At 36.6% G+C, this 72,089-nt stretch overlaps 2 long non-coding RNA genes across 2 annotated transcripts; one reads left to right on the top strand and one right to left on the bottom strand.

Moving 5' to 3' along the window:
* Window positions 1–47,541: 47,541 nt before the first annotated feature.
* Window positions 47,542–49,929, bottom strand: LOC117666088 (uncharacterized). The gene is made up of 2 exons (XR_004591606.2): window positions 49,682–49,929; window positions 47,542–47,898 (listed from the first exon to the last, which is right to left on the bottom strand). It is a non-coding gene; the product is annotated as an uncharacterized LOC117666088 (long non-coding RNA).
* Window positions 49,930–50,755: 826 nt separating this feature from the next.
* On the top strand, window positions 50,756–63,768 carry LOC117666089 (uncharacterized). The gene is made up of 3 exons (XR_009621300.2): window positions 50,756–50,841; window positions 59,717–59,812; window positions 63,588–63,768. It is a non-coding gene; the product is annotated as an uncharacterized LOC117666089 (long non-coding RNA).
* Window positions 63,769–72,089: the final 8,321 nt, after the last annotated feature.

Below are 72,089 nucleotides of genomic sequence, written 5' to 3'. Positions count from 1 at the left end.
ATCATCAACATCTCTTTAATTCATTAAACATAAAACTCAGTCAACAGAAATGTGTCACAAATATGAGAGACTGGTGCTAATGGTTGAAACGAGTTCCTCCCAGTGTCCTAAGAATCAACCAAGTATCTTCTTAAAATATATGTTGTTCCGAGTAGCACAGTTTTTTGCAGTTCCGCTGGTGTGATTGCAGGAAGCTGCAATTTCTTGATGTATTTTATAAAATTCTTGGACATGGTACCAAGTGCCCCGATGACAATGGGTATCACTGTTACATGTTTCATCCATAATCGCGTAGTTTTGATGGCCAGGTTGTGATATTTTGTTATTTTTTTCAGTTCTTTTTCTTCGACTCTGGCATCTCCTGGTACAGCGATATCCATAATTGTACTCTTCAGTCTGGCATGTTGTATTCCAAATGACAATCTGTCTGTATTTGAAAGCCCCACAAGAACTTTACCTTCTCATTTTTAACAACTTTTTCCACTTTATGTTCCCATGACTTTTTTTGGATACAGGTGAGTCATATTTTTTACATAATGGATTAATTTAACAACTCGGTTATGTCTAGCTTTGTAATCAGTTTGTGCAATTTTGCTGCACTCACATATTAAATGTGAAACAGTTTCAACTTTGTCATTGCAAAGCCGGCAGTTTGGATTGTCCATGGATTTTTGTATCTTCGCTTCAGTTTGTAATGCTTGTTCTTGAGCAGAAAGTATTAAACCTTCCATTTCTTTCTTGATGGTTCCCATCTTAAGCCATGCCCACGTCAAGTTGTTATCACATTTTTCTTCAATGTTTTTCAAGTGCTGTCCATGTAAAGTTTTGGTTTTCCATCCATTTAATCTGTCATCCAGTTGTTTTTCCTTATAGTCTGCCTCTGTTTCTGTTGTTTTTATAATGTTCACAATTTTCACAGCTTGCAATTTTTCTGTACTTTGATTCACATAGTCATTCAAACTTAGTTTTTCTTCTTCTACAGTTTGATGGATTTGCAATAGCCTTCTGCCCCCTACTCTTCTTGGCAGGTACAACCTGTTGATATCACTTTGTGGATGTAAAGTGTAGTACATATTCAAAAGTTTGCGTGTTTTCCGATCCAAGTTTTCCAGTTCAGCCAAAGTACAGTTGATGATTCCATCTGGGTAGCATATCACTGGAATTGCCCATGTATTAATGGCTTTAATTATGTTTCCAACATCCAGCTTTGATTTTAATACTTTGTGGACCCTCCTGATGTATTCCTTTTGTGTTGACTCTTTGACTTTTCCATTCACGATATTATCTGCTTCCAATATGCCTAGGTATTTGTAACCATCGTCCTTTCACTATGCTTCCATTTCCCAGTTCTATTCCTTCTATTTTTTCCTCAATGCATGGATAATATAGCACATTTTTCAAGTCCAAACTCATGAATTATGGTGCTGCTGAGTGGAGTTGTTTATAGTTTTTGGTTTTTTTTTAATTTGATTTATATGCCGCCCTTCTCTGGAGACTCAGGGCAGCTTACAATGCGTTAAGCAATAGCCTTCATACTTTTGTATATTTATTTACAATATATATTTATTTATATTTATTTCAGCTTATTGCCCCCACAAACTGGGTCCTCATTTCACCTACCTTAGAAAGGATGGAAGGCTGAGTCAACCTTGAGCCTTGAAGAGATTCGAACCAGCAGTAAATTGCAGGCAGCTGTGTTAATAACAGGGTGCGTAGACCACTGTACTATCAAGGCTCAGTCTTTCAAAGCCAACCGTCCCGAGATTCCAGTTGCATGAAATTCCTACAACATCATACTGGATATTGATTGGATTCTCAGTGCTGGAGGGAGGGATTTGGAATGACTTTTAATGTATAACCTTTGACATTTTGATTCAGAACTTGCCTTGCTTTTGCTGCTATCATTTCAAACTTAGTAAAAGTACCTCTTCTCTAATTCAATGGAGTTGGGGGTTTTCTTTCTTTAGTTTTGAATGGATGCAGGCCTGAAATTTCCTCCAATTCTAGAGGAAATCTCAATGCAATTCCCCAGAAATGAATTGAATGGAATAAGGTGTTCATAATAGGATTATTTCTTTTTTCTGATAACTTCTAAATGCAGAAAGAACTAGGAAAACACCTATCATATAAACATTGATAAACATCAATGTTCCAAGAGAAATAATAACCATAACATATATTTTAGGGGATTATTATTTTACAGACCTCAACTGAGAAGAAATGGCATTATTCTATTACTAAAACAGTAGAGGAACTGCAGTCCCTGTTTCTAGGAATGTGTCTGTTTTCTTTTTCTCTGTTAGATACCATATTTTTCGGAGTATAAGACACGTCTTAGTTTTTGGGGAGGAAAATAAGAAAAAAGCTGATTGGCAGGTGGACAGGCCTCCCAGAATACTCCCAATCAGCTGTTCCCAGAGGTGAATTCTAGGTTCCTTGGTTGTGAGCTTTTTTTTTTTTTTTTTTTTTTTTTTTGCTTTTTTTCCTGCCTCTGAAAGCCTCCAAAACAGAGCTTCAGAAAAAAAAGTCTCTGAAGCTCTGTTTTGGGGCTTTTTTTTCTGAAGCTTCTGATGCTTTTTTCAGCCTCTGAAATCTCCATTTGAGAAGCTGGGCAGGGCTACATTCAGAGTATAAGACACACCCAAATTTTCACCCTCTTTTTTGGGGGGAAAAGATGCAACTTATACTCTGAAAAATATGGTACATATCGGCTTAGTTTGGTTTTAGGTGTTGTAGTAGTAGTAGTAGTAGTAGTAGTAGTAGTAGTAGTAGTAGTAGTAGTAGTTATTTTTAAGGAATAGCTTTCATTGCTTCTCTCTCTGACTCTGAAACATAAAGTCTAATCATGATCTATTTGTGGTGCCACAGTAGTTCCTGAATAGAAATGTTAACCTTCCGATTTCTGTTTCAATTTTAAGAAGCTCTTTAACAGTCAGATTAAAAACTCTCTTTGCTTTATGCTAGATGAATTATTTCTCTTGTCCTCAGTATATGCTATCTCAATATCTATTTATTCCTATCTTCAATTTTAATATAACTTTCTGTATTCCTTCATCAGCTCTTGTGAGCAATTATTCTCCTTATTTCAAGTTGGACCAATGCCCAGCTCCCTAACAAGTTTTCATAAAATCCCAATCAACAGGCAACCTTTCATGCCATTTGAAAGAACAGAAGATGAAGGGATGGGAAAAACAATCCTCAACAGTGACATTATTGGAAAAAATATTTTTCTTCCTGTTCATCCCCAGATTGAAAAATTTAAGGGTAATGTTCCTCCACCAGAATCTACACCTGTATACTAGCCACCTATGATCTACTGTACATCATTAGTTTAAATATAGTTTTTGAAAGGGGAGTTGTATGATCTGATATAATCTGATTCCAACATTATAGGAATAATAATAATAATAATAATAATAATAATAATAATAATAATAATAATAATAATAATAATAATAATAATAATAATAATAATAATAATAATTTTATTTCTATACCGCCCTTCTCCCGAAGGACTCAGGGCGGTGTACAGCCAATTTAAAAACACAAGACACAACAATAATTAAAAATTAAAATAATTAAATAGATTTGGCCGATTTAAAACCCCAAAAATTTAAAATACCTCAATTTAAAATTATTAAGTTGATAGCTCAGCCTGGCGGAACAACAGGGTCTTCAATGCGCAACGAAACACCCGGAGGTCGGAGATCTTGCGTATTTCCGGGGGCAGTTCATTCCACACGGCTGGGGCTCCCACAGAGAAGGCCTTCCCCCTGGGTGTCGCCAGCCGACATAACTTGGCTGATGGCACCCTGAGGAGACCCTCTCTGTGGGAGCGGACTGGTCGGTGGGAGGCTATTGGTGGCAGAAGACGGTCTCGAAGGTACCCGGGTCCTATGCCATGGAGCGCTTTAAAGGTGGTAACCAACACCTTGAATCGCACCCGGAAGACCACTGGGAGCCAGTGCAGCTCGCGCAGGAGGGGTGTCACGCGGGCACAACGAGTTGCGCCCATAACCACCCGCGCGGCCGCATTCTGGACCAGTTGGAGCCTCCGAGTGCTCTTCAAGGGGAGCCCCATGTAGAGAGCATTACAATAGTCCAGCCGGGAGGTGACAAGGGCATGAGTGACCGTGCGCAAGGTGTCCAGAAAGGGCTGCAACTGGTGGATCAGGCGAACCTGATAAAAGGCCCCCCTGGCCACGGCCGTCATATGCTCTTCTAAAGACAGCCGTGCGTCCAGGAGGACACCCAGATTGCGAGCCCTCTCTGTGGGGGGCAAAGATTCACCCCCAATAGTCAGCGATGGCACCTGCTGACTATATCGGGACGCCGGCAGCCACAGCCACTCGGTCTTGGACGGGTTGAGTCTGAGCCTGTTCCTCCCCATCCAGACCCGCACGGCCTCCAGGCAGTGAGACATCACATCAAGGGCATCGTTGGGGTGGTCTGGGGTGGAGATGTACAGCTGAGTATCATCAGCGTACAGATGACACTTCACCCCAAAACCACGGATGATCTCACCCAGTGGCTTCACATAAATGTTGAACAGAAGGGGCGAGAGGACTGACCCTTGTGGCACTCCCCATGCGAGATGCCTCGAGGTCGACCTCTGCCCCCCTGCCAACACGAACTGCGAACGGTCGGAGAGGAAGGAGGAGAACCACCGCAGAACGGTGTCCCCTATTCCTAACCCTCTTAACCGCCACAGCATGATACCATGATCGATGGTATCAAAAGCCGCTGAGAGATCTAATAGGACTAGGACAGAGGAGCAACCCCTGTCCCGAGCCCTCCAGAGATCATCCACCAACGCGACCAATGCCGTTTCTGTGCTGTGCCCCTGCCTGAAGCCCGACTGGCACGGGTCTAGATAGATAGCTTCATCCAGGTGCCCGGGCAGTTGTCGTGCCACCACACTCTCAACAACCTTCGCCACAAAACGAAGGTTGGAGACCGGACGGTAGTTAGCTAATTCAGCCGGGTCCAGGGAAGGCTTCTTGAGGAGGGGCCTCACCACCGCCTCTTTCAAGGTGGCGGGAAAGGCACCCTCACTCAGAGAAGCAGTTATAATCTCCTGGAGCCAGCCTCGTGCAACCTCCCGGGAGGCCAGTACCAACCAGGAGGGACACGGGTCCAATAAACATGTGGCGGCACTAATCCTACCCAGAACCCTGTCCACATCCTCGGGAGCCACAGGATCAAACTCCTCCCAGATAATATTCTCAAGGCCTGCCCCTGTCTCCTCCCCTGGACTCATCCAATCGGAGTCCAAGCCATCCTGAATCCGAGCGACTTTATCATGCAGGAATTGCACAAAATCCTCAGCGCGGCCCTGAATGAGTTTGGGATAACAACACACTAGGTTATAAGAAACCCAGACCATGGAAACCAGGCAAAAGTGTTAGGGTGTATCCTTCACTGGCTATCTGATGTCCAAGATTACTACCACAGTACTCATTAAGTACTGTTGGTAGCAGAATCTCCTGTCTTCCTCAATTTTAACATGTTTGCTGATCATTTGCTTCTATTACCAGTGGAAATATTCAGGGGTGAAATCCAGCAGGTTCTGACAGGTTCTGGAGAATCAGTAGTGGAAATATTGAGCAGTTTGGAGAACTGGCAAATACCACCACTGGCTGGCCCCAGAGTTGGGTGGGAATGGAGATTTTGCAATATCCTTCCCCCAGTAGTGGGGAGGGAATGGGGATTTTGCAGTATCCTTCCCCTGGAGTGGGGCGGGAATGGAGATTTTGCAGTATCCTTCCCCTGCCATGCCCATCAAGTTACGCCCACCAAGCCATGCCCACAGAACCGGTAGTAAAAAAAATTGGATTTCACCACTGGAAATATTGTAATCTAGTCCTCTCCCCTTGCTGATGGTTAATCCTCAACTGGGGAATGATACAGTATATATGAGCTTGAATGTCAAGGTTCTGACAAGTTGGAATGGGATGCCTGTGGCCCATGATAGCAAGCTATCCATATGTGTTTTACCATAGCAATCTACAACAGGGAAATCAGCTTTTGCTGGCACAAAATTCATGAAGATTTGTATTAATGAGTGGCATACCCTTTTTATGAGATATAGAAAGGCTGCCCCTCTTTTTAACTTTATCATGAAATAGGATTATGTCAAGATAAGGAACTTCTGACTCTCCAAATTTTGCTGAATTTGTTTTTCTTCCTTCCTTCCTTCCTTCCTTCCTTCCTTCCTTCCTTCCTTCCTTCCTTCCTTCCTTCCTTCCTTCCTTCCTTCCTTTCTTCACATCTTATTGAGCCTTACATATCCTAATTATATTTTAATCCTGGAGCTGCATAATGGAACAAGACTCCAATTTTAATCAAGGTTTGGCATTTATAACCCAGGAATGAGAAGTACCTAGTCAAATAATTAGTCCCACATTAACCAAGAGTGGACAGGGAGAAAGAAATTCACACCAGAGAATACAGAAGGAAGAGTAAAACTACTTTGAAATTAGGACCCAATTCACAATCCAGTACTATCATCTTACTTTTATCTCTGAGAAAGTTTGTCTTCAGAGGAGCTGAATCAGCTTGCCTTAGAAGTAAATAAGCTACTCACTCAATATATTTCTCCCACCTTTTCATGTTGGCCAAAATACCTTGAACCTTCCTGCCCTCTACTGGCTGTGATCTCTTTAACTGCTAACGGCAGGCATCCTTCCTATTCCATAGCACTGTCTTGCCTGTGGCATTGATCTTCCCTAAACATTTTCCGAGTAAAAACTCATCAACTTAGTAGAGTGATGAAGTACTTTGGTATTAAATGACTGCACATCCTTTCCTTGTTTAGCCATAAACATTGGATATTTTGCTTTATGATTGATGTTAATCACTTTCAGTTCAGCAGACCCTCCCTGCTTCTATCTTTGTTATGACATAGTAAAGCAGAATGTGGTTCTGCCATTACTATCCCCTCACCACTGGTTCATGATGTTTTAGCAGACAGCCGCACTGTAGTATGAAATGTAGTTCACTGGTGAATAACAAACATATTGCTTGGGGGAAGCAATAGAGAAAGGAACATCTGGCTGTTAATATTAGAGTGGCAATGAACAGTGAGAAATGCTGATACTGTACTAAAGCAATGAGAGTTACATGCTTTAATGTCATATATGTGTTCCGAAGATATCATAATTAAAAGAAAGTAGCAGTAATTTAAGATTACATTACACGTTCAAGTTGTAAAAAGAAGATAGTTAAAATGTTTAAGTCAAACATCAGTCATCAATATTGAAAGTGCTTTTTGATAACTATGCTACATATTTCAGCCTTAGTCTCTTCCTTGACCTTACTTATTCAAATAGCCCATCTTTGATAAAAAAATCTCACCAACATGTTTCTCTCAACCAACAGTTTATCACAGAATTCAATGCTAAATTAGTTAATTGGCTCCAGAAAAAGGCTTAAAAGACTACTACTTCAGCATTTTTTTGAAAACTACTCTCATTATTGAGCACTTCTGCTAAAGGCAAACTTTACATTCTAGTAGATATTGTATATTTCTGGGCGTTTCCCCTCACAGATAAATATACCCATTGTATACTATTTGGCATGTCCCCTGTCTTTTTCCTCTATTTTGGCCAACTCAGGAAAAAAAAATCTCAGATAGATTTTTGTCAAGTTTTATACTAGCAGGATTGCTAGGATGATGCTTTTCTAATGGACTGACAGAATAGTACCATGGGAATTGACTGTGCTTTTTTTTCTTTGCTTCTCTTTTCATTTCACGCAGTGCTGCAAGCACATGGGATTGAGCAGGAGGACACTCAATAACTGTCAGATTTGAAGCAAAAATTTGACCATTGATTGGCTGTTACTTAGCTATTTTGTGGTTTCAATTGAGTAGCACCTGCTGAAGTCTTCCATGAGAGGTCAGCGCTAAATGCATGGCAAAGCTTTCTCTCTAGTTAATAAGATTTAAAATAGCATCCATATCTTAGGAAAAGAACAAAAAATACTAGAAAGATACTTGATACTTATAAAATAGAAAAATGTGGGTTAAACCACATCACCAAATGGATTCATAACTGGCTGACCAACCACACTCAAAGTGTAGTCCTCAATGGAACTGCATCTACATGGAGGGAAGTATGTAGTGGGGTACCCCAAAGCTCTGTTTTAGGCCCAGTTCTCTTCAACAGCTTCATCAATGATTTGGATGAGGGGATACATGGGGAACTCATCAAATTTGAAAATGACACCAAGCTAGCAGGAATAGCCAACACTCCATAAGATAGGCTCAAGATACAGAAGGATCTTGATAGACTTGAACATTGGACGCTATCTAATAAAATGAAATTCAATGGTGAAAAAAGTAAGGTTATACATTTAGGCAAGAAAAACAAAATGCACAGGTACAGTATATGTGGTACCTTGCTCAATAGTAGTAACTGTGAGAGTGATTTTGGAGTCCTAGTGGACAATCACTTAAATATGAGCCACCAGTGTGTTGCAGCTGCCAAAAAAGCCAACACAGTTCTAGGCTGCATAAACAGATGGATAGAATCAAGATCATGTGAAGTGTTAATACCACTTTATAATGCCTTGGTAAGGCCATACTTGGAATATTGCATCCAGTTTTGGTTGCCACAATGTAAAAAAGATGTTGAAACTCTAGAAAGAGTGCAGAGAAGAGCAACAAAGATGATTAGGGGTCTGGAGGCTAAAACATATAAAGAATGGTTGCTGGAACTGGGTATGTCTAGTCTGATGAAAAGAAGGACTGGGGTGACATGATAGGAGTGTTCCAATATCTCAGAGGCTGCCACAAAGAAGAGGGAGTCAAGCTATTCTCCAAAGCATCTGAGGGCAGGACAAGAAGCAATAGTTGGAAACTAATCAAGAAGAAAAGCATCTTAGAACAAAGGAGAAATTTCCTGACAGAACAATTAATCAGCAGAACAACTTGCCTCCAGAAGTTATAAATGCTCCAACACTGGAAGTTTTTAAGAAGAGATTAGATAACCATTTGTCTGAAGTGGCGTAGGATATTCTGCCTAAGCAGGGGGTTGGACTAGAAGACCTCTAAGGTCCCTTCTAGCTCTGTTATTCTATTCTATTCTACTTTCTGGTTTTCACCAGGATATCTACAATCTTATTCAACATTTCTTGTATTCTCCTGCTCAGCATGTAAAAATGTTTTTTTCCCCTCTACCTCTACTGCTAAAACATCTTGAAATTCTGAAAAATTGTCTTGTGTGCAAATAGATGAATATCATAATTTGCTGCTTCAAATGATGTTGAATGGCTACTAATGTACTGAAGGTGACATGGCAAGATATTAGAATAATTCATGAATGTATTTATATGATTCACTAGAATTCACAGACTGAATACCAACTTCTGTTAAGATTTCTGGTTTATATGACCAGTAATTTGCCATGATGGCTAAATGGAACTTTCAGCATCTAAGACATATTTCTCAGGATGGCGAGAAATTTGTATTTGTAACCCTCTAATTGGTTTTCTAAAAGTATCTATTTCACTAAATTGTAATAAAGGATATTGTGTTCTTGGCGCAATCAAGCAGAATATCACATGACCACTTGAGAATATCACCTGAGAATATTGTTATTGATATAGAAGACTCTTGATGTCATAGTAAATGATTCACTCATTTACTAAATAGCCTTTGCATTTTATGAGTTTCCATTGGTGCAGCCTTCCATGAGATGAGCCACCACTCACTGCATTCTTAGAAACTTGATTAGAAATTGTTAAGTGCTGAGATGTCAACAGTGCACAATCCTTGTTCCTTCTGTAATCCAGGAGCATCTTTGTCACTTTCTGTTCTGCAAAAATCCCAAGATTCTACTCAAAAACCCAAGAATGGGAGAGAGGGAGAGGCAGAGAGAGGCAGAGAGAGAGAACGACTTCGTTGTATAACCAGTTTCCTTGTATATATGATGTACAATGACAATAAAAGCTATACTATACTAGAACTATTGGACTAAGATTAGCCAATAGTCTGCTGAGGGCTTAGGGTTATGTGGGTAAGATAAATACACAGAAGACTTGGCTGATATATCTCTTGTCTATTGGGAATCTACAGTATGTAGATTGATACCCTTATTGTTTAAACAATAAGTGTCCCTTTTTCCAAAATCAAGCAATATGGGGAGGGGGGATGTCTCTTTATCTGCTGGAAGCCAGCAATAAAGCTTGTATTAAATTTATAAAGCAGAATCAGTCCTTATACGTGCAAAAATCACTGACTCGCTTAAATACTAGCTGCACTGTATTTTCCAGTTCAGTGAATAAAACTCTCTGAAGAGGTCACAGTTGCTTAACTTTTTGGCAAGCAACCAAGCTAACTTGAGATTCAGCATAACAATGAGGACTGACACAAGGCTTTTCTGGTTTGAGAAAAAAAAAAAGTAAATTATCAGTTTTAATTAAATACTGAAAGCTGGCTAGCTTGGATTGACTTGAGGCAAATTGCGTAGTTTAAGGTTTTCAAAGTGGCTGAAGCAAGTAGTAACCGAAGGTGGCTTTCTTGCCTCAAAAATCTCCAAGGAGCTCCAGATCAACTTCAAATACTTTGTGAATCCTTCAGACCCTCTAAAAGTAGGCTTTTCTTAATGCTGTCTGCCTATGAGCCACGGTGGCACAGTGGTTAGAATGCAGTACTGCAGGCTACTTCTGCTGACTGCCGGCAGCCTGTAGTTCAGCAGTTCAATTCTCACCAGGCTCAAGGTTGACTCAGACTTGTGGATAAAATGAGAACCCAAATTGTTGGGGGCAATATGCTGACTCTGTAAACTGCTTAGAGAGGGCTGTAAAGCACTGTAAAGTGGTATATAAGTGAAAGTGCTATTGCTATTGCTATGGCTGTCCTTAAGAACCAAATTTGATATGATATCCCCTTTATTGGAAGCATTTAGGTTTAAACTAGTAATCACAGCTCTTGAGTGTGAAGATACGAATAATAAAGAAGCTCTGATTCCCTCCCCACTGTTTAAAATAGTTACTTCTGTTTTCAGAATGTTAAACAATGCATCATATAAATGATATACTACATTAAAATGTATATGAAATAATAATTACCATATTTTGCTCAAAAAATTATTGACATGTTATACAACAACATAAAGATCATTTCTGGAACAATTACTTTGAAGCTGCTGATATAGAAATCAGCATTTTCAGCATAAAATGAAGGGAAAACCAGCTGTGCTTATAGATTCAATAACATATCTTCCTGTTGCAATTAGATAGAAGGATGTAGGGTGTCCAAGCATGGAATTGAAGAAACTAATTAAAAAAGGGGACAGACAAATATTACTCTCTTCCATATAATATGTAATTTTCAATTTCTCTGTTCACAAAGAATGTTACCAATTATGATAAATTTGCATTAAAAGCAACAAGGAAGGAATTTCCACTCATTTATTCTGGCCACATTCATTGGATATAACAATTCCTAGAGTACAGAGCGTAGTTAACTCCAGAATAAAGGAGGAGCCCCTAAGAATAAAATGTCAACCTTATTGAGGTATTGAAAAACACTGGGAAAAAAATCCCAGACTGTTAATAGCTGTGAAGCATCTTGGATGCTTCAGTGTCAAATTTTCTTTCTTCCATGTCCAGGTTTTGAGATCTAAAATTATTTTCAGTTGGCCACTGCATCCAGATCCCATGGAAGGCTTTTGAAGGTCTTCAAAAGGCGTGCATTGAACTGGTCTGGGAATGAGGACAAGAGGGCACCAGTGTGAGGTCCTAAAGTTCCACCTAGAGCTCAACTGAAGCATGAGTTGAAGCTGAGCAAAGGTACCCCCCCCCCGTCAACTCCAATACAAGTCAAAATGGAAGGTTTTTTAATTATAAATTGTCAATATTTTTTCTTTCTTTATTCCAAAGATGAGATCCATTTGGGCATTTGTACAAACTCACTTTAGTTCAATAAATTATTCATAAAACTATATTTTACAAGCAGATATTGTTCTTACAAAGCTACATACGAGATACCAGTCCTGTGATACTGATAATGTTATATAAATAAAAAAGAATAATAATAATAGTATTTGATTCCAAAAGTGAAGCTTCAATTGGTAAATTATTGCCAAATATTTGCAACTCTTTTATATTACTGATCTGCTGTTTCTGTTCCAGCTTAATGTATAAAAAAGGTAACAGAAATATATTTCTCATTTTGTGATCTTAATAGGTGTGAAGTGCTGCACTGTAAGATATTTTCCAAGATCACCTTGCCATAGTTGGCATGCAAATAACGATGGCTGGCCATTATTCAACCATAGTAATTGTTGAAAAGAACCTCTATTAGTGCATTGCTTCCAATCCTCAACTGAAAATTTCAAAGACTGAGGGAGATGCATTATAGAAGAAAGAAATGAGAAACAAAGATAATGACTTTTAAGAAATCTTATAACTTTTTGATCATTAAGAAAAAAAAGTATCTTCTCCCTATATATATGGAAGAACAAGAGATGACTTGTAGAATATGTGCAATGCACATCATTGATTTGAAGTCCCGAGAGCACCCAGAGTGATCAAGAGTGAAGTTTTAGATATTTCTTAGATTTTGTTGGACTTCAGTCACCTAAGTAGGAACGTCAAAGCTTGCAGAAGTTTCAGGGGAAAAAACCCCCCACATCTTTTAAAAGGAACCAGTCAGGCTTTTATTTCTATCTACAAGATTTAAATCATCCACTTTACCTCCTAAACGTTATTTCCACCCCACTCCCCTTTGGTACCTTTAAGTCAGTATTGATTCCTGGCAATTGCGTGGACCAGTCCCTGCAGTTTTCTTGCCAATGTTTCTCAGAAGTGGTTTGCCTTTGCCTGTTTTCTAGGGCTGAAAGTGACTGGCCTGAGGTGGTCACCAGTTGGCTTTGTGCCTAAGGCAGGACCAGAACTCACAGTCTCCTGCTTTCTAGCTTGATATCTTAACTACTACGTCAAACTCTCTCTCTCTAAATATTAAATAACTAAAATAACCGTGCTCACTCCAAGTGATTAAAAGGGTCCCCAGCTACAGACTGTGTAACTCCAATTCATGCAGGCTACAAGTACAAAGTGGGGCTCCAGGCTGGGGAAAAAAAATGCCTATTCCAGTTCTGTACAGCAACATTTTCATTAGGTATTTGTTGGTTTGTTGAATAGTAATACATTTGTAATAGCCCTGGATGGCTCAATGATAAAATAATAAAAACAGTAAAAAGCGTAAGAACCAACAAAACCCCCTTCTGGTGCTTCAGAGAACAGATCCCCACATATCCATAGAAACTGTAGAGCTTCCCTGTGCTCCAGCTTCATAGTATACCAATAATTGGTGGGGGAATGTATCTTTAAAGCATTTTCAAAGGGTCAAGAGAAAAGGATCCTGTCAATTTTTGGGGAAGGTTGCTCCAAAAGGTATTCTCAGATGCAAAGGGTGTATGGCAATGAAAAAGTACAACACTTGTATTTTTTTATTTTAAATCCTTATTACTAATTCTGAATGTGGAGCTTTGCTCTGTGGAGATATACCGTATTTTTCGGAGTATAAGATGTACTGGAGTATAAGACGCAGCTTAGTTTTTGGGGAGGAAAATAGGGGAAAAAATCTGCCTACCAGGTATTCATCTGGCTAGCATCCTTAGTCTGGTCAGCTTCAGCACATTGATTTGCTGGTTTTGAGCATGCACACATGCTTTTTATCCCCTGCTTGGGGATAAAAAACAGCTTCTAAAGCACATCTGATCTTTGGAGAGAGAAGCAATGAGAAAAGCAGGTGAAGCTTGGAAGATTGCTTCACTCATTAGCGCCTCCTTAGGCCTGAAAAAAAGCTTCTAAAGCACAGTTGAGAGTCGGAGGGAGCAGGCAAAGCACAGAAGATTGCTTCGCTTGTTAGGGCTGAAAAAAGGCTTTGAAAAAGCTACATTCAGCCTCTTTTGGGGGGGGTGCCTCTTATACTCTGAAAAATATGGTAATAGTTTTCTTTTTAAAGTAAAGAAGAGACTTCGCATCACCCCACAGTTTTTGAGTACGATACAAGAGACTTAATTTCTCCTTCTGTTTCAATTTGCCTACAGCACATTGCTGTCAAATTCCTTTTAGTGTCCCATGTACTTATTTTGGTTCATCTAAAGAATCAATGCAATCAAAACATTGTAACACTGTTGCTCATGCCCAAAAACAGACCTATATCTCTTATGGGTCTGTATGTTATGTGAAAGTTAAAATCAGGGGAATAGATAACATCATTGCTGAGCATCAAGCAAGGACTCTATTTTTGGCTATTGTCCCTTCTGAAAGCTCTACTTTCAAAAGCTGTGAGGTCCAACTGATTAATTCTAAGGGCATGAGTCTGGAACAAAGAATGGATAGGACGCAAATGACTGGTCTAACTCTTCCAATATTTAATTGAACATGGGATCCTCCTGTCCTTTCCTTCCATCTTTAAAAGTAAATATCTCACATTGTAATGATCCATCTCTTTCTCAGAAACAGTTTTTAAAAACTATGACTCAATTTTGTGAAGTTAAATGATGGTGCTGGTTGGCAGAAGATAAGTTTCGTGTGTTTTGTTGGCAGGTTGCTTTGATGGACAGAATCTTTGAAATGGCTGTGGTGATGGAGTGCAGTTGAATTGGGAGCAGTGAACTGGAACAGGACTGAAATGGAACGGTATGTTGTGAAGAACTGGAATAGTTCGGGAACAATTGAGAATGAGCCAGGAGCCTTCCAGCAATAAGCTTCTGAGTAGGATTTTCGTTAGGTACCTTACAAATGAGTTACTGAAATGGAGGTCCATGTTTTGAAGAGTACAACAAGCCAGCGTTCTGACCTAGACTTCCTTAGAAATTAAACAGCACAAACTTAGTCTCGGCAAACCTCTTTAATTCATACGGCTGTAAATTACTTTCATTTACAGTCTGCAGGGCTTTATAAACAGACTTTCAGAGGAAAGTTATCAACACCCACCTATCTCCTGTGGAACACTGCCAAAGAACTAATTTCCAGATGCAGGGCAAGGCCAAACTTGGCATAGAGTCACAAACAGAATTTTCAAATCTTGAATCGCCCAGATGAACTAATTGCTTCCTACAAAAGCTCACATCCTGTTCACTTCTCTTTTATGTCTTATTGGAGGAGCCAATCATCTCCAAGCCTTACTCCCAAGTCGACCCTGTTTTCTTAATTGTTCCTGTCTTCTGACAGCTCTGCACATGTGCACACTAGGAACAGGCTCATGCTGTTCTTCTGCCTCACTGATGTCAGACTCTGGAGACTCTGGAGGCAGCAAAAAACTACCAGATGGCCTTGGCCTCCTCTCTGCCTCCGACTCAGGCCATCGTCCGAGCCTCCCCCAGATTCCAGGACTGACCCACATTCCTCCCCAACCTGTGGATGTGTTGATTGTTTGACTAATTCCGAGTATTAGTCTTGTTCATGCCCTGTAACTGCCTAATAATATACTCCTGCATGTGCAGCCGGGTTACTGTATGCCTGTATTGTACATAAAAAACATATTGTACAGGTTTGCCCTCCAATGGCTCAGTGCAGCAAGGCAAAAGCAGCTTGGGTGGATAGTGTCCACTATTAGTTTTGAGTGCAATAACAGCTGCACCTGCAGAGCAGAGATGGGGATATCAGCTATTGCCCGGGAAGAATTAATAGGTTTTCACAGACAATGTCTCACAGATAACTGGATATGAAATCTTGTGATTGAAGTTGGCTGCCTAGACTTCTTGACTCCACTGCTAGGTTGGCTGTAATTTGTAGTGGAGTCTGGAGTGGCTTAGGAGTTCATGGCCATAATGGCAGTTATGGACCTGACCCAATGGTTGAGTCTTGGGTAGCTGATCCCACTCTAGAGCTGTTTTTTTTTTAAATCACAAGACAATGTAGTTTTATCTGAAGTTGGAGGAGATTATCATGTCTTTTGCCATGGTCAGTTCACTCTCTGGTTGCTGTTTGACTTGCAGATTCTGCCTCCCTTCTTGCAGAGATGTTAGATTGTCTAATAAGATTGTTTCACCCCATGTGGCTAACAGATGCTGATAGGTTTCCAAGGGAGCTTGGGACTTTTTCTGGGTATCTGGTAGATGACTCAACTGAGGCTTTCATCTCATCTAGAATGAATAGGTGATGACAGCGTTAGCTCGTGCTGCTCCTCTGTAAACTCTTCCAATGGCTGGACTGATTTCTAAAGATTTCATCTGAGAGATAGCAATAGCAATAGCACTTAGACTTATATACCACATCACAGTGCTTTTACAGCCCTCTATAAACAGTTTACAGAGTTAGCATATTGCCCCCAACAATCTGGGTCCTCATTTTATCCACCTCGGAAGGATAGAAGGCTGAGTCAACCTTGAGCCGGTGAGATTTGATCTGCTGAACTGCAGCTAGCACTCAGCTGAACTAGCCTGCAGTATTGTACTCTAACCACTGCATCACCTTGCAGTGGTATGTCTAGGAGTGCTGTAATAAAGTGTATATAGTGATTTATTCCTTGCTAGGTAGGCAAAGGCTGCAAAAACATCTAGTGGCCCATTGTGAGGAATACACTGGACATCCAGTGGATCAAGTGACTTGAATCCATTATAAATTAGACATACATAATTCCCTTTGTGATGGAGATGGGTGGTTCTTAAAGATAGATAGATGATATTTATTTATTTATTTATTTATTTATTTATTTATTTATTTATTTATTTATTTATTTATTTATTTATTTATTTATTTATTTATTATTCAAACTTCTATACCACCCTTCTCCTTTCGGACTCAGGGTGGTGAACAGCCAAAATAAAAACATTTATACATAACATTACAATTAAAAATAGATTTAAAATAATTAATAAATTTGGCCCATAATTTAAAACTTGTCAATTTAAAATCAGTATCAAAATTTTAAAACCAACCCTAAAATCAAGACAGACTGGCTAACTGAAAAAAGTAAGTTTTTAGGGCCCGACGAAAAGTCCGGAGATCGGAGATCACTCGTATCTCTGGGGGTAGATTGTTCCAAAGAGTAGGTGCCACCACAGAGAAGGCTCTCCTCCTGGGGGTCGCCAGCCGGCATTGTCTGGCCGACGGCACCCTGAGGAGGCCCTCTCTGTGGGAGCGAACCGGCCAGTGGGAGGCTATTGGTGGCAGAAGGCAGTCCCGTAAGTACCCCGGCCCTAAGCCATGGAACGCTTTAAAGGTGATCACCAACACCTTGAAGCGCACCCAGAAGTCCACTGGAAGCCAATGCAGCTTGCACAGGAGAGGTGTCACATGGGAGAGCCCCGTCGCTCCCATCATCCCCCACGCGGCCACATTCTACACCAGTTGGAGCCTCCGGGTGTACCCCAAGGGGAGCCCCATGTAGAGAGCGTTACAATAGTCCAGACGAGAGGTGACGAGTGCTTGAGTGACCATGCATAGGGAGTCCCGGTCCAGAAAGGGGTGCAACTGGCGTATCAGGCGGACCTGATAGATAGATAGATAGATAGATAGATAGATAGATAGATAGATAGATAGACAGACAGACAGACAGACAGACAGACAGACAGACAATTATAATGCAATGTTTACAATACTTCTTATGACAGTAGTCAAATTTCTGAATGTGAGACTATTCATGTCACAAAAATCTCACAATTTTATGTTGTGAGCTACCCACTGTCAATTAGAGTCAAGTGCATCTAAATTGGAATAAATAACAAAATAAATGAATAAATAATACAAAATATATAAAACCCTGTTGCAATGGTAGCATTATTCAGAAAACTCATATGCCTTTATCACTTTATGCCCATATTTCACCTTCTGAAGTATAGAACACAATCTGCATTCTGATGTAACATAATTGTTTTATACCACTGCAAAGCTTCATAGCTATGCCCATGTGTCTTTATCTAATTATATTTGTTCTGACTAAGAAGTTCCCCAACATAACCTCTTCCACACTCCAATTATTCTTAGTGGGATTACAGTCAAAAACCTAAAATCACTAATCTCAATTTCACACATTATGCAGAGGCAAAACAGAATTTTCCTCCAAGTTCACTTAAAGTAGTCAACAGTAATCATATAAGCCTATATATTGCATATGTCTGTAAAATTTGCTTTTATATTTAAAATGAAATCAGATTTTTTAATGGCATAATCAATAGGCAATACATAAAAGTCCAAAGACAGAATGAAAAGCAGCCTTAAATAGTTTATGTTTGAAAACTAGCACAGGTACCAAAAGATGCTCTTTGTTTTCCAATATCATTACACAATCTTACAAAGGATTCAATAATTCCATATTTTAGAACAATTGCAAAAATTGTTTGTTATACTGACCTTGAACTTCTAAATTAAAATGGCAGCTGGTTACAGAACTTTTATATTATTTAAAATTGATTTTTCTTTTTGGTTGAAATCGAAGGTGCCAAGCCTTTGTAATAAAACAAGGGAATGTGAATATAAAATGGATGGGGCCAATTTAATTTCGGTGAGAAGAAAATTCCACAATGTGGGCACCACAGCAGAGAAGGCATGTCTTCTGGGACCCACTACATGTAGATCCCTAGCCAAATATCTGCTTGCAGCCTCCCTTTCCTGTGCAATCTGATGAGTCAGGCTGATTTAAGTGGGGAAGGTGGTCCCTTAGATAGCCTGGTCCCATAGCATAAAAGGCTTTAAAGGTTAAAACCATCTTGGATTGGACCTAGAAGCAAACTGGCAATCAATACAACTTGCAGAACAGAAGTATAATATGTATTGTCCTAGATGCACGAAAACTGTCTGTGCTTCTGCATTCTGTACCAGATGAAGGTTGGATATTCTTCAACAACAGCTCCATGTAGAGTGTATTGCAGTAGTTCAAACTGTAGGTGGCTAGGGCATGAATATCTGTAAGCAAGGTTTGCCAATCCAGGCACAACTGATGCACAATATAAATTAAATAGAAAGGACCTTCTAGCCATGATTGCCACTTGCTCCTTGAGTTTAGAAGAATCTCCAGATTGCACACTGGGTCTTTTTTGGGTAGTGTAACCTTATCCAGCACCAAAGATGACATAGTCCTTGAACCAGTGAGACCAAAAACCAAAGCGATTTTGTCTCACCAGGGTTCATCTGAAACCCAGTGTGCCCCCTCCAGACCCTCACAGCCTTGAGGCATCAGGATAAGATGATCATGGCATCACTTAATTTACCAGGTTATGAGACCTCACTCCATGGCAATAGATGAGCTCATCCAGAGGCTTCATGTAGAAGTCTGGAAAAAAATTATCTTGGAAGAGTCTATATATGTGGTTGCTAAGAGCCAAAACTGTCATTATAGCATATAATCAATCAATAAGATACTTATCAGCAGGATCTCCATTTTATCTAAACTGACTCTGTTTTAAAAATAAGTAAGGATTGGACTTCCGCCGGCGACGTCAACGTGTTAGGGGCAAAAGGAACGGTGCTCCGTTTCCAAAGCCCCTAATATCCTTGCTGCGGGCGCTGATTTCGGCGCTACCGACCCCGTAGAGGTCGGTAGAAGAAGGGGAAATTTCTGAGGACCTCGGGGAGGGCGGCAATCCCCCCGAAGGTTCAGGATAACTCCTCTAACTCGGAACGAGGAAGAACCAGCCACCCGGCTGGCCAGAAACGCTGACAGCTGTTAAGAGGGAAGCGAAGATTGAAAAAGAAAAGCATCGGTGAAAACAGAAGTGAGGATTAAAGATTGAAAAGGTATATCTGCATTTTCTAACGGTTGGGAGAAAGCGGGCGGAAGGAACCCTTGAGTAAAAGAGGAGAAAGAGAAGCGGCGACTGATAAGTGGAGTGAAGGGGAGGAATCCATATTGAAAGTGACAGCGCGTAATCTGGTAGTCAGTGGAATCCGAAAGAATCCAGAGGGAATATGGTTGAACGAAGTGTGTGATTGATAACCAGAGCTTCATAACAAAAAGCTGGGAGAGCGAAGGTCTCTGAAAACTTAAAAGACTTAACGGGAGGACTTTTAGAGCCCCGGATATCCATAGAAGAAAGGACGGTGAAGCCATATTGAGCAACGGCAGGGAGAACACAGTCAACTTAGAACTTATAACATTGTTGCCGATACTTACTGGACAATCCAGACAAAGGCTTCCTTAACAGGATCAAGTTTATTGATCGAGTTAATTGGATAATTGGATAATAAAGCAACGGGACTATTGGATTGTGTTATTTGGGGAAGCAGACGCTTGATACTTTTGGTGCACGATCGGTGTGTATTGGACAAAAAGTAAAGTAAAGGGAGGAAAAAGTACGATCGGACGTGAAATACATTGGATTTATAATTTTTGTTTCTGCCACGGCTTATCCCGGTGAGGACTTGAACTGAGGATTACGGAACAAGTGGATAATACATGGACATATTATATTGAAACTATTGACAGTTGAAAGGAAGTGGACTTGAACTATAATTGGATATTTGATATAAAGATTGCCAGAACATAAGATACTACCAAGACCAACTACTAATTACTAACAGTGACTAAGAAGTAATATTTGGTGTATATATACTCACTGCTTTGGAAATCTATACTTATATGACTGCATAACATTACCTTATACTTATCTTGTACCCATTAAGTGAATTATTGCCTTATTAATTTGTTTTTATATATTTATATACGTAGAATCAGAGATATAGATTTTATTATAGCTAAATATAATTTCTATTAATTTGTCTTTATATAGTTAGAATCTCAATGATTTGTTAATTTGTCTTAATACAACTAGAATCAAAGATCCGGATTATATTATACTTATCATAGCTATATTATAATTACAAAAGTATATCCATATACGTATGTTATATAAATTAAAATAAATTGGATAAATTAGATAAGTAAGATAAATATTTAGACAATTGCTGAAGGAATCTACGTTTGACATTTGATTGCATAGTATGACTTTATTTATAAGAAGTGTATATTAATAGATTAAGTGATATATTAATTTGATCTATATATAGTTAGTATTAAAGATTTAGTCCATAGTATATTAGATACATTTATATTAACTACATCCCTTTACCTTCTGAGAGAAATCATATTGCACTTACTCCCTACTTACTAATATACCACTTACTCAAATACTTAATACCAGGGAGAATTAGCTGATGGATTGCTAGAACGTTACACTTTTCCCTCGACCCTCCCACTTAGCTTCCCATGCTGATTGATTTATAAGTACAAAGGAGCCTGGAAAAAAGAGAAAAATAAATTTGGGTGAAATTTTAAAACAGACCCTGAAATATTGACCAGTATATGAAAATCTGGGAAAGAATAAAAAAAGAGATAATAATGGCGACCACAAGTATAACGACAACAGCTAAAATAAGTAAGAAAACACCATCGGGCCAAATGATACTTATGACCTCACCAGCTCAACAGAAAGTAATTGAAACCACAGAAAAGGAGAAGATGAGTCCTGCCCTACAGAACATCCACTCCGCATTAGCAATGATCCAGGAAGGCATGAACAGAATGCAGGAAACCATGGCACATAATCATGAAGAGACCAAGAAAAATCATGAAGAATTGAGGTCAGATGTGAGTGAAATTAAAGATAACATCAAAAATATGGATGAGAAGATAGAACAAATTCAGCAAAACATAACAGAAAACGAGCAGAGGATCCAAAAGGTGGAAGAAAGAGTAGAATATGCGACCAACAGAATGGAAAGAATGGAACAAGATCAAGGGGCATTTAATAAGGAAACTGAGGACGCGTTAACCTATCTGGAAATGGAAAAGGCATCATTCTACTTACGGTTTCAAAATGTAGAAGAGCAGAAGGATGAGGATCTAAGTGAAATAATGATTGAGATACTGGCAAAGGCAACCCAGGTGGATAAGGATGAACTGCGAAACGGAATGGATGAAATATATAGGGTGTACACGAACTACGCAAGAAGAAACAAATTACCCAAAGAAATTCACATAAGATTCACGAAAAAATCTATTAAGGAAGAGATCTACAGGAAGATGAGGGAAGAGACAATCATGCATAAGGGAAGAGAAATCATAACTCTCAAACAAATACCAAGAAGAACGAGAGATCAAAGAAGAAATTATAATTTCCTGACCCCCCAGCTAAATAAATTTAAAATAAAATTCCGCTGGCTACTACCGGAAGGCCTACTTATCTCCTGGGATGAAAGAAAGTACAAGATTGATAATCTGGAAAAGGCTCAAGAATTCTTTGACCAGCACTTTACAATGGAAGAGGAACAGGAGACAAGGAGAGAAGCGGAACCCGGGACACGGCGGATGGAGAAGGAAGAAAAAGATCAGGAAGAGGCAAAAAGATTGGAGAGAGAAAGAATGGAGAGAGAGGGAGCGAGGGAAAAGACTCAAAGAGTTACCAGAAACACAGCAAAGTTGAAAATCACAAATAGATAAACTCGATAGAGATGGAAGGAGAAATAAAAATTATATCAATTAATATAAACGGACTCAACTCCCCAAGGAAAAGGAAATATATATTTACGAAATTGCAAAAATTGGACTTAGATGTGATAACTTTACAAGAAGTACACATTAAAAGACAGCAACAAATATTGTTGGAGAATCAAAAATTAGGAAAATTATTCACATCCCTAGGAGATAATAAGAAGAGAGGAGTGGCAACTTATGTCAAAAACCATTTAAAAGCTAAACAGATATATACAGATTCGGAAGGACGTATTTTAATAACTGAAATACAAACAGAAACAAGGAAAATATTGCTAGCTTCTATCTATGCACCTAATGGAAACCAGAGAGAATTTTACAAGAAACTACATGATACAATTAAAGATTTGGAGTACAAAAATATCTGTGTTGTCGGAGACTTCAACGCAATCGTGAATATACAAGATGACTATCGAAGTAATAAACAAAGTAAGACTCGAAAAAGAATCTTACTGGATACATTTAAGAATATGACTGAAGAATTGCAATTACATGATGGATGGAGAGAGGCCAACAAACAAACCAAACAATATACCTTCTACTCAAACCCACACCAGTCATGGTCTCGGATTGACATGGCCTGGATGACGCCAGACCTCAGGAAGGATCTACAAGACATTGAAATTATACCGAATACATGGGCCGACCATAATCCTATAAAAATAACATGGAGAGGACAGCGAAAGCAGAAGAGGTGGATGATGGACACCGGAATAATAAAAGATAGGGATTATGTGCAGATGATGGAGAACGAACTTAGAATATTTTATCAAATAAACACAAAGGAGCAGACTTCAGTACAGAATCTGTGGGACACTACTAAGGCCTATATAAGAGGCCTCACAATAGCATACACAGCAAAAAAAAAAATAAAGATAAACAACAAAAGAGGAAAAAATTAATGGAAGAACTCAACATATATGAGTCACAATTACAGAAACAGCCTGACAACAAAACAACAAGGGAAAAATTGAATCGTACTAAACATGAGTTGAACTTAATTTCACAAGCAGAAATCGTACAGAAAATGAAAATGGTCAAGCAGAAATACTTTGAATATGCAAACAAAACAGGTCGCTGGCTGGCATACAGACTGAAGAAAGAGAGGGAAAAAAGAATAATATACCAATTGCAGGATGAAACAGGACAACTATATAGTATGAATTTAGATAAAAAACGTATAGTAAGGGAATTCTATCAAAACCTCTACACACAAGAAGAAACTCAAGACCAAGATATTATGGAATACCTACAAAAAGCAAATATCCAGAAATTAGAAGAATCCCACAGAGAAATACTGAATAAACCAATAACAATGATGGAGTTGATGGAAGCCCGAAAGAAACAGAAGAACAACAAAGTCCCAGGTCCGGATGGAATTCCAACGGAATTTTATAAAAACTGCCAGTCTGCAATAGACGAACTACTACTACAAGTTCTCAATGAGGCACTGCTGGAAGCAGAAACACCTAAATCTTGGGCCGAAACAATTATCTCACTCATCCCCAAAGAAGATACGGATCCGACTAAAGTCCAAAATTATAGACCCATCTCGCTGTTAAATGTAGATTATAAACTATTCACGACAATTATAGCACAGAGGCTGAAAACAATTATACATAATTATATACACCCCGACCAAAATGGTTTTGTCCCAAGGAGACAAATAAAAAACAACATGAGGACAATAATAAACGTTCTCGAATACTACGAGCAAAACATCAATAATCAGGTAGCGCTAATCTTTCTCGACGCGCAAAAGGCATTCGACAATTTGAACTGGAAATTCCTTATAGCACAACTGCAGATTATGAATTTCGGCGACAAATTCCTGAAAATGATTAAGAAAATATATTCTTCCCAGACAGCGAGAATTATAATTAATGGAGATATGACCGAAAAAATAAGCATCCAAAAGGGGGTAAGACAAGGATGCCCGATATCGCCTCTACTGTTTATAATCTCACTGGAAGTCCTTCTAAAGGAAGTAAGAAAGGAAGAAGAAATAAAAGGACTGAAGATAAGGAATGAGGAGTATAAACTACAGGCTTTCGCGGATGATGTGGTCTTCATAGTGGAACAACCGGAAGTAGCGGGAGTCAAATTATTAGAGAAGATAGAGGAGTATGGCAAAGTGGCGGGGCTTAAGATCAATAAACAAAAAACCAAAGTCTTGACCAAAAATATGACAATGACACAAGAGGAAAAATTAGAAGAAGAATTAGGAATGCAAATTGCGAAGAAAGTAAAATATTTGGGAATTTGGCTTACTACAAAAGCAACAACTATTAGAGAGGACAATTACATTAAATTGATGAAGCAAATTAGAAAAGACTTGGAAAGATGGAATAAGGTACAACTATCATTTCTTGGCAGAATAGCGTCTGTAAAAATGAACATATTACCAAGACTCCTATATCTCTTCCAAGTGATACCAATTGGTCCGGGAAAAGATTTCTTTAAGGATCTCAATAAGACAATAATGAAATACATCTGGCAAGGAAAGAAAGCTAGAATTAAAATAAGATGCTTACAGGACACAAAGGAGAAGGGAGGCCTAGGTCTACCAGACTGGGAGCTATATTACAAGGCGGCGGCGTTGAATTGGATCAGAGAATGGATAGATCTATCAAATAGGAGAACGCTATACTTGGAGGGATTTGATCTGAGTCGAGGTTGGCATGCCTTTCTGTGGGAAGGCACAGACAAGCAACATCCGTACTTCCAGAGACATGTAATAAGAGGTGCACTATATAAAACATGGCAAGATATCAGAAGGCAACACTATAGTAAAATCCCACGATGGTTGTCGCCTTTGGAGGCGCTAATTTATCCAAACACTATAGAAATAGGAAAGATGCAGAAATATCAAGAATTGTTGAGTAGTGAGGGAGACCTACTTACGAGACAAGAACTGGAAAGACGAGGCATTATGATTGATTGGTGGCCATACCTTCAAATTGAGTCAAAATATACAGCAGACCAGAGACATTATGATTTTCAAAGCCAACCAAGTGAACTAGATAAAATTTTAAAAGGCACAGATGAGAAAATAATATCTAAAATTTATGGATATTTAATAAGGTATAAATTAGAGGAGGAAACAGTGAAAGAAAACATGGTAAGCTGGGCAAGAAATATAGGTCACAATATAGAGTTGGATAGATGGGACAAGCTATGGGCAGAAAATTATAAGATGACACTGTCGATTCCATACAAAGAAAATTTATACAAGATATTTTATAGATGGCACCTTCCTCCGGCACGTTTGGCTAAAATGTTTCCAAACACATCACCAATGTGTTGGAAGTGCAAGACACAAATGGGGACATATTACCATCTCTGGTGGTCTTGCAGGAAGGCACAACGCTACTGGCAAGAGATTAAGAGAATAATCGAAGAAACAATGAGGCAAAGTGTAGAAATGAAACCAGAACTCTTTCTATTTGGAATGACTACACCACCGTGTACCAAGGAGATAAAATATCTTACCATCCACATATTGACAGCGGCACGTATAGTGTACGCTCAGAATTGGAAATCCGAGATAATACCAACAGAAGAAAAAATAATAACAAAAATAAATGAATGCGCAGAGATGGATAGGCTCACAAAAGAGCTCCAAGATAAAGAGAACACTGACTTTTATTTAGTTTGGCAAAAATGGTACACATGGTTAGAAAGAAGGATAGGGCCAACAACATAGGACATTAGGAGAACATAACTCAAGAATTGCAGAAATAGATACATGAGATGAGCCGTAGGATTGTATAAATAAATGGTTAATATGTTTGTAGAAAGATACTGCTGAACTTCAATGAATATATCAAGCTATAAGCAAGTGAATTTGTAAATAGTATGATTAAGGAAAATTGGTTAAATGGACATTAATCACCAATGCGAAGGTTTTCTAGAAGTTAGTCGATTGACTCTTTGTTAATGTATAAGTGTTTACATGTATTTGTGTTTTATGTTTGTTTATGTTAATAAAACTTTAAAAAAAAAGTAAGGATTTTATTTTATTCATCACAAGTTCCTGGCATATTGAATATTGTGTGTCAACAGTATGCTGATGAAATTTCATTTTTAATCTCCAGGTGACTCACCCTAAAAAGTTCCATTCAGCTGTTGAAAAGTGTGGAGATCACCATAGGGTCATTGTAAAGCCTTCTTCCAATTCTCAGTCCAACCACTATAATCAGTGCAATAATCTAGATCAAGTTAACAAAATCTCCCTTTCCTTTTCTCTCTATTATCATATGACATCCAATTCAGAGGTTAAGCATCAAAACCAGGGGAAAAGAAAACCTCTAACTGAAATATATCAGGAAAAATCTCCCTTTGCCAAGTGAGTATGAATAAGTCTGGCTACCACATGTAACCTTTTTAGAAACTACACTTATTTTTCCCAGCAGTTGTCAAACTGCATCCTCTTTCAGAAGCTGGAACTATTTTCAATAATCAATTGTTTTAAAATATTGCCCTCTCTCTTCCTATATCATTTTTCTCCCTCCTCACGATAAAGGGACAGTGCTTTTTCCTAAATGTCACTGTGCACAGAAATCCTGAAATCCATTAACTTCTTATTAAATCTCTATCTCTGCAGAAGGGAATAGCTCCAGCAATCCTAAATCTGAGCAAAGTGATATGTTCATGACAGGAGAAGAGATGGAAAACTTCTCTTTCACAGATCAACATCTTCCTGTGCATTAGTGTAGATCAAAGCTAGCTCATGCCCTGCTGCTTGAAACTTCCATTGCTATCTCCGTCCAATCCATTATTTAACAAGAACCATTATAAAGTTAAAATTAATGTTTCCAAAATCAAAATAGAGTCTGAAGAAAATTCACTCTTCATGAAACTTTGAAAGAGAAACAGTTGTTACAGAAAGGAAACTTTTCAGTGAGCTCATTTGTGATCTTGTTAATAGAACAATAATGAATACTCTCTATTTATTGTTATTATTTACCAGTTTGTGAAATCTCTGTCAGCACAGTCAGTAAAGGAATTTGCTCTGTATCAACAGCTACAGTATAAATATTGTGTTTATTTAATAGTCTAGCCACTGTTTCCTCAAGTATGCTCTGGGAGCCCTGGAGAACTTCAAGACCTGTCAGGAATCTATAAAATGAACATTATTTGGTACTCTTATGTTGAAAAACAATACAATATTAAAATTCCATGAAACAATCATGAGAACAGTAGCAGGTATATTAATTTTAATTTTTATTGCAGTAAATATTGATAAGTGTAATACCATACAAATGAAAGCTCTTTTGGGGTCCTCCATCATTTTTAAAAGTGGGAAGAGTTCCTGAGGGAGAAAAAAAAAGTTTAAAAAACACTGGTCTACACCCTGTGTTCAAGAATAACTACAATTATCTCTTCCACTACAGTGGTGGGTTGCTACTGGTTTTCCCCAGTTTGGGCGAGCCAGTAGCGGGGATGGTGAGGTGAGAGCAAACCGGTTCGCTCCGACCATCAATTGGGCCCTCCTGCCAGCCCCTGCACTATACCTACTTATATTGGTTCGTTTTTAGTCCAGCTGATAGGCTCAGCAGAGTGGATTTCCATGCCTCAGCTGTTCTGAAATTCAATGCGCTTGCGCGAAGTGCAAATTTGGTGTGCGTGCAAGCAAAGTGAGCAAGCATGCACAAAGCGTACGCAAAGTGTGCACAAAGCATGCGCAAAGCGTGCACAAAGCATGCACAAAGCACACTAAAGTGCCCTCAAAGCGAGTGCACGAAGCAAACAGATGGTAACACCGGTTGAAACCCACCACGGTTCCACTATATATATATTTGTCCCCTTTGTTTTACTTACAAATGTAAAAGACATATTCACATATTGATATTCTGGAGAAAAACAACAACAATGACAACTGTGCATGACACCTGTGATCAGAATCTGAGCTGTTTCACTTCTCTGCTAATTTCAGAAATATTAATTGCTTATCTTGTTTTGCTTCATGTATTACAAACAAAATAGACTGACTTTGAAAACAATTTCTTTGACAGAATATTCTTGCCTGGAGCTATAGCTTCTATTGCAATACATTAATTAGCCAATATTTAATTAATTTGCATACAAACAATGCTACATTATGGATGCTGACCTTTGCAGAGCATCAATCTCATTTGTCAATGGATTTTACATGCTTTATGATCAACTCTGATTTAATTACTGTATTTCCTAATAAATATTAGTATTTTTAGTGCTGAGAGCCAATTTGGAGTAGGGATTTAAGACACAGGGCTATAAAATGGGACATACAAAATTTTAGTCCTGCCTTAGGCATGAAAGCCTGTGGGTGACTTTGGGCCAATCACTTTCTCTCTCTCAGCCCTAAAAGAAAGAAAGGGCAAATCATTTCTAAACTGTTCTCAAGAAACCTGCATTTGTTAATAATAAATCAAGGGCACCCCTTCAAATAAAATTATAAACATGATAAATGCTTTATGTTAGGTTCTTGCTACATTTAAACAATTTCAAAATATAGATAGTTCTCAACTTACTACACTAGTAGAGCCCCAAATTTCTGTTGCTGAGCAAGGCAGTTTTGCCCCATTTTGTGACTTTTTTGAAAGAGTTGTTAAGTGAATCACTGTAGTTGTTAAGTGTATCACATGATCTGTCAGTGTATAAGAGTTCATGAATTGGAATAGACATGACAACAGATCAGCCAATGTTTGGTGACAACAGTTTAGTTTAGTTTAGTTTAGTTTATTATATTTATATACCACCCTTCTCCCAAGGGACTCAGGGCGGTGAACAGCCATGGTAAAAACAATGTACAACAAAAATTAAAAGCTTATTAAAATAATTCAATCATTCAGCCAAATTTAAAACATCCAACTAAAATCATTTTAAAACCCCTATCAAAACCCAATTTAAAAACCTTTATCCTATCAGACCAACTTGCTGGAATAATAGGGTCTTCAGAGCGCGACGGAAGGCAACAGATCAGCCAATGTTTGGTGACTCAGACAGTTTGGAGCCTGGGCATGGCTTAGCTTAACTGTTATAGAATAGAATAGAATAACAGAGTTGGAAGGGACCTTAGAGGTCTTCTAGTCCAACCCCCTGCCCAGGCAGGAAACCCTACACCATGTAATATATAAAAGAGTTGGTTTGTTCTTGCATTATTGCTTCTGTGATTATATTGATTCTGTGCTTCTGGATTCTGAGTTCTGCTGCATGGGTATTGTATACATGCATCATGATTTATATTATTATATATAAAGAAGTTTCTTTTATACATGAATCCTGCTGAATTATTTACTTGTGTGCTGGTTGGATTGCTGCAAACTCCTACACGATCATTAAACAAATCTGGCTTCCTCCATTGTCTTTGCTTGTCAGAAGCTGACTGGAAGATTACAAATGGTGATCATATGATCTTGGGACAGTGCAATTGTCATAAATTCATGTCATTGTCAAGTGCCTGGATTTTGATCAAGTGACTTTGAGGATGCTGTAACAGTCATAAATTTGAAAACTGATTGTGTCACTTTTTTCAGTGTCATTGTAATTTCAAACAGTCATGAAATGAAAGTTTTTAAGTCAAGGACTACCTGTACGTAAAGAAGTATGAAAATTGGCATTTCTGCCAGGAGTCAGCAAAAGCACCTTCAAGAGAAATATATAACTACTATCAAGGATAGTGAATATCTCTTAATTACTAAGTTTTCACTGTGGATTTGCCTAGTCTGCTGGAAATTAAGAGCCAAAATCTAGAATTGAGTTTTCTGGATACAGTTTTATTGAATTTTGATCCTCTGATTTTCTCTGCTCCTCTGCAGTTTTCTCCCTTGCCCTTCCACCACCACCAAAAGAGAGAATAGTTCTCTAATACACCATCAAATTCTATTTTGTTAGGATTATCTGTAAAATATGAATACACTTAGCAGCAGCTAGCCACATCAATGGGTATTTATATGCGAACTACTAACATAGCACATTCTGGCCACAACTGTTTACTAGTGGAAATAGACAGAAAAGTGGGGGGAATTCATACACAATCAAATAACAAATGTGAAGTAACTGGAATGCTGACCTTATAATTCTATTAACTTGACCAGATTTCATATGATGGTATAGAATAGAGGTTTTAAAACTTTTTTTTTTTTTTTTTGCTCATGGTCTTGTCAGAATATGAATATTCATGGACTGGAATAGTTCAGCCAATGGGGACTGAATGGAGACATGGTAACAAGGTCAGCCAATGAATAGGCATGGTAACAGACTCAGCCACCGAAGGCTGTTTAGAAACAGAAACTTAAGCTAGAAATCTGGGCGTGGCTTAGGCAACTGAATCTGTGCAGAAGCTGAACTGCCCTGTATAGAGGAGGTACTTTTTGTATTAAGCTCTGTGTTCAGCTCTAAAATGAAACAAGCCTGGGCTTGTCTGCTCTGCTGAAATGAAACTAAGAACTGTTCTCTCCTCTTGCTTGTAACTGCTACCAGATGCCTTGCGCACAGTCACTCACGCCCTTGTCACCTCCCGACTGGACTACTGCAATGCTGTCTACATGGGGCTCCCCTTGAAAAGCACCCGGAGGCTCCAACTGGTCCAGAATGCGGCTACGTGGGTGGTTATGGGCTCAACTTGTTGTGCCCATGTGAAACCCCTCCTGCGCAAGCTGCACTGGCTCCCAGTGATCTTCCGTGTGAGATTCAAGGTGTTGGTTACCACCTTTAAAGCGCTCCATGGCATTGGATACCTTTGAGACCATCTTCTGCCACCAGTAGCCTCCCATCGGCCAGTTTGCTCCCACAGAGAGGGTCTCCTCAGGGTGCCATCGGCCAAATTATGTCAGCTGGCGACACCCAGCGACAGGGCCTTCTCTGTGGGAGCCCCTGCCCTTTGGAATGAACTGCCCCCAGAAATTCGTAAAATCTCTGATCTCCATGTATTTCTCTGTGCCCTCAAAACCTTGTTGTTCTGCCAGGCTGGGCTATCAATGTAAAGATTTTAATTGGTTTTTAAAAATGGGATTTTAAATTTGGGGTTTTATAATTGGGCCTATCATTTAATAATTTTAATTATTTTTAAATTTTGTCTGTCTTTGTGCTTTTAATCAGCCTGAGTCCTTCGGGAGAAGGGCGCTATAGAAATAAAATAAAATAAATAAATAAATAAATAAATAAATAAATAAATAAATAAATAAATAAATAAATAAATAAATAAAAAGAATCTATATTGGTATTGTAAATTTACTTCATGTATTATTATGTATATAAAGAAATTAATGAATCCTGCTGCATCAGTCTGCCTGTGTGTGCTTTCTAGATGTAATTTCTGCAACAAACTCTGACAGGTCCCCTACTGAACCTCATTGATTTTGTGTACCTCAAAATCACTGCTAGCTGATAGATGTTTTATTTTAAACCATAGTAATTTTGAATATATACGCTGCTGAAATTAGCCCAGGTAATGAGATATGAAAATTATGACAATTAGATTATATACCTGGCAGTTAAGGCATGCCTTGTAATATGGCATGGATTCCTGAGGACCATATAGCCCATGTCGAGCAGTACTGGAAAAACTATTTTTCCTAGAATAGTATATACACTAATCATGTACAGAATAGCCCTGGAATATTTTTAAAGTATGTATGGCTATCAGTGTATTTATCTTGGTCATTAATATAAATACTCATTTATGAAACACACTGAACTCCCCTAAGCAAGTTGCCAAAGGCTTAGATGCTGTGAAATAGTTTCTTCATGTAAAGTGAAGATACTGAAACACATTTCCAGTTTAGATTATACACACACACTAGCCAACATTTAAGAAGTTTGGGATAAAATGTGCAACTTTTCCCTTTTGCTCAACTTCTCTCACACATACTGAGTTTATAGTTGGTTAGCCTAAAAGAAAGTGATTTTTCCAAAGTTACTCAGCAAGCTTCAGGCCTTAAGCTAATAATGATAAGATATCAACTATCTATGATTAAGCTTTCCCACAGATTGTATGGATCTGCTGCTTTAAAGACATGGGGTAAATGATTGCTTCTGTCCAAGAATTTCAACCCTTTTCTTCCTTGCCCTTTCCCTAAGCTAAATCTGATCCTATCAGCCACAGAGGACAAAAATATATACTGATATGGTATTTGGCTTAAGATGAATGGTTTACTTTGTGCTATGTTCAGCATGGAACAAATGTTAGTATCTAGCAGAGTTTCCATATGTTTTCAATAATAAATCTTCTGAAAATGGTACCATAATGAAATACAAGCTAGTATGGATGGGGTGTAAGTAAATTGTAGAAATAAGTGAACCTGTTTATTATTATTATTTATTGTTTATTGGTTTGATTTATATGCCGCCCTTTTCCAGAGACTCAGGGCGGCTTACAATGCGTTAAGCAATAGCCTTCATACTTTTGTATATACCTGCGTAGTAGGGCTTTCGGCCACCCCCCTAAGCGGTGTTCTTTTTTATACAAAGTCAGCTTATTGCTCCCACAAACCGGGACCTCATTTTACCTACCTCGAAAGGATGGAAGGCTGAGTTAACCTTGAGCCTGGTGAGATTTGAACTTGCAGTAATTGCAGGCAGCTGGTATTACTTAACAGTGCTTTAGTCTGCTGCGCTACCAAGGCAAGTTTGAAAATTCATTTTAAAATTAATTGATCCTATGATAACTGGCTGCCTTGGCTATCCTTTATCTTCCCTGCATTCCTTCTGGTTACATTACCTTGCATTACCTTAAAGAATTTCTATATCTTCAAAGGGATTTACTAGTAGGGATTTAGTATCACCTCAAACTAGTGATAGTAAAAGGAAAAAGCTCCCATAAAAATAGGGAATGTGGCAGGCACTGTTTTCAATTCTTCCGGCTGAGTTGTGAAAAGCAGTAATAGTGCTTTTTTTCCCTTGTGTCGACTCAGTCACATTGATTCTATACAATGAAAATTATGAAAATGAATCTTTATTCAAAGTATCTCATTGGTAAATTAGTATGCTGGAGAATATTTTTATATAATGTATAATTATTAAGAAATATAACTGATATAGAAAATTGCAAATTATTCCAAGTTCTATAATCAACTAATTTAATACACTTAGTATTTCAGTATTGTGAATTTGTTCTGAGTTCTGAAACTAAACAGAACTGAGTGTGTTAATATTGGATGGGGCATAAGAATTCTGTGAAGGAATTTGGAGGGACTTCCAGAATGGTAGCAGGGATGGAGCTAACCTGACTTTGGGTGAGAATATTCCATATAATACTGAAAGAAAACAGTGGCAAATCACTTCCATATTAGTGACAAAGAATCCAAACAGATGTGTCCTCATTTTAACCATTCGTATATTGAAGGCATTTTTAAGTTTATAGTTAATCTTTGTATTATCTTTAACATCTAGGGGATTTTTGAGTGCCCTACACCAGCCTTGTTAAGCAAGTCTTGAAGATCTAGTTCTTTGGCCTTTTCCAAGGCCCTGGGTTAGGGATTCAGGTCTGGCCCTTTGATACTATGAGAGGTTGAGAGGTACCACTTAATTGCTCTCTCTGGGTGTCTCGTTCTTTTCTTTTCTTCTTCTTTTTTTTCTTCTGGTTATAGTGCTTTCAATTTTTTAAAAATATATTCTATGCTGCCCAGAATTATTGTGGAGCTGGTCTGTAGAAATTTGACAAGCAAATAAATAAACACCCATTATTTTTATCATTTGGTCCTATCCCTAGAGTTTGATTTATGTTTTTTTTCCTTTTTAAATCCTGGCAGAAAAAAACAGAGGGTATTCAGTAACTGATACTTTATAAAGCTACAGCATTAGATGTTTTGATACCAATGACGTAAGCCCATAAAAACAACTTCAAACACTATACACTATATATAATTTGTTTTAAATTGATTGGGGTTTTTAAATCTGTCTGGGCCAAACTGTTTAATTCGATTTTATTTCTGCTTTTTAAATTTTGTATGTATGTATTTTATTGTTGGCTGTTCACCGCCCTGAGTCCTTCGGGAGTAGGGCGGTATATAAATCAATTAAAAGTAAAAAGTAAAAGTATACAAACCTTATATTTCTAAGAAATATCAGGCACACACTCTCTGTCAGTTGGCATCCTTTAATATACCACTTTGAAGTTGGAATCACTTTCTGAGCTCAGATATCTATTGGAAGACATTCTTTGTTTTTCCATGCCTGTTTCCATCTTTGATAGCTTTACAGATGTAATAGTATTTCTTATCTCTTATCTCTCCTATAAGCTCTCTGAAATTCTTTAAGTACCTTTCTGAGATCTTTGTCTTTCTTGGCTTTGACTTCTCTTAGCAATACTTACCATCTGTTCTGACACCCAGTTGGGTTTCTTTAGTTCCTTTGTCTTTGACAGTCTCTTTTCATATTCATCTTAATAACTATACTGTCTTAATTTCATAATTCTTCTGGTCCCCTATCAATCAGATTCAGGACTTCAATGCAATTTCAATGCAGTTCTCTTTGAAAAAGGTAGATACATGTTTAAAATCATAGCATGGAAAATGGTTGGGTTTCTTTTCTTGTTTTAGCTTGTCTTGGAACTTGTACATGAAAAGTTCATGAACTGTTCACAGCCAGCCTCTTGCCATATTTTAACTGTACATATATATACGTGCCAGTGGTGGGTTGCCCCCAATTCGCACCAGTTCTATAGAACCGGTAGTAAAACTGGTGGGAGGCTCCACCCACCGACCCTGATGTCATCAAAACGCTTCTGCGCATGCGCGCGGCCCCGCTGCAAACCGGTAGTAAAGGTAAGTAGAACCCACCCCTGATACATGCCTGTATGCATGGATATAGGTATGTATATAAATATGTGTGTGTGTGTGTGTGTTGTTTTGTTTATTTGAAGACTGTGTTAGCAATGAAGCAAAAACCTATGCTGAACTTGACCATAAAATTTGTCAACCTCCTTTTCTTCTGTATAGGTGGTTGGACTGTAACCTGTATAATTGTTATGTTAAAGGATTGTCAGGAAAGTCTCATTCATATTATACAGTCATTGAACTGTACCAACTAACCTGTAGTTGAACTGTATCAACATTTACTATCCTTTCTGACCATGAAAGCAATGCTGCTGCTGTTGCTTGGGTTTTGTTTTGTCTTGTTTGTTTTAGTGCATTAAACAGTATGATGTTTGGAATGAAAGTGTCCAATTCCAATCCATTTCAATTTGCTGATGCCTAAGATGTCAATTGCAGTTGATTTATTTCATCTTCCATCACTTGAAGTTACTATATTGATGCTGTTTACATGTTACAATCTCACTGTACTTCTGTGTCATTGGCAACATCAGCAACTACTCACTCCAAAGGTTTTTATCTAAGCACGTCATAAATATAGCTAGTACCCGAAAAAGATCCTCAGACCTTCCTCAGTCCTATGATCTGCATACCTTCAATGACACTTCTGGGAGCATCATAACACCATAATGAGACAGCACAGCAAGACCTAAATGGGGAAGGAATAAGATTCAAGGGAATTGTACTACAGCACTGCTTTTTTGAAAATCATAAATTGTGTCTTTTCATAAGGATGTAAGGATATATAGCACAACTCACTAATTATGACATTGCATAAGACCTCCTTTGTTAAAAATGAAACAAAGGCATCATAATTAATATTTCTCCCATTAAAATACTCTTCGGGTTACCCTTTTTTTATTTCATTCCCATCGTAATTCTGTACGATGTCTAGCTAAATATGAAGTTGAACGATGCAAGGGTTCTCCTAAGGAGGATCAAGCCAGGAAGCCAATCAAAGGCCCAGATGCTCCTCTTAGAAATACAGATTGGAGAGTTTTCCATCTGGGGTCCTCTGTTTGCCAATTTTGTCACATAAGTGGTCACAGCAGTTAGGTTCTCTGCTCCAGTTGAGAGAGAAAGGCACCAAAGGGAACTATTTTCTGCCCCACAATCAGTAGGAAAATGCTGTGCTGACTGAAATTATAATTATATCTGCAGCGATATGCTAATGAGCTTTGAAAAGATTTAGCTGAATAACAGAATCAGAGGAATTAAACATACTGTACAGAAGCATTACATGAAGTACTTAGATTTACAAAATAATATTCATCAATCATTAAGTCTTCATGAAACAACTCAACCTGTTCCAGCTGTACTGCACTGTTGACAGCATTGGGGAATTGTAGGTTGTGTAGATGGCCCAACATCTTTTTTAAAAAAAATGCTTATCATTTCAAATATGATTTGAATCTACCTGGGTAAAGAAACGGTTTTATGATGATTTGCAGATCTATCTTATCTTATCTAAATCAATCAATCAATCAATCAGAATAGAGCTGGAAGGGACCTTCGAAGTCTTCTAGTCCAAACCCCTGTTCGTGTGTGTGTGTGTGTGTCTGTCTGTCTGTCTGTCTGTCTGTCTGTCTGTCTATCATCTATATCTATCTATCTATCTATCTATCTATCTATCTATCTATCTATCTATCTATCTATCTATCTATCATCTATCTGTCATCTATTCCAAAATAGATTCTATTTTTTAAAAGAAGTAAAATCATTTTAAGGTGTATGAAGAATACCCACCTGAGAAATGTTTCTGTTTATTGAAATTACTTGGACTTGCTTTGAAGGTAAGCTTTCTTGGATGTTTCTCCAGGAAGATCATTTTGAGATTTGGTCCGGACTTCACATGTGGCATAATCTGAGAACTCAGAGATATATGGAACATAATACTCAACTATAAATAATAGATTAATACATGAGAAGCAGTGGTGAAATCCAATTTATTTTTACTACCGGTTCTGTGAGCGTGGCTTGGTGGGCGTTGTGTGTGGTTGGTTGGTGGGCATGACTTGGTTGCCATGGCAGGGGAAGGATACTGCAAAATCTCCATTCCCACCCCACTCCAGGGGAAAGATACTGCAAAATCCCATTCCCTCCCCACTCTGGCGCTAGCCAGAGGTGATATTTGCCAGTTCTCCGAACTACTCTAAATTTCTGCTACTGGTTCTCCAGAACCTGTCACAACCTGCTGGATTTCACTCCTGATGAGAAAACAAGTTGGGATTTTTAAATTTTAATGTTTGATAACAAAGAGCTATGGAACTATGGCATTCCAGGTCCTCCAGTCAGTATTTTGCCCTATTGATGGTTGCTATATGGGCTTCTGGGAATTTTGGTTTAACAGATTCCATTATTAGTATCAACCTGTATAGTATTTTTTACCTTTCACAATGTTAAGTGACTTGTTCTAAGCAAAGTCGAACTTTTTATTATTTCAACTCAGAGGAATAAATCTGGAAACACTCCCATACTCAAAAAGTCATATGTCATATTGAGAGGAAAAAAAGTTTTTATTTGTGAAGAAGAGGAAATAAAAAGTAATTCATAGGTCAAGAAATGACATTTTGGAAAAGTTAATGATCCATTGATAAAAGCATTTTAATTTTCATCCTTTTTTAATCATCGCATATGAGCCTTTCATAAGAAATGCAAAATAATAATAATAATAATAATCTGCAGTGTGTACATGTATGTATGTATATATTATGTTAGTCTCTTCAATTAGTATGTGTCAGTGCCACTAATATATAAAATGAAAGCAAATACCACTCCCTTCTAGCATTGATGATGTTACCTAGTTTGGTAATTAAATGTTTCTGCAAGAAAAAAACCAAGCTCAAAGAGCACCCAGGAGCCCATAATCTCTTTAAATTATTAGTTTGTTCTATTTTCTTTTAAACTTGTTTTGACTGTCTGCACATTCAGTGTAGAACTGCTTTTTAAGAAAGAAGTAACAGTAAGTACATGTTATCTTTCACATTAATATGCACTCCTGAAAATAAAATGAATGAAGCACTTAATTTTAAATGTCAGTGTCAGTAAAACATTTGGAACACAAAGCCTAGAGGAAGTAATTCCATTATGGGTAAAACATCGTGCAATCTCAGATAATTCATGGTTTGTTTCAGTTCTGGGCTTCTACCAATAGGAAGCAACTACAGCTCCTGAAGCAACTGTGCTATTCTTTTTGAAGCTGTTGTGGTTTCTATAGAAATTGCTGAATTGTTTACCTTAGATTAGACTGGAATCACATTTCAGATTGACTTTAGGAAGGCAAAAATGTAATGTCTCTAACAATCAGCAGAATAAATACCCAAAGAAGTCAAAAGGGAAATAGGTTTGCCTACCAATGTCCACATTCTAGTTACTTCATTTAACTTCCTATCATGTTTGTTATTTTAGCTTCCCTCCCAGCCATATCTCTCTAGCCAGCTGATTTAAAAGGGCATATCCACATTCATATTTTTCTTCTATACTATAAGAACTTTCAAAAGGATATATTTTGTTTCTTAGTCTTGCTTGTATTCACTTTAGAAGTTCTAAATATCATTATTTCATTTATTCACCCTTCTAATTGTTTTTTTAAGTTCCATTCCTTTACTTCAGGGGTGTCAAACTTGTGTCGTCACGGCAGCGTCATGTGATGTATCGGGATTTTCCCCCCCTTTGCTAAACTGGGCATGGGTGTGGCCAACCCATGACGCATCCAGCCTGTGGCCGCGAGTTTGATAGCCCTGCTTTAGCTAAAGGAAGAACAAGACTCAATGCTTTGCATAGAGATCTCAGGTTTAATTCAGGCATCTTCATTTTCTATTTTTTTTTAAAGAATTACAGTATAATATAAAACACAGTGGGAGAATAGAAAAGAGAAAAATTAGCTAATGACAATTCCTTCAGCAACAAGTACTATTATGATTTGAACTTTTCATTTCTTTGTTAGCTCCAGAAAAGAAAAAAAAACTTGTTTTGTTTAAATCTAGAACCACAAAGTTGACCCCTTATTTATTTTTAGTCTAATTTAAAAGCCTTCTGCAAACACAATTTCAGAGCTGTAGCATAGATAATCAGGCCTAGTTTCTTGTCTGAGGTGGAAGACGCACAGGAATGAAGGGTGGTAGTGAAGAACAAGGATGTTTGGACAGGGAGTGAAAAAGTCAAACTGGAACTTGTAACTGCACAATTGAAGCCTTGACACATTTTGATGTGCATTGGCTGCCGCTAACTGAATTGTAGTCTGTTAGCTCTTCTGAGCAGAAACTCAACTTTTGCCGTACTTTCTAAAGTCACAGCTGGGTTACTGACATTTCATTCAATGTATCAGTAGAAAATGTTATAACTCCCATGAAAATGTTTGTCCTGTGCCCTCAGGATCTGATTACTATGTTCTGTAATCATCTCCCCTAAACTAGGCTGATTATTAGCCTTTTACATATGTTCTCTAATGTGCTTTGCTTAGTTTCTCCTTGCCTGGAGTTTGGAGGAGAGAGGGGTTCCTCTGGACACCTGAAAACCCTTCCCTTCCCAAACAATGCTTTTTTCTCCCCACGAGCAAGAATGTTAAACTAGATGTTACTCTGGAAAAGAGAGAACCTCAATATATAGCTGCTGGTTTATTTCTTTGATTTTTTTTTATGCTTGGCCTACAATTCTTGAATGTCTTGACCCAATAGAGGAATATTACACAAAGAAGGTGATACTTGTAATAATCTCAAATGATCCAGCTGTCTTTCTACTCTGCCAGCTGCCAAAGAATGTGTCCTCCTTGCAATCACTGAAGGCCAGTGTTAAGTTGTATGTCAAGTTGTTCATCAGAGGAAACATATAGCTAACTTTTCATTATTCCCATTTCTTTATCAAACCAGATGAAAGATACAATCCCCTTTAGAGCCTCATCTCTGTTTCAACATTGTTTTTCTGTGCTATGTGGCATTTCAATATATTAGAAAAGTTAATTTGGCATTGATGGTGTCTAAAAGCTCAGCTGAGACTTGCAAACTCATCTATGCCTTGGGGGCTATGTCAGCTTCATTTCATTTCATTTTATTTTATCTGAAAAGGGCAGAATTTTTATTAATTCTTCAAAATAATGAATAAAGGTATTCAAGGACATGGTTCCTGCCTCTCTCACACATGAGAGAATTGCTGTCAAATTCCACTGAGAAAGAGAGAAAGTCAAACTTTTATTAATCAAGGTTGGTAAATAATTCCCCAAATGAAAACTTGTTCCTCAAGAACATAATAATAGTTTTAACAGATTGGCAGATTATCTATGAAATACAATCTTCAGCAGCTGACACTGCTGTCTATATTAAAAAAAAGTTGGCAGGAAGGAAAAAGAATGACTTTCCATTTCTCTTGATACAACAAAATAGTGTGTCCAATTGTAAGTCACTGAAAGGAGGATTATGGCTAAACCATTTTATATGGTTACTTAAATGCACAGTTCACAACACTAACTGATCATCTTAACCATTGTTTTGAGATCGTTTAAAGCCTGAACATGTCTATCTCCCTTTTTAATAATAATTTTATTGAAGTTTAAAATTACAAAAATAGAAAATTAATACAATTACCGGTAAAGTGGTAATATAAACAAGAAAAAAAATACACATACACATGCATATATGTATGTATGCATGCATGTATGTATGTATGTATGTATGTATGTATGTATAGAAGCAACAACAAAAATATAGAAATAAATAATTTCCTCATTCATAAACACAAGTATAAATATTTTCAACAGTTTCTCTAATATTTCAACCAAGACTCTCTTCATTCAATATTCAATATCTTATGTATTTGCAAATAATAACAGTTCATCTTTCAATCTTAATCAGCAGATCCATTAAGAGCTTGAAATAACAATAACCATGTGTGTATGTGTGTCTGTGTAATGTGTACTTTAAACATATAAATCAATTTACTAATTCTTTCCTTGCATCATACTCAGATGTCAGAAGCACCCAGGTGCTTCCAGGTTGAAAGAATTAGCCAGTGTAATCACCACTTTCTGCAAGACACCCAAGTGGAAAATCCTTTCATGTCCCCAGGAAGAGCTGGAATGAAGGACAGGAACTCATGCCATTTCAAGACAGCACTGGTCTCAAACATGGACTTGATGCTTGTCAACTCAGTGTCCTAATCAGAGCTAACATGCTCCCAATTCTTTCATGTACTCTACATAATACCTTGCCATTTTCTCTAAAGCTCTTCTTCCAATGTTTTTTCACAGGGGTGAAATCCAGCAGGTTCTGACAGGTTCTGGAAAACCAGTAGCGGAAATTTTGAGTAGTTGGGAGAACCGGCAAGTACCACCTCTGATTGGCCCCAGGAGTGGGGGGAAATGGGGATTTTGCAGTATCCTTCCCCTGGAGTGGGATGGGAATGGAGATTTTGCAATATCTTTCCCCTGCCAAGCCCACCAAGGCACACCATGCCCACCAAGGCACGCCCATAGAACCAGTAGTAAAAAAAATGGAATTTCACCATTGTTTTATCATACATCTCAAAACAAATCTTTAAAACATCATCATTCAAACTTAATCAAGAAAAATGTCATTAAAGCTACTAAGAGCAACAAATTGAAAATATTAATCTTAATTCCTTCAAATGTTGCCTCAGAAATTAATTTTGTACCATCTTCCTCTTGATTTCCACTCAATTGCAATATCATAGCTTGTCATTTTCTCTAAAAATACAACAAACTCATTCTTTCCCATATCTTATCCATAAATAAAGCTTTAAAACCTGCCCATCCAGTCTTAAGAAACCATTAAAAATAGTTAGAAAAGAGAGGACCGTATAGAGTTTATTTTTCACCAAATATGTCCACTTTGTGAACCATGGTTTTAGTTTTGAGGGTTTTGATTTATTACTTTTAAGTAATGTCCCAAAAGCTGATTTCTTCTTAGTTTTGCTTTTCTCAGGAATCCCTTCATACATCTTTTTTGTAAATAGAAAGTAAGAAAATTATCCAAGTCACTTTTCTGATTTGTTCCATGCATCCAAGTTGTTCTGGTATATTGTATGTCCGTTTTAACCATTGAAACCTCAGCCAGTTTCAATTTTTTAATCTTGTGCAGCATCTTCGTCAATACGATTCTTATATCCTGTCAGTTTTAAATCTGTATCCAAAACAGCTTGACATCCTTTTCTAGGTTTTCTTTCAAGCTCATTCTGATTGTATTAGACAGTCTAAAGAGCTAGTTATGGGTTGCCAAATGGTTCTCCATTCTGAACTAGTGGGAGTTCTCCTTTAATTACAATGTTTAATTTTTTTGAAGCTGCCTCTAGTAACCCTGAAAGTCTCTTCTTATCATGTTTTTCTCTCACCCAGAACATTTCGGGGGGGAAAAAATCTTACATTTAATGTAAACTCAGATCTTCAATTATTTTAAAAGGATTTTAAACAAAGAAACATTGTTATAAGGTTTTCAAAGTCTTGCTTCCCAAACTTCCCCTTAGTCCATTTATTTCCCCCCCCCAAAAAATGAATCTTCTAATAGCTTTTCACTGCTTATTTCCAAATAAAAAGGTTTTCTTTTAAGTTTTAAACATATATAAATCTTCTTTCACTGCTAGTTTGAGGAAAATCACAAGGTGTAATAGAACTTGCCCTTCTGTAAGTTTTAGTCCAAAAAGCAATTTATAAGTCATTTTCATTAAAAACCACAGCTTGGACAAATCTGTTTCTACCCAGAGGTGGGTTTCAGCAGGTACTGACCCATTCTGGAGAACCGGTAGCAGAAATTTTGAGTAGTTTGGAGAACCGGTAGTAAAAATTCTGACTGGCCCCGCCCCATCTATTCTCTGCCTCCCAAATCCCAGCTGATTGGGAGGAAATGGGGATTTTGCAGTAAGCTTCCCCTGGATTAGGGAGGAATAGAGATTTTACAGTATCCTTCCCCTGCCACACCCACCAAACTATGCCACGCCCACCAAGCCACACTCACAGAACCGAAGGTAAAAATTTTTGAAACCCACCAACTCCCAGAGCATAAAGCCTGTTGGAGACAGGTATTATGGTATCATCATGGGGAGCATCTGTAAGGAACCCTCTAAGTCTTCTCCTTCTCCAGAGTGCAATTTATGGAGCCAATTCCTTCATCAGCTCCACTTTCCACTGTGTTCAGATCAGGACATCCAAACAATATAATTTTGAGTGGGGTCCCATCTCATTTTCAAAACTACAATTTCCAGCTCATCCTCTATCAGCAGGATGACTTCTTTTCAGCCCACATCTTTTACCCTTGGAAGGTAGATAGGCTTGCCTAAAGATTTGCCACTCTCCCAGTCCCTTCATAATGGACAACATTTGATGGCTCTTTCCAGTAATGGTGGGGTACACTTTTCCAGTGGCAAAAGACATTTTAGGTAGGCAGAAAGCCATAGAAATCAATGAAGAATGCTTTCAACTTCTTACTGAATCCAGTTCCACTTTTTATTTAAACTTAGCCATATAAATCTTCTTCAAATTTCCAAACCATATATTCACGATCTGTTAATAGTATATTCAGGACTTGTTAATAAAAACAGAAATATACACATTTATTTACCAGATTCAGTATGGTATAGTTTTAGGATTTATTTTTCACATGTTTGGGGAGTTGGACCTTAAATAATGGAAGTTTTTACCCCGAAAGATAATTATTAAAGTTTGTGTGTGTCTTTCTGTGTATATGTGTTTATGTCCCAGTGTCTGCATCTCTGTGTTAATATCAACTATTTGGCAAGATGAAGTGATGTGTTTCTTGCTGCTTATATACAGTAAATGGAGAAACCAAATCATACTAACTGAAATAGACTGGTCATTGCTTTATTGTTTGTAACCTCTAGTCTGTGCATTATAATATTTTTAGAGGAACAAGCTCAGGGTTGGGTTTCAGCAGGTTTTGACCAATTCTGGAGAACTGGTAATGGAAATTTTGACTAGTTCGGAGAACCGGTAGTAAAAATTCTGACTGGCCCCACCCCCATCTATTCTCTGCCTCCCAAGTCCCAGCTGATTGTGAGGAAATGGGGACTTTGCAGTAAAATTCCCCTGGATTGGGGTGGGAATGGAATTTTACAGTATCCTTCCCCTGCCACACTCACCAAGTCATGCCCACCAAGCCATGCCACACCCACCAAGCCCCACCCACAGAACCAGTAGTAAAAAATTTTGGAACCCACCACTGAACAAGCCTAAATTTTGAAATGCATAAAGTTCACTAGATGATAGTGATTGTATGAACATATTTAAAAATTAAGGTAACTAGAATAATTCCTTAATAAATATATAACTTTTTAATTGACCTCAGCAGAATAAATGTAAACAGAATCAAGCAAAAATTAAGTTCCGCTATTTAGCTAGTGACAATTCAGAATGCATACCATTTAGAACATTTTAAATTTCATTCTCTGTTTGTTTTACTATTTGGCACTCAACAAATTAACATACTGTATGTCAAGAAATTTGAGCTCATAAATAGCTGTCACCTCAGGAAAATGAAGAATTTTGAATCTGTCATTGAGAAAGCTATCAATAGAATGGATCATTCCTCTGTAAACTATAGAATGTGTACACATTTGAGAGAGGGCAAGTGTTGGTCCTTCATCACTATAATTCATAATTAGCAAAGCTGACATTGTATCAGTAAATAGTAGAATGAGCTAGGGAAGTTGAAAGTGAAATAAATGAAAAAAAGAAACTCAGCCAAGGAAGAGTTGGTAGGAAAAGGTGATGAAACAGGAAAGGACATTGAGTATTATACAAAGTTAGTATCAAGAACCAACCCAAAACCATGCCAAAACTAAGGAAATGAAAAAGACAGATCCATGAAATAATACATGATTCAGCAAAAAGCAAAACCCTTTCCTATGTGTGATTTTATGGTCAGTGTTTCTCTTCATTTTCATTTTTGCTTTACTGTCCCTACCTTTGCAGTATTAATTAAAACATCAACCCTGATTTGCATTTCAAAGAAATATCTGCATGATATGTGACTCGGGTGGGTTTTGTATCCTTCTGCCACATGCACATTACATTCAACATTCAACATATGTGTAGTCTCGGAATAATAATAGTAAAAAAACCATAGCAGAAGCCTGTGAGAAAACTTCTAAGATGCTGTAATAGGACATTTGCTTCAAATAAATAAAACTTCAATCTATTTTGATCAGAGTACAATTTTAATTGGATATAGTTTCCACCATCTAGAGATTAACTGAATAGTTCCAGATGGTGAAATTATTATTTATTGTTTAAGATAGTCCCTTTCTATAAAAAGCTTGAACTTGGAACTCTAAAAAATAATAAAATGAAAATGCATTAGCTATTCACTGGTAAAGGCATTATACCTTCTGAATCCTGCTTTACTTGAAAGATATTTCATTCATATTTGAAGCTGCTTAGTTCACACTGTTGGAGTTTAATATCATTGTTACTTTTGTTAGTAGAGTTGGATTGGATTGGATGCCCTTACTAATTTTTCTGCCGTTTACTATCAGATTTTTGCAATAGGATGGAACAGCCTTAATGGCATTTATCTTTAAATCTAATGCATATAAGCCCAATGGAGGAGGTGGGACAGGCTGGAATTTTCCTATTCCATCCTTATCAAGCTCTGCAATGATTGCTTCCTCCAACACATTTTTTAAAATTTTTTTTAATTTTTTATCTTTTTAGACTAACATCTTTTATTCTAATAAGATAGTTGCTTAGGCTTCAACTTCTTTCAGGTACGTATGAATAAGTGAGATCTAAATGTTTTAAATAATATGGATAGCATATTAATATACTACCTATGAAAGCAGAACCTTGCTGTATTAACTAAATTTAACTAAATTTTGGGCAAAAGCCAATCCTGCAGTTTCTATAACACCATCAACTTTTGAATATGGTTCAGATTCCTTCTTTCAGATGAGGTTAAATATAGTCTTTCTCATTTACAAGTCTTCACTTCCAGAATAGATTATGTCAGCACTCTGACTACCTAAAAATGCATTTTTATTTATTTTGGGCATTCATTTACTTTTAGTGGTTTATTTACTTTATGTGTTATCCCTTCCTAGGAGGTAACAAGCTGAATGAAAAATAAACTAATGTTCCCACAAAGACCTCATATATGTATATAAAGTAACAAGGTCAAGGAAATATGAAACCATGTACGCAAAAGTCATGTACCAGTAAATGGGAATTCAAGATGACCAAGGAGGATTTGGCACAGGAATAGATTTTTCAGGGAGAATAGTGTTATGTTGGCACAGATAGAGAAGAAGAACTGAAGACACAAGAAAGAAGGCACTATCATTAATTTTGACATAGGATATCTCTTATTGGTCTAAATCTTTCTCTCTCTCCCTCTCTCTCTCTCTCCTACATATCCACCATCTGACTGTCTGTCCATCCATCCATCCATCCATCCATCCATTCATCATCATTAATCCTTTTACTGTCCAGAGTGAGATGCAGTGCAATAACAGTAAAGAATATACCTTTTGTTGAAAATGATGTGACAGTTAAAAATACCTTTCAGTTGCATGATATGCAATAGTCAAAACTACATCAGTGAATAATTATGTAGGAAAATTATTGGAGTTTTCATACTATTTTAGTAACACTTAAATCAATCCATAGAATTAGGGGGAAATTAGCATATTGACCAATTTAGCATACAGTACTCCGTAGCTAAGGATTCAAACAAAGATTCTTCAATGTAATTGAAAGATGGAGATTTAGGACAGACAAAAAAAAGGGGGGGGATCTATGTATAGTTGATAATGAAACTCACTATTATAAAACGTGAAGTTACAGACACCTGGCTTCAAAAACGGTTGGACAAATATGTGGAAGATAGGATTATCAACGGATAGTAGGCATGGCTGCAAAATCCTACCTTGGGCTTTAGAGGAAAAAGAAGCCTTGATAATAGGTAAAATCCTTGAGAAGTTTCACTTATGGGTCCTTTCTTTCTTTCCTATTAACAGGTTTTAACTTTATACTTCATTCTCATACACAAATCATTAGGATCCTACTGTGTGTGGAAACGATCAGATTGTAGCTTGGAACCCTTACAAAGCTGAAAGCCTAATTCAGCTTTAAGAACAGTTTGCTTTAAGTCAGCTGAATTATAGATCCATGTTTGGTTTTCGTAATCAGAGATCAAGGAAGTCCACTTAGATACATCATACATATGCATGCTCCAGCTTTATCTTTAGGCAATTTAATGACATTGTGAAAGCTATAAGGCAAAAGCACTGAATCAGAAAGGAGAAATACTAAAGAACAAAAGAAGCCAATGGAAGAAGTCATTTGTACATTGGTAGTTTAATGCTCTGAATGCTCATCAGAATACTTGCTCTGAAATGAAACGAAGTGTCTGTTGAAGATGAAAAAAGTTGGGCTCTCATTTTGCAGGAACAAGTTTCTCCTGAGTTACCCATTTAATTAGACAGAAGTAGAGTACATACAATCACAGCATGAGCACCTTTTGATTGGCACTCCGCAAGTGGGATTTGGTGAGAATATACAGCGGCTGCTGTCATGCACAGAGTAATAATGTGATTTCAGATTGAATTAAGCAAGTTATGAGAACAAAGCTCCTAGGGGAATGTTTGTGCCCAATTATCCATTCTATACATTTATGACTTCATTGAGAAATGGATCTGCAAATAGGAGAAAATATGTTATATATAAAAAGTATAATATATAGCAAGAACAATGCATGTGAACCTGCCTAGTCTGCATTTTAGTACCTTTATACAAACTGATGCCCTGTTATTCTTCTAGCTTTCAAACCTCTCTGACAGTTGTTATATATTATTAAAAATGGGCAAAAATGAGAAAGAATTACACTAAAATGGCCATATTGAACAAAATATGATAAGCATATTTATATATACATATAGTTTAGAAAATATATATATATTTATATGCATACCACACATATGAATAGTGGTTACTATTGTTGAATAATAATAATAATAATAATAATAATAATAATAATAATAATAATAATAATAATAATAATAATAATAATAATAATAATAATAATAATAGTAAACAACGACCTGGCCATCGAAACTACATGGCTATGGATGAAACATGTAACAGTGATACCCATTGTCATCAGGGCACTTGGTACCATGTCCAAGAATTTTATAAGATACATAAACAAATTGCAGCTTCCTGCAATAACACCAGCGGAGCTGCAAAAAACTGTGCTACTTGGAACATCGTACATCTTAAGAAGGTACTTGGTTGATACCTAGGATGCTGGCAGCAACCCGTATCAACCACTAGCACCAGTCAATGGTATTTGTGATGCATTTTTGAATGTTCAGTTGACTGAGTTTCATGTTTAGTGAATAAAGTAAATAATAATAATAATAAATTTTGTTATAGTCATCCTATTCCAAAGGACTCTGTGCAGCTTATAACTTTCAATATACAACTAAAAATAATTTGATTTAATTGGAGAAAAGACAATATCTATGTTTATTGCTGACTGGAAACCCCTTATGCATTTTTTGTATAAAACTTAAAAAATAAACTTACAATTATGGTTTTGATGATTAGAGCAGTGCCCCCCAACCTTTATAGCTTGGTGGCCCGGTTGGGAGGGAGATGGGAACTAGGCTGCATGAGTGGTGGGTTGGTGTGCAAACACGTGCATGCAGATGAACTCACAAGAGCAGCAGACTGGCGAGCATGTGCATGCATATGCAGCTAGGCCAGTCAAGATGTGTGCATGCATGTGTGCACCAGTCCACCACTTGTGTGAGTCAAGCTGTGTGCATGCGTGTATGTGCCAGCCCACTCTCACACAGCCCAGTTGCAAATAGGCTATGGCCCAGTAATGGGCTGCAGCCCAGGGGTTAGGGATCTCTGAATTAGAGGATAGATTATATGAAGAAGGGAGTCATTATGTAATTCTAGAAAAAGAAGTAAATTTTTAATTATACCTATAACTGTTATAAAGAATATTGGAAGCCACTTCTTTATGTCTTTTTTTCTTTCATTTCTACTGTTATGTTTTTTTTTCTTTCTTGCCTATATCTTTTTTCTTTTTTACCTATATCTCTGATTTCTCTTTTTTTTCTTCCTCACTCTATATTAATATTTATTAGTTTTTAGCTTTGTTTTTAAAACTTTCAATAAAATTGAAATGGTTCTTTGAAGAAAAGAGTATTTAGTTTCTTGCCCTTTGCTTCTCTAGTAAATCTCCTTAGCTTGGTAGCCAGTACTGCCAGTCTTTGTTTAGCAGTCTCTAGGGCAGGGGTATCCAACTTTGGCAACTTTAAGACATGTGGACTTCAACTCCTAGAATTTCCCAGCTAGGCATACTAGTTGTGGAATTCTGGGAGTTGAAGTCCACAACTCTTAAAGTTACCAAGGTTAGACACTCTTGCTTCAGATGGAGTCAGACCTTTGTATTTTTTTCAGTACCTGAATCTTATCCTTTCTTTCCATAGCCTTCTGTCATTCTACCAGTTGACTTAACTTTTCTCTGTTGTCTTGATCTTAGCCTCCAACCACTATGCTATTCAGCTACTCATTTATACATACATGTGCAAATAATACACAATTAAAAATAACTGAAAATAAAACCACTTAGAACCACCACCTAGACAAAAACAAACAATTCAAGCAAAACAAAACAAACCCCATGAAACTAACATACTAATCCAAGGTCTGAGAACAGAGCCAGAATCTTAAGGGCATTCTAGAACCCTAAAAGAGTTAGGACCATACATAATAGGAGTTTGAGGGTGGGGGAGAATAGAGCATTGTTCCAGAAGGCAGAGGCTGATAACGTTGAGGCAACCTGGAGCGCACCTACTCTGCCTAAACCTATCAGGTTAGGTTTAAAATGATAAGAGAAAGCCGGTCCTTCAGCTAACCGGATCCTACATCATAAAGATAAAAACCAGCATCTAGAATTGCACCAGGAAGCCAACTGTTAGACAATCTGGTTCATGTAGCAGCAATGATACATGGGTGTAATGAAAAATGCTCATTACTGCCTCGCACGTCTGCATTTAAGACTGACTATGGATATATGGTACATATGCCAGGAGCATGAGAGCCCATTGATATTAATGCCATGGTAATTAATAGTAATAACAGTGCCCTATACTTTAGGACAGAAAGAGCACCAAAGATCCAATGAAAGCAGAAGAGGATGAGTGATCAGCTTCACTAACTGCTGAAGCCAGAATGGACCACAGAATTTGCATAACACATCACTAATGATTTCATCATCTGTCATAAAAAATCAGTTAGCTGTCAGAGCATATTACCCTACCATTCTGCTATACACACATACATTTCTTCTGCAACTGCATTTTTTTCCCTACCGGCCCTCAATTTGATGAAAGAAAAGCTCCTTTTCTTGAAATTTATTTCAAAGGAGAAGTCAGTCAGTCAGTCTGTTATCTATTATCTATCAATCTATTAGCATCTATTATCTATTATCATCTATTCTCTATTCTCTCCATCCCTCTCTCCCTCCCTCTCTTTCAATTTTTAAGGTGAAAGGAGAAAAGAACTTCAGAATGATTGTCATGGGTTGAAGATGATATTCTTGCTTACAAGATGGCTTAAAGGTATGTGTGCTTTTGTACTTCATTGTACAATCATCTCTCCAGCAATCTATAACCTCTCTGGCTTTTAGTCTCTGGTTCAATCCCAAGAAAACTCAAAAATGCTATTGTCAAAATTAAATGGGTATCCAGTCCTTTACAACTTGATACACACACACACAAACACACACACACACACACACACACACACACACACACACACACACACACATCTTCCTGGAGAAATTTGAAGAATCAATTCACCCATTCTCTCTGCTCACAAAATATATAGAGAATATCAAAACACTTGAGGAGTTCAACACTGGTGTGTCTCCCATACCCTATTTACAGAATTCTGTCATAAATTACAAATTACTGATCTATCTCAGTTGACCCTCCCAGTTTTTATATGCTGTGCTCCAATGATTAGAAGGAAGTTACTACTTTTCTTCACAACTTCCTTTGAAGAGATACTTTAATCAAAGCTCCAGTGAAATAAAACATTCTTTTCAATATTCTGCATACCAGGGGTGAAATCCAGCAGGTTCTGACAGGTTCTGGAGAACCGGTAGCAGAAATTTTGAGCAGTTCGGAGAACCTGCAAATACCACCTCTGGCTGGCCCCAGAGTGGGGAGGGAATGGGGATTTTGCAGTATCCTTCCCCTGCCACACCCATCAAGCCACACCATGCCCACCAAGCCATGCCCACAGAACCGGTAGTAAAAAAATTTGGATTTCACACTGCTGCATACCCTTTATACCTCAATCTAATTTCTACTAGACTGTGCAGCCTATATGGATAGCACCCAGTCCTTCACACATATCACAAACAATGCGAAACATATGGAGCAAATGCCTTTATGCTGATTTTGCAGATATGCTACTAAAGTTTTCCTTATTGGGCGTGGGGTGGGCTTTTAATCACTGGAGATCACAGGAAAATACAGAAAAGCTTTGATGTGATCTTACATAAGAATTCATCTATTTTCTATTTACCTTTCTTTCTTTGCATTTCACATATGCACTTCAATAATTCAGATGGGGAAGAGTAGACAGTGAAAGGCATAAAACTATGCTTATATATTGCAATGTACACAGTAAGTTTGTATACATAAAATTTACTTGGATTCAGATGGGAAATGTAATTAAAAGCTCTGTATGAATCCATAATCATACTGTACATATTGCATTCTTCTTGAGTCTTTTGAAAAAGTAGATTTGCTGAGGAAGAACTGGAGATGGATCTGAATTCTCTGGATAATTCACGACAAGGCCAAAGGAGCGTTTATAACATGGGTTGTAATTAGCATTATCTTCAAGATTCTCTTTTGAGATGGACTGTATAGGTCAGAAATCAGCAACCACTGGTAGCAGTAAGCCTACATTAAGCTTTTCATAGCATGAAATAGCATACAGTCACAAGTAGGCAGAGTTAGCAACCCAAATATGCCTAATTTATTTAGGGGCATTTAATGGTTAAAATTGATTCTTTGTGTTTCTGCAATCCTATGAAATGTTTACATTTTGGGGACCTAGTCAAAAGTCCTCAAAAGGATATTAGTACCCTTTATACACGATGTTAGCAGAATGTTCTCTATCCCTGTTGTAGATGATTGAAACAAACTGTCCTAAGGAAAAAATATAGTTTAAGATCTTCAGTTTACAAATATCCATGTTTTTTTGCGTTTGTGCCAAAACATCACACAAATAATGGAGGAGCAATCAATATTCCTCTTTCCAAACAAGAAGTGTACATAATATTGTTTGATTATGGACGACCAACCTGAGTTTTGGTTTGCCTTTAAATATCCCATATGCTATTTACCAGAATTTCATATTTCTTCCTACTATGCCCACAGCCCAACTATCTACCCTTCACAAAATGCTAACATTTTTATTAGGAGCATTTAAAATGTTTCACAGTTGCTGGACTATTTCTCTTGATTAGCCAGCAGCTGTTAGATGTTTTTTAATAATTTTCATTGGGTCTGCTAAAATGCTGGAGCTAATTACTTATAATTTCACATCAATTTACTAATTTGAAAGCCAACAGGATGTCCCCTGCCATAAATGTGCCAGGATTTGCTTTTAATGGCCTCAACCCAGCTGGCTGTTTTTGGGTCCAATCATGCCTCATCCAAGCTTCAAATGTGTATTTGTCTAGGTTCTCATCAAAATTGAACATTGTTGATAACCAGAACATTTTTTTCAGGAAAGTAGAAAGCATTTTTTTTTTATCAAGTACAGGTTGTCCTATAGTCTCTTTTCCTTAAAAGTGAGCATGAAAAATAGGATAAAACCAAGCAATGTTTGTTATATAAAGCAATACTTAAGACATCTGTAAAACTTAAATATGGAAAAACAGGAAATTGCTGTGATGCATTTGCATTCTGCACTGCACTGTATTAATATCAGAGGCAGTTTGGATTAAATTTGAATGACAGAGCAGGATACGCTACTTATTTTTCAAGCCAAAGACTTCAACAGAGTTGGCCAAGACAAAAAATAAATATGTTTAGTTTTAACAGTTAAATCACGTTATTTCACTTTTTATACAGTTCCCCAACCATCCTCTGAAAAAGTTATAATTTAGCAAAGCAACTTTTGGAAGGGGTCTAGGAACCATACAATATTTTAGTGGGCCATCCCCCACCCCCCGGAACTACAGGTTCTGTCTCTGTAAATCAGTGTTTCTCAACCTCAGCAACTTTAAGATATGTGGAGTTCAGCTTTCAGAATTCCCCAGCCACCATGGTATGTTTTGGGAATTGAAGTCAACTCCTGTTAAAGTTGCTTGAGACTGAGAAAGACTGCACCAAATTAAAGATTTACTTTGCCATGGACTGTGGCACTTGCAGTATCAAGTGCTGCAGAACCGAACTATAGAACTTGAGCATAAGACCATAGTTCCTGTTGCCAGTGGGAAATTAGTCTAGAAAATTCTTGGTTTAGGCAATTCAGTGACATTAAAATGAGAATCTACTTCTATCATCTGATGTAAAGTTTTCATACTGAATCAAGCTCACAGGGTTACTTTCTATTGTCCTGCACTATGGAAGCTGACTTTTAAAATTCTGGTTACTTGAATACTATGCATTTTATGTCTGCCTTTCCTGAATGCCTGACATATATGCGCAGGTATTCACCGCAGCCTACATTAACTGCTTTCTCAATTACTCTTTTTTAAAACTACAATTGACAAGTCTATTACTAAAAACTGATCCAATATATTCATTGTATTTCTTATAAATAATTTGGAGGAAATGATTCACCCTAACCCCTTGCTAAGGATGGATTTGAACATTATTTCCTATAACTGAATCCAACATACAGTGGATTTGATCTTTTAATTCACATATCAGACGGCAAAAGAAACAAACACAAACTTACCATTTGTCTTTCCTGATACTACAGAAGAAGAGTAATTACTAACACTTTATTTTTCTCCTTATTACTGTAACTATGGTTGAAAAATTAAAAAGTATAAGGTTTTAGTAACTCTTCTAGAAAGTTAATCTTTCCTAGAGATTTCTCATTATGTCACAAACCGGAAATGGTTTCAGATAGAAGATTTTTCTCTGCTCTGTCTTCCATATAATGAGTAGGAAGTACAATGAGACAAGACAAGACCTTTCATTTAATGTATGTAAAAACTGATAGAAAAGCCACTAACAAATAATAGAAAATTGACCACAATCTACTTAGCATCTATCGGTAAAATCCAGTTAATATCTGTTAAGCATAGAAAAAGTGCTTAAAAATTCAGGAAAATAAATAATTTTGTGCCCAAATAAATGTCAATGTTTCCATGCTTAAAAGCTGAAATATTAATGAAAAATATTATTTTATTAGTGATTCCTTGAACAGATGACTATTAGTTATTTAGTATTTAAAGTTATTAAAGTTCCAAGCTAACTATTTCACTTGAAGGAACAGATACTTTTAAAAGAATGTCTCTCCAGAGCATGTTAGAGTTACTCCAGAGTATCATCATCAAAATATAAAAATGTGGCAGCAAAATCATATCATAGAACCCTAAGGGAATGCTTAGGTCATTGACCCCAACTTCTTTTTCTTTTTAGCTCAGGAATCCAAATTAAATATCCTTAACTGATAGATGACTAACTTATACTTCAAAATATTCAGTAAAAGAGAGTCTACTGTTTCTCTGGGTAATTGGTTGAACTGTTCAACTGCTCTTAGTATTAGAATTTTTTATTCTCTAACATTCTGTCAGAATCTGTTTTATAACTTAAATCCATTATTCTCTGAGCCAAACTTTAAGAAGCTGTACCTTCTTCTGTGGGCTATCATTTCAATATCCTACTTGAATAACTACTTAAAAATATATCCTATTTCAAAAGTGCTACTATATTTTTCACCACACCTTACCAATCCAGATTTCCCATTTCGAGATTGAGCATACACAGTGTCTCCTTATAACACTTTGTTTTAAATTCCCTAATAATTCTCATTGTTCCTTGAACTTGGAATAACTGCACTTATTCCAGTTTTCTCAATCTTTCTTAAAGGGTTCTTCCCCAAACTGGACAATACATGTGGTAGGATCTTATAGAAGACAGTTTCCCACCTAAAAAAAGTACCATATTTTTCAGACTATAAGACACACTGGTGTATAAGATGCACCAGGATTTCGAAGAGGTAAGTAAGAAAAAAAGTTTTTGCCCTCCCTGATCCCCAGGAGCTCTTTACAGATCTCCCATACCTTCTGCACGCCCCGTTTTTTTTTTCAAAAATAGCCTGTTTTTTGGCTGATTTTGCAAAAAACGGGGTGCACGGAGGGTTTGGGAGGCCTGCAGAGTGCTCCTGGGGCTGGGGGAGGGCAAAAGCACCCCTGTTTTTGCAAAAAAGGCCCCGCTTTTGTGAAAAATGGGTGTCTTTTTGCCCTCCTCAGCCTCCAGGAGCACTCTGCAGGCCTCCCAAACCCTCTGTGCACCTCATTTTTGTGAAAAATGGGCCCATTTTTCACAAAAATGGGATGAGCAGGGTAGGGCTTCAAGAGGCCAAAAATGGCTGTATTCGGTGTATGAGCCACACCAACATTTCCACCCTCTTTTAGGGGGGGAAAAGTGTGTCTTGTACTCTAAAAAATACAGTAGTTTATATCATGCAGGTGTGAGAAAAAGGCGCAAGAATTTAAACCTTTATTTCATTATAAATAGAGCTTGTATTTAAAACATAGCAGTGGCTCGTTTTTTATATATATAAAGGCTTTGTCAACCTTTATGATATATCTTATTACAAACTCTCCAGTATTTTGTACTTTGACACATTCTCAAGCAAATGTTGGTGGTCAGCAGCAAGGATTTGGTTTTATTTTTTATTTTGGCAGAAAACCAACTCTTAAGATTTGTATAAATCAAGTTTGGCACTAAATCAGAGAAGCTTTGCTTGGTTTCTATACTTAACCTTTTTTGAAAATCAAAATATGGAATGCGACCTTGATAATTTGTGGCATTTGATAGTGTATAAGATGAAATCTTTCCAAACTACCTTGGAATTGAATTGGATAGGATTGTCTTTTTTTTTTTTTTTTGCGAGTCTGATTGGTCCAATTGTGAAGAATAAATTTGTGTGAAATCTGTTCCATTGTGCTGAATGTAGTCATCAGGGAACATTACACTGTTTTGTTTTATTTCCTTTTTAAAATTGTTTTTATTATGCATTTTCTTTTGTTATACATAACGTTTTCATTTCTGCAATGGCAGTGCACTATATCACATCTCTTTTAAATACACAGTTTTATACACACCATAATTATAACCATTTTCCTCATAATATGAAAATAATACATACAATGTAATCTTCCCTTCTGATCACCCGATACAATTTAATCTATAATCAAGTATAATCCAGTAATAATATTGCTTATATATATATATATATATATATATATATATATATATATATATATATATATATATATATATATATATATATATATATATATATATATATATATATATATATATATATATATATATATATGATATTCTTTATTGCTGATAAAGAAATAAAGGGAGACTAGTATAGATCTATTTCAAACTATTTAGCTCTCATCAGCTAAATGGCTTGAAATAGATCTATACTAGTCTCCCTTTATTTCTTTATCAGCAAAATATAAATTTGGTATAAAATGGTTTGTCATGAATGCGACTGCTTGAGGGCTCCTGGATTGGAGCTGAAAGGTGAAAGGGATGCAGTATGCTCCCTTCCACATGCTGAGGTAGACCAGGTGTCATATATAACCATTTATAAAATAAGTCCCAAGTTAAATAGTACTCTACTTCCTTTTTATCCTTAATTTTCATTGTTAACCTGTCCATTTCAGCAGTCTTATATTTTCTTTATTACATTTTCATCTATAGGTATATTTCTGTTTTTCCAATTTTTTGCGTACATAATCTCACTGCCATTATCACATGTAATATTAAATATGGAGTTCTTTTATTATATTTTCCCAGTAATATACCTAGCAAGAACAATTCTGGTTTTAAATCTTTTTGTTGTATTGTCATTTCTTCTAACCACCTTTTTATCTTTAACCAATATTTTTTCACCTTTGGACAGGTCTACCACATATGGTAATAGGAACCTAGTATCTGTTTACATTTCCAGCTCGCTGGCGATGTCTTTTGGAACATCTTTGCCATTCTTGCTGGTGGCAAATGCCACCTGTAGAACATTTTGTAAAGGTTTTCTTTATATGTTGTTGACATCGTTAGTTTGTAGTTTCTTTCCCAAAGTTTTTGCCAATTGTCTAATTCTATAGTATATCCAAAATTTTGGCCCATACTATCATGGTTTCTTTTACATGTTCTTCTTCCATTTTAAAATTCAATAAGTAGCTATATATTTTCTTTATTATCTTATCATCTGTCCCTAGAAATATCTGATCTAGTTCTAGGGCTTCTTTATAGAATCTATATATTTCAGCATCTTTCTTGTATCTCATTTGTATTTGGATATATGGCCACCAGTCCAAATCGATTCTTTGATTTTTTTAGTTCCTGTTTTGATTTTAAGTTCCCTTGTTCGTTTAGGATATCTTTATACCTTAGGAGTTTTTTCCAGTTCAAGAGCATTTGGATGTATTAGCGCTTCCATCGTGGATAGCCAGACTGGTATTTTCATGTAATGTTTCTGTTTGATTTTTTCTCCATACTAAGAGCAGAGCATTCCTGATATAATGCCTCCCATACCACGTAAATGCGTGCCACCCCAATTGTGTCCTTCTAAAGTCAACTTTCTTCTGTTTTTCAAGTTTATCCACTCTTTCATCCATGTGAGCACCGAAGCCTGGTAATACAGCTCCCAATCTGGTAGTCCAATCCCCCTCCTCTATTTTTGGTATCTTATAACTTTTTCAATTTGATTCTTGGTTTTTTGCCTTGCCAGACAAACTTTAAAATCAATTTGTTTAGGTCCTCAAAAAACTTTTTTTCTAGTTTTATCAGAATTGCTTGAAATAAAAATAGCAGTTTTGGTAAAATATCCATTTTTGTTGTGGCTATCCTTCCGACCAACAACAACTGTAGATTTCTCCATTTTTCCAAGTCTGTCTGCTCATTTGCAAACATTCAGAAGATTTTGCTGCCTTGTCATCAAGATATTGAATTCTCAAAGTGTTGACAATACTCCCCTCTTTTCCTTTTTTTAAAAAACTAACTTAGAACAGAGGTATGGGTCTTAACTGCCTTTCTTTATTTGAGAAAGTGCATGAATTTGCACAGTTGATAATTATTTATACAATATTGAAACCTTTGTGCTGCTGTTTGAGTCCTCTTGTTCAAAACAATAGTTTAGAAATATCTCAATAAACTATTTTGAAGAAAAGAACTAGTACAACCTGCTTAACTCCAAGACTGAACATTTCCCCTGGATATTCCAGCATCCATGATAACTTTTTCCTTAGTTTCAGCTGACTAGAAAGAACATACAATTTATTCCTTCTCTGGGTATAGAAACCTTGTACATTAAAATAGCACTTCTATTAATAATATATTTAATGGATCTGTCTTTCGTTTAATGCAACTAGAGAAGTTTAGAGTGTACAAAATGTTACTGTCCCGTCCCTTTTAAAAAAATGAAATTACATTGTTTAATAATTCATCAGTTTTAGCTGTCAGTTAATAATATTTCCGATTATATTGTTTTTTTCATGCTTTTATTGAATTAATACTGTATAAAGCATTGATTTACTCTAATTAGGCATTGAAGTTTTTATTCAACTTAACTTAACTTAAGTTAATCTGCTTAACCTGCTTAACTGTGCTATTTATGACATAACCTTCTGTCACATTTTAAATTATGATCACAATTATTATTTTTGTTATTATTATCTATCTACCTCTATGTGGGAGATGGGCAGTTTCAAATTTTGATCTGTAAATATTTTTTTAAAAAAGATACCTATCTATGGTTAATTTCTGCTAGTTTAGCATTTTTAAAAAGAAAAGAAATTATGGATTTGAGCCAAGCACACATACACAAATAAAACAACTCAGACAGTATTTGTTTCTATGTAACCTTTTCTGTTCCATGTACTATAAATGTCCATTTGTTAATTTTTTAAAAAAGGAATGATCAATAAATCTATTGATGGCATTTTAGATTGTCAGCAAAACAAAATTAGAGCAAAGAAACCCCCTTCCCCATAATTTATAATGCAATCCAAGTTAATGGGACACTCCAGGATACTAAAAGTACTGCCAATTCTTCAGATGATAATATGCAAATGAAGAACTAGAAACATTTATCTATCCTGTCCCTCCCCCCCCTAATTTTCCCACCATTTCCTTACCTCGCTTTTGAAAGCAAAATGATGCAATCAACACAAAATAGTTTTAAAGCTGTCCCATGTTTCTATGATTTTAGAGTCTTTAAAAATTACTGAGGGAATCTCCTAAAGTCCTACACTTCCAGCATGGCATCTTCCAACTTCCTGTGCTGTAGAGAAGGGGAATTTATAATGTGAGTAAAAAAGTAGGGATATAATATTGTAATGTTTATGAAGAATTGATGATGATGGTAATGATACTTTTTTTGATCATTATTATATTTAAAAGCAGATCTTTGTTGTGGGTCTGAGAACCACTGCAAAAATTATTGCCATGTTGGATGTAAACTAAATGCTGGTGGCTCTATTTTAATCAGTATATGCTCCTGTGAGAGGGAGGGAGGGAGGGAGGGAGGGAGGGAGGAAGGAAGGAAGGAAGGAAGGAAGGAAGGAAGGAAGGAAGGAAGGAAGGAAGGAAGGAAGGAAGGAAGGAAGGAAGGAAGGAAGGAGGAAGGAAGGAAGTCTCGTCTAGTGTCCCATAGACTCTAACATTATGGAGCAGATTTTGTGACAGTCATAAGAAATGGAGTAAATTGCAGAACATGTCTTCCTTCCCAATACATTGAAGGAAGTCTCTGCTGAATCTGAGATCTTTCTGTGAATTGGAGGCAACTTTGCAGATAATTCTGTGTGAATAGAAAAGGGAGACAGTCAAAAGATCAGAGATGACAAAGATCAGAAAGATCAGAAGATTTCTGTTACTATTAAGAATTGCTGTTCATCAACTACAAAATATGCAAATTGGGGAAAAATTTGGGAAAATTATAGCAGAAATCTATACCAAGCAATTAGCAAGGATAATTATGAATGATGACATAACAGACAAATTTAATATAACAAAAGGAGCCAGACAAGGCTGTCCACTTTCCCCCTTACTATATATTCTATCATTGGAAATCCTGTTGAAAAAAATTAGAGAAGACCAAGGAATTGAAGGTTTAAGGATCAATAGAGAAGAATACAAAGCTCAAGCCTTTGCTGATGACCTAGTATTTTTGACAGAAAATCCTATGGAATCTATACCTAATTTGTTCCAAAAAATAGAAGAATTTGGAGAAGTGGCCAGACTAAAAATCAATAAAAGTAAATCGAAGCTAATTGTAAAAAACCTTACGGAAATCCAAACAAAAGATTGACAGATAATATACAAATCCAAACAACAACAAAAATAAAATATCTAGGAATCTGGTTATCTACAAGAACATCAGCAATTAAAGAAAACAATTATGATAAATTACTAGAACAAACAAAGAAAGACTTAGAAAAATGGGAAAATTTACACATTTCATTCCTAGGAAGAATTTCGGCCATCAAAATGACTATATTACCTAAATTTTTATATTTGTTTCAGGTCACCCCAATTAAAATAGATAAACTGTTTTTTGAGAAGCTGAATAAAATAACATCTAAATTTATATGGCAAGGGAAAAGGCCACAAATAAAATTTAAGCTGCTTCAGGATACAAAAGATAGAGGTGGAGCTGCACTCTCTGACTGGGAGGTATATTACCAAGCAGCAGTACTATCGTGGGTCAAAGATTGGATAGAATTAAAGGATTCTGGAATTTTAACAATTGAGGGACACAAACTCCAAACTGGCTGGCACTCCTTTATGTGGGATGAGAAATACAAAACACATTCATATTTTAAAAGACACACAATAAGAAACTCATTATTACAAATTTGGCTTAAAATTAAAAAACAATATTATATGAAGATACCAAATTGGCTAGCACCGGCAGAATCAATTAGGCACCCAAATTTAACAGATAAGACAAAAATAATTAGATATAAAGATATAATTGACTATCAAGGCAAATTAAAGACAAAAAAACAATTGGAGACAGATTTACACAGAGAAATAGACTGGTGGACTTATACTCAAATACAATCCAAATACAGAGAACATATAAAAACATATGAAATTTATAATCAAAAACAAGAAATAGATAAAATTATATTAGATTCAGAAAATAAATTAATTAGTAGAATTTATAAATTTCTTCTACGCTATAAATTGGAAGAAGAGACAGTCAAAGAAACGATGATTAAGTGGGCTCAAAACATCAAACACACAATACCTTTGGAAAAATGGGAAAAGTTCTGGCAGGTAAACCTAAATTTAACGAAAGCAACAGTGTACAAGGAAAACCAACTGAAAATGTTTTATTGGTGGCATATGTCTCCAACCAGATTGGCAAAAATACAACCTAAAAATAGCCCGATTTGTTGGAAGTGCAAAAAGGCACAAGGGACTTTCTATCATTTATGGTGGACGTGCCCGGCAGCAAAAAAATTTTGGTCTAACATCAAAAATTGGTTGGAACAAATAACAAAAACACAGATTGAAAAAGAACCAGAAACATTTCTATTAGGAATCTTTAACAAATCATACCCTAAGGATATCAAATATCTCACAATTCACATATTAACTGCTGCAAGAATAACCTACGCAAAAAATTGGAAGCAAGAAAAAATACTAAGTGAAACAGCAGTAATAGGGAAAATTTTAGAACGCGCTGAAATGGATAGGTTAACCAAAGAATTACAAGAAAGAGAAGAATCAGACTATTATAAAATATGGAATAATTGGTATAATTGGTTAAAAATCAGAAATATACAAAAAATATAGGGGAAATATTACCGATTTAAATATATATATATAATATAATATATATAATATTATATATATATAATAAAAATGTTATTAGATTAAGGAGAGGTGAAGGATAAGTAGAATTGTAGAATGTCACTCTGAAAAAATGCTTAAGAAGAAATTACACTCTTTTTGTGTATATGTTGTATAAATGTTTGTTGTGTATATGTTACGTATGTCTTTTTTAATATTTATATTCAATAAAAACTACTTTTAAACGAAGAATTGCTGTTCATCAAAAGTCCTTAAGCAATTGCTTAAGTATAGTTTTGAAAATTGTAGCTTCCCCCCCCCCATTGATACCATATAGGATTATTGTAAGCAAAGTTGGGTATGGGTGGGAAGGAACAACATAACTTCCATTGCAGTCCAAACAAATAATCTATTTCAGCATTATTTCCATATTATTTATCAAATATGCCTCCTACCTATGGTGTTAAAATGTTCAAGTCCCAAAAAAAAACCCCACAATGTACTGTCAAATAATTCAATTAGCTAGGCTAGCCATCTATCACTGGAGCTCTGTGATTAAAATGTCCCCAGTTATCAACTCTATCATCCATTAGTCAAAGGTAAGATCCATTTCAGCAGAACATTATCATCAAAATGAGGTGCCGCAAATTTGATTAATCAGGTCCTAATTACCTAAGACTGACACAGAACATTTTAATACATTGCATGAATGTGTTAGAGGATAGAAATAATAAAGAGCAAGCAAGCATATACACTATTCTTCAGATTTCAATACTGACATTTTTAATTTTTAGTGCGTTGTTAAAACAAGATGTTATTAACCTTTTCTTAGCATTCTATCTAAAAATTGCCCATTCCTACCTTCCTAGAATCTTTACCCCCAAAATACTTTCTTCATTTGATAGCAAGAAGTTTGTCAGATGAGGTGATTCTGCAAATAAAACTTTCAATATAATTAATGTTACATGTTTATCAGTCAAAGAATTAAAATACATAAAAAGAAAGGGCAATTGGATGAGTTATACCAGCAAAAAACAAACAAACTGGTAGTTGTGATGTCCAATTACACATATGGAAATGAGCACTTTATGTCTTGAGCAATCACAGATTAGAAATGTATAGAAAATGTATATTTCTAAAATGACCAGATATAAAAGGATTCTTGTTCCCCTTAAATTCAATTAGCACAAGATATTAATCATATATATGGAACAATAAAGTTCTACCTTTATTTTTTTAATTATTACCAAAAACATGTTCTGTTTTATGTATTTTGGCAGATACAGTGCTTTTCATCCATGAAAGACAAATTGACCCCACTGAAATTTTCTCTGACACATCTGTTAAAGTTGTAGAAACACTGGCTATCTTTGCATCTGTCAATCAAAGGCCTACATTCAAGGTATGTGAAATGTTTGAAATATTATCTCCGAAATAATAAACATTGTATACCCTTTCTCATTCCAGGTGTTCAAGGTGACTTACTTGGAGATCTTCTTTCAATTTAATACCACAGAAATAATCCTGTCAAGAATGATGATGTTTTTTAAGTTATCCATTCTGCCACTTCTCCTTTACGGATTACCTCAGTTACCAAATGATAATTTTAAAAAAATGATTTTCTAACCAGTTTACACATTTATGACCAAATGTTTTGTACTTAACAACAAAAGCCTTCAGAAACTGAGTAAAGTCTGGTCACTTTCAGTCAGCCATTTCAGGGAGCTGGAAGAGATTAATCAACTAATTAAGGTCAAGATTTTTAAAGTAGCTCAAGTGATCTACACAGCATTCTCTCTTTCTCTCTCTCTCTCTCTCTCTCTCTCTCTCTCTCTCTCTCTCTCTCTCTCTCTCTCTCTCTCTCTCTCTCTGTGTGTGTGTGTGTGTCACATACACACTTAGTGACCATTCTAGATGAGGAGAGGGTATAGACATTCAATTTTAGTTGTCTTTCATTAGAAAATAAGTAACCAACTGCCTGTGACTACTTTCCACTTTTTTTTCTGTAACGTAGTTGATAACATATTTAATCATGAAAAATTGGACTTCAAAGAATCAACCTACACAGACCCACAAACTCAGTATGTAGTATAATCTTAATGTAGTGTTAGAAGCACTTATGAATAAGTTGTTTCCAAATGGTATGACTGAACAAGGTATATAAACTTTTATAAAACATATTTTTCTTGAGCATCAAAGTTTATAGGGGTCTATTGCGTGCTGGTTATTATGTTTTCTCTCTTCAATGAAAGTTACATTCTTTTGTGTTATTCTCATTGTGATAAAATAGATTTTATCCTCTTCACAGCTGCCTACTTCACGGGTGTCAAACTTGTGGCATCATGTTGTCATCACATGATGTTTTGTGACATTTTTCCCATTCACAGAGTTGGGGTAGGCATAGCTGGCATGTGATTCATCCAGCCCATGGGCCGTCAGTTTGACACCCCTGGCCCTACTTATATGGAAGTAAATATATAGATCTTACTTTTAAATCCCACTATTGCTATCTTACTATTAAAAATATTCCTGTGATTTAAAAGCATTCCAGATGAATCTCAATGATAAAGATACAGGACTGATTTGTCATTGTTATCTGCACATAAATACCTTTTCAATTTCCCAGCCCATCCAGGAACTTTCTATTGTTCTGTTCAGCTTTTACATGTTTTTGAGATCAGGCAAGCACAATAAAGTGCCACCATGTGCTAACTAAATACTTTTATCAGCTTAGTGCCTGAAGAGAACTAGAGTTCTTGCAAAGGTAAATATTATTTAATTTCTAAGCAGAATTCTATATATTGGGATTTAAATGGAGGGGACTTGAAATAGAAGGGAAAGCTATCAAATTAGTTTGATATACATATTTTCCTTCATTCTTCAGTGGATTGATTGAAGCTAACAATAAAAATGAGAGAGAGGGGGAGGGAGAAAAGGAGAGTGCGGTGTATAATCAAGTACTCTTTCAGCTTAAACTTAAAATATTATCATTGTGTCATGTGAAATTAATTTACAATTATATGTTTATAATATATTTATAATTATATAATTTAATATGATTTATGATAACCTCAAATGTTGTTTTAAGGGGAGAAAACCTATAGTATTGGAATAAGGAGAGCATTCTGCTATTCCTATGTAGCTGAGATAATAAAAACACTCTTTCTCAGAAAGTTTATTTATTTTATTTATTTATTTGTTCAACTTATATGCCGCCTTTCTCCGAAGACTCAAGGCGGCTTACAATGCATTTAAAAACCATATATAAAAACATTAAAAATTAAAACATTAAAAACAGTTAAAACCCATTCACACCATTCATGGCCAGATCTCATCAGATCACAACAGCGAGATCAACGGCCCCAGGCCTGCTGAAAAAGTCTTCACCGCTTTTCGGAAGGCCAATAGGGTGGGGATGCTCCAGATCTCAGGAGGTAACTGGTTCCAGAGAGCTGGGGCAGCCTGCCCCGTGGGCCTGCCAGCCGGCATTGTTTAGCTGATGGGATCTGGAGGAGACCAACTCTGTGGAATCTTACTGGTCACTGGGAGCTATGCGGTAGAAGGCGGTCTTGAAGATAGTTCCACATTGACCAATTATATCTCCCCCCTCCCCAAATGTATCTCCAAATGTAAAACATTTAATCAGGCTACTGCCTAATATACTATCCTTCTCCCATTTTTAATTTAATTTTACTGTCCATGAGTATTATATTAACCCTTGTTAAAGTGAAAAAGATGTATATCTTTTTCACTTTAATTTAAAGTGAAAACATGTCCCTTGGACATGGCCCATGGTTTAGGGACATTTTACATTATATTCCAAAACTGGGCTGGTACATCTATGTATTTACAGTAATTCTCAGTCTGTATATTGTGTTGTTTCATAAGCAAAAGGAAGCTTGAACCTCTACAAAATTAAATGGTTTTCAAAGGAAGTGAAACAATACTCCATCTTAATTGACACAAAGAAAACTGTTATATTGATATGTATTCTTTTCTCTCCTTCCTTGGAAGAACAGGATAAATTATAGAATGTCTTCTATGTCATTGTAGTTATATATACCTCTATCTTCTCTCTTCTCTGTGGGTAGCATGCCATGTTAATCACTTACTTTTCTGTTTCCATTAAAGCAATGTTTGTGTCTCCTTCACTTCGACAGCTTATTATTATGTCTACAATCTATCTACATAAGTATTAGGAGTTCCAAATGAGTGTCTTTTCTCTACACTTATCATCTTTTACCCCCTTTCTCCTTTCATTTTGGCAGTAAGTGGTGATGCTTTTGATTAGAACAATCTGGCATGTCAAATTATACCTTAAAGCCAGGATTGAGCAAATAATTAAAGAAAGACATAAAAACATTTCAACACTGATAATGGTTCTGGCAGAAAATGATGGACAGCATCTGGTTTCTAATCAAAGGCCTGTGTCAAAATCTCTGGAGGATGATTGAAAAAATGGATAAAGCAGGCTTCTTACTTTATTGTGTCACATTAGCTAAAGTAAGCACAGTGGCTACTTCAACCAGACAAAATGAAAATTGCATTTTCTACTTTTTATATAGTGATTATATATTGGGATGAAATGTGATTGTGCAAGATATTTGGGGAGATAGTGCTTCTATAAAGTACAGATTAATTAGCACAGCTCAGATTGAATAACAAAATAACAGAGTTAGAAGGAATCTTGGATTACTTCTAGTCCAACCCTCTGCTCAAGTAGAAAACCCTACACCATTTCAGACAAATGGTTGTCCAATCTCTTCTTAAAAACCTCCAGCATTGGAGCACGATCAATTTCTGGAGACAAATCATTCCACTGATTAATTGTTATATCAGGAAATTTATCCTTGGTTCTAGGTTGGTTCTGTCCTTGATTAGAAATATACCAAAGAGAATAATACAAAGTAAAATGCTTAAGTGTCTTAACAATGTATACCACAGGTGTTAAACTCCTGGCCTGTGGGCCAGATGCATCACACGCTGGCCATCCCCACCCCCATTTTAGCAAAGGGGGAAAACGTTGTGATACATCACATGATGACAATGTGACACTACGAGTTTGATACCCCGATGTATACTGTCATGAGATATGACTATAGGTTGCCCTGTAACTTTACAATATTCTCATAGAAATAACATATGGTTTAAGCATTCTTGAGTATATTAGAACAGTAGCAGAGTGTGATATTATTCAATGAAAAAAATAGCAGGATCTTGCAATTTCACTATAGAACACCTGTTTCCGCAAGTAGGGTATGTAACTAAAAGAAGCTTCAATGAGACAGGCAAGGATCCACCTATAAAAAAGTCAATGGCCATTTCTGAAACCTCGGGTTCCTATAAAGATGAGACAACATAGTTTATCCTTCTTTTCTGCAAATAATTATAAGACTGGAAAGGCATATAAGGGATCAGTGAGATGTAAAGTTACTCAAGAATCATTTTTATCAGACTCTAAGTTTAAGATGTGTCTGAACACCTGATCTCGGAAACTCCTTTGATATTTGCTATTTAATTTATGCACAAAGGGTCTGGACTTAGAATGGGCAAATTGAAATGGCTTGGATCAGAAAGGAGAGGAAAGACTATATAATATATATATATATATATATATATATATATATATATATATATATATATATATATATATATTTGTTTTCTCAGGTTTTCGCGGGTGTTTGTATGTAGGTCTTTGGTTATTCGGGTCTTCTCCCACGTAAAATTGGAAGTGTCTTGGCGACGTTTCGACGAACTCTCATTCGTCATCTTCAGGCTGGTGTTCTCGGCTTCGTGCTTCCAGGAGCAAAGAAGCATGAAGCACGAAGCCGAGAACACCAGCCTGAAGATGACGAATGGAAGCACGAAGCCAAGAACACCAGCCTGAAGATGACGAATGAGACTTCGTCGAAACGTCGCCAAGACACTTCCAATTTTACGTGGGAGAAGACCCGAATAACCAAAGACCTATATATATATATATATATATATATATATATATATATATATATATATATATATATATATATATATATATATATATATATATATATAATTATTCTATTAGCAGCTATAGAAACTGAAACCTTTTGATGTATTGAATGCCAATTCTGCTTCCAGGACTGTGCAGAGAAGTGTCCTGCTTTGGTGAAGTTTCAAATGAAGGTCCCTTTTGAAGCCTTATAGAGCAAAACAATCATGTTGTTTCGCCTTACATTGCTTCAGAACCCCTTTCAGAGTTTTCCCCTTCTGTACTGTGACAGAAGTCTGAAAGGAGACTTCTACCTGTACATTCAAACTGATCAGCTTTGATATTGCTATGATAGTATCACAGCACTAGCTGAAGTTGTCCAGCCTGAACTACCTATGGACTATTCCCTAAACATTTTGGCCACTGCTACATTGAAGATGCCATTTGCTTCCTCCCAACCACTATGCTCCACCTTTAGCACATCTGTAAACTAGATATGGTTCATAATGTTGGCAGGAAATATTGCCAAATTTGCTTCAGAGAGACAAATCCGTATCGCATCATACAGGCCTAAACCTTAATCACAATTGATTTTTTATAGATTGCATTTTAAAAAACAATCCACAGTATTTTCAATACGTGTATGTTTCAATTCCTGTTTCCTGTTTGGATTCTTGAACAAAGTTCTTATAAAGCCATATAATGAATAGATCATGTGACCCTCCATAAGCAGCAAACACAGATGACTTATAAAGATCACCACTGCTGAGCAGAATGTACATTCAATTTGAAATGAATATTTGTCCTGGGAAAAATAAGGAATTCATTCTAGGAAATAAATATTTGATATTTTATATAGTTGTTTTTTTTTAAAGTGTACTCATTTCAAACTCATTCATAATCTACTCTACAACTAAGTTTTAAGTGAACTAGGTCTAAAGAAGTGTCTTTTTCCTTTCCTAATTCCTGCCCTATAAAATAAAACCTTTTTCTAAATAGTTATCAGTTGAACAATCCAGCCTCAAAATGACAAGTATAAAACATCATCCATCTGAAAGTAACAGATGAGGTTATCTGCAAAGCATTTTCTGACAGAAGGTACATGCCAAATCTTTCAATCAGCAAAAGAAATTAAAGTACAGTATATTACATTATGGTTCCAGTGACACCTTTTCACATCACCTCTATCACACTGCCTTCTGTCATCCTGAAACAATCAGCAGGAAGTTAACTGCACAAAGTGGCACCAGTCTTTTGTGTTCTTAACATACTTGATTCAAATTATGGACAATTTTAATATACAGTTTCCTTATGCATAAACTTGACTAGATGTGTAGGGGGAAAGGTACACCCAAACCATTTTCTGGCCAATAGAAAAGCAGATTTAATTGAAGGATAACAAAATCCCATCCCCGATACTAATTAAAGAAGGTGATATAATTAGTGGCAAAGCCATAGTAGAGTGATAATAATGACATTGGTTGGCATATAGTTGATGATGCAGACAATGGCACCTTTAACAGGTTGCAATGTCAGTGTCCCTCTGCTGGCCTAAGGTACAGGAACTATTAAAACCTTTTCCTGGTCTTTGCAACTTTTTTCATAATTTCACCTAACTCAATCTCACAGATCAGATGCTGCTGTTTCTGTATCCACCAATTCATAAACCAGCAAGGAGAAATATATTCATCAGTGGTGGGTTGCTACTGGTTCGCCCCAGTTCGGGTGAACCAGTAGCAGTGGTGGTGGAAGGCTCTGCCCACCTGCCCAGAGTCATCAAATATGCTCTGCACATGTGCAGAAATGGCACATATGAGAGCGTTCGAACCAGTAGCAAAGGTATGTGAGACCTACCACTGATATATTCATCTGTTGAAGTAGAAAGCAAGAAAGCAAATTACCAGAGAGGATTGTTATTGTAAAATATCTGAAAGTAAGAAAAAAAAATGCCCTATCTTTTCAAGGTGGCAGCGACATATCACATCCCCTGAGATAATTATTTCTTTCTATATTCCATCTTTCCCCATTGTACAGCTATGCCCCAACAGAGCAGAATTAAGGAAATGATATTAAGTACAGTTCAGTAAGCATTGGCCTGTGGCCTAAATTTCTGGTCAATTTGGATTAGGTGTGAAATTATTAATGTACCAGGTCTTCTTCTTGCCAATTGGTCCTTTAATCTGCCCTGTTAAATCAGTGTCCACCAACCATATGACATCATTATGTTCTAACTCTGTATTTCATTAATGGAATTAATTGGAATTACTGGAAAAATCAGCCAGTAGAATAATGATCTTGCTCTGACCTGTATCTTAGACTGCTTAATATTCTTTTCGTGTTTAGGCTGTTGTCTGATCATTAATCATGTTTAGTTGTACCTGCAATTATTTTTTCATATCCTTAATATGCCAATTTTATTACAGTGCCTACTCTCAGGAGGTTTATAACAGTGATTAAAGTGCTCTTAATTGTTGCATGCTTTTCTAGAATGCTTCAAAGTCATTGTGATCAAAGACTGGATGGAAGTTGGGTAAATGGCAAAGTTAATAACAAGTATAGAATGTTTTTATTTGTACTTATAAACATTTATGAAGTATCACATTTCCCAAGACTGTGAAATATATGCCATTTATGTTAAATGCCTTTCATTAAATGATATCCAATCTATCATGTGCATTTAGATAAATATCTAATGTGGGTGGATGAGTGGCAGACAGTAGTTCTCAGAACATGTTGTGCTATTCCCAAGTGTGTAATATTCTCTAATACAATACTTTTTAAAAAATCCTTTACAAGCAGTTGGTAATTTTAGGTTATGCAGACTGATTAATTTGATAAAACCACAGATTACAGATGGAAGTAAATCAAACTGTATCAACAAAGAATGATTTGTGATAAATGGATGTTAAAAGCTACATCAATAAAAGTTGGATGTTTTACCCTTTTAATAATATTTGTCTTTCTTCTGTTGGAGCTTTCAGATACATTCAGGTTACCTCTGATCCTTGGTTTCTTGTACATGAGCTAAGTGTGAAATATTTCCTGGAATTTTGTTCTTGTCATGAGTCATGTTAGGATATAATATAAGTCTAACAAGTTGTCCAGGCAATATATGTGTTCTATCACTTTAAATGTATTCTATAACTTTAAATGTAATGCTGAGTAATTGTACTGCTGAGTCATTGTAATGACTAATGACTGCTGACTGACTGCTGAATGCAATTATCATAATTGTACTGTTGAGTCATTGCACTGCTGACTTCACTTATCTTAAGTGGATAATTACTAGTGTAAACTGTATATAAGAAGGAAGCCGAGCTATAGTCATTGTTGGACCTGCTCTCATCATTGCTTGACTTCTTGTTGGAACTGTTACCATCGTGTGAAGGAGTTCTCATCGTGGATGGATATGCTATCATCGTGATTTGTTACCAGCGTGAATTACTGCTGTTTGTCTGGTAAGAAGATATCTGTAACTTCGGACTGATTTGAATGGCTAAAGACTTGGATTGATTAAAAGACTATGCAATTGTTTTTCACTACAAAGTAAAAACTTTGTTAAACCAGTTTGTATGTATTGTATTCACTGCTCTCAGTACCGTTTCTCTGTGCACTTACTCTGCTGGTTGGTAACACAACAATATCTTTAACATGTCATAAATTCATTGCTGAGCTTCATTCACTACTACTTTTCTTCAGAGAACAATTGATTCATCAGAATGTTGATACATTTTTTGCTTGTTTTGATCATTTCAATCATTTCATATACATTGATTCCAAGGGAAAATCCAGGCACTATGGAGTATGTAAT

Source organism: Pantherophis guttatus, chromosome 1 (genome assembly GCF_059756535.1).
Source record: "Pantherophis guttatus breed Tessera chromosome 1, ASM5975653v1, whole genome shotgun sequence".
In the NCBI taxonomy this organism is placed as follows: Eukaryota; Metazoa; Chordata; class Lepidosauria; order Squamata; family Colubridae; genus Pantherophis; species Pantherophis guttatus.
This window is presented reverse-complemented; position numbering and strand designations above follow the sequence as displayed.